General features: G+C 40.0%; 1 protein-coding gene across 5 annotated transcripts; it reads left to right on the forward strand.

Moving 5' to 3' along the window:
• The first annotated feature begins 2,085 nt into the window (after positions 1-2,085).
• Positions 2,086-58,766, forward strand: LOC148029674 (uncharacterized). 5 transcript variants are annotated; one of them, XM_087685951.1, is made up of 6 exons: positions 2,087-3,769; positions 4,094-5,546; positions 41,108-44,306; positions 56,450-56,540; positions 56,666-56,793; positions 57,812-58,763. In XM_087685951.1, exons 1-5 carry the CDS (start codon positions 3,552-3,554, stop codon positions 56,673-56,675), a joined length of 4,971 nt encoding a protein of 1,656 aa, XP_087542077.1. In that variant the 5' UTR covers positions 2,087-3,551; the 3' UTR covers positions 56,676-56,793; positions 57,812-58,763. The 5 variants fall into 5 exon arrangements, with proteins under 5 accessions (XP_087542076.1, XP_087542077.1, XP_087542078.1 ...); XM_087685949.1 differs by having other exon boundaries at positions 2,088-3,769; positions 41,108-44,451; positions 57,812-58,759; XM_087685950.1 differs by having other exon boundaries at positions 2,086-3,769; positions 56,450-56,793; positions 57,812-58,766.
• The last annotated feature ends 13,323 nt before the right edge of the window (positions 58,767-72,089 follow it).

The following is a 72,089-nucleotide window of genomic DNA, read 5'->3' on the forward strand; positions in this document are numbered from 1 at the left end:
CAAGATGACACTACAAAGTGAAGGGCTTGTTGTAGTAGTAACCAAGAATGCTACATCAAGTGTGGAAAGTGCAACCATGGATCCTCATATAGAGAAGTCCACCACAACAAAAGCAAGAGGGTATCCAAATGCCAAACACTAAGTTGAAATAATCAACAAGGTTAAGAAATGGGCACAATAAGCTTGAGTGGAAGAACAAGATTGAGAAGCCATGTATGATGTGAGTACGATAGAGCTATATCCAACTCAACACCATTTTCAAATCCATTAGGAGAGTACGACCTTAAGTGATTATTATTCATCCCAATTTTTTTTTACACAGAGCATAGGCACACTTGTAGGCGTAATGCCCCTTGAGAGTTGTTGAGAAATGACTCGAACTTTGAACCGCACACAACCCACCCAATGTATTTGTTGACTTGGTTACTAGTTTCAAGGTTGGGAAGTTTTTCTTTGATCTAGTCCTTCTCGACTTTAAGTCTTGCTATTGTTGGAACCTCTCTTTTGTTTTGGGCTTAGGTCCCCATGTCATGATGTGTAGTGGGAATAGAAGAGTGTTGTTCAACTTGTTAACCCATCATTGATGATTAATGTTTTCCCTCCTTGTGTGCAACCATAAATTTAGTGTGGGAGGGTTTGCTTTCCAAAAGGTCCCCCTTATCCCTAATGAGCTGTGAATGACCTAAAACCTTACCATGGTGATGGTTTGTCTTTGTGGTCATTCCTACCTCATGGCTTATTGTAATGGGTATCAAAGATTCCATAAAAATCTTTTGTTAAGTTGCTTTACCACAATTAACCACACTCATAGTCCACATGCCTTCCAATCATTCACTTTGAAAATCACATTGTTGTAATTGCTTTCTTTTGCCTTCTATGTGGGCCATCATCATGCACTAGTTTGCATTACCCTATTCACTTTTGCCTCCTACCATAGTAAACAACTTTCATGTACTTTGCACACAATGAACCATGGTAGATGATTATTGTCAAACTCTTGAATTATTGATGTTTGTCACCTACCCTATGCAACAAATAATATTGTGGTTGAACAACAAATAGCAAATTATCTTTGGCATAATCATTTTATGGCATAATCCCATCATCTAGTCCTCTAGAAGATTGCCACGTGGAAAAGTTATAATTACATGATGGTGAGGGGGGTTAATCAAGTTCTCGCCATGGTTTACTGCAAGTTCATGAAAAATGCCTCATCATGTCTATAAAGGTCTACCACGATGAGCTTGTTAGAGCTGAGCCGAGTGCAAGTCACAACCACCACACACATGTTCGTAGTCTAGCAAGACCAATTGGCAAAGGAGAGAGAAAACAATCAAGGAGAGAGATTGTGCAGCATCACAAGTAGGATTTTCCATGTGTATAAACTCGATGTTCAGTGTGTTCACCAAGGCCCTTTTTAGAGGGACAAGCTTGACTTGTTGGAGTTCTAATGTGTTCAACACCCAAGTTTTTCTGACCCATCTGCACATCAATCCCCTCAACTAGCACAACTTATGCAGGTTGAATCAACATGTGGGTGACATATATTCCTTAGGGAGGGTTTGGAGATGTCTAGACATGTGCTTCATGTAGGAGCATGTGTCTGTGACATGTCAAAAGTAGATTGGCAATGTGAAAGGAGGATGGACATAAAATTTGTCTACCATTTCTATGAGAGGAATCGCCAAGACAAACATGTGTCTACATAGGCGAACCTTGAACCTATGACACCTGGATGCAGATGATACACCTTTCTAATTGGCCCACAATGATTTGCTGTACGATTGATGCTGAAAAAAATTATTAACGTGTCTGGTTGTGTGTGAAATTGAGTGGAACGGACATCCTTTTTCAGCGTGTGTCTGTTCGCCTTTGTGAACCAGCCCTTAGATCTCATGTGCGCGGCTTGATGCCCGTGGCGTGACTGGGCTCTTAAAGGTGGGGTGTTGAAGTGTTGTGTATTCCCAAAAATGTCAAGTTAAAACGCTCTCGTTTTGCGATTGAGTGAGGAAATGGCTACTGTGTGTCACTTCCTACAGTCCACGTCAGCTGCCAAGATGAGGGACGACCCTGTACCCTCCACAACACCCCCCCCCTTCCCTGACTTCCTCTCTCGCCATCTCATACCGCCAATTTTCTCGCTTTCCTTAATTTTCCTGCTGCTGCAGCGCACACGCACAGAGAGAGAGAGAGAGAGCGCCAGACGCCCCAGCAGCCGAAGAAGAAGAAGAGGGGAAGGGTCTATAGCCTACAAACAAACAGCTTCCTTCCTTCCTCCTCTTCTCTTCTTTTCCCTTCCCCCTCTGTAAAGCAGGTGGGCTGCTTTTTTAAGCTGTGGTAGGCTATGGCCTCGTCTGCTAGGGTTTCATGCTGCCGTTTTGCAGTCGCTGCAGTGCCTCCCTTTCATCGTCGTCTCCTCTGTGATCTTCTTCTGCTCCTTCTGGTTGGCCATGGTCAGTTCTGCTACGCCCTACACATGATAACCTCCGGTTCCCTGGCCTGCTAGTCTGCCAACAGATCGAGGACATTCTGCGTAGCATTATTTCTGCCCCCGGTTTTACTCAGAGCTTAGAAGACAACACTTGAAGTCTCTGTAAGGATCTCCCGACAGCGTGCAACAGAAAATGATCGAAGGTTGGAGGCTGCAGTGTGGATCTGATTACACGCAAGACTTCATTGTTGGCTGTTGATATTGCGAAGGTGCACCTGAAGCATTTTTGAGCACCTGATCGTGAAATGCTGCTCTGCTATGGGAACAGCTGTGGTGTCATTTTGAACTGCAGTTCTTTTGCGAACCGCTCTTGCATTCATTATTTTGATGCCTTCCAGGTCACTGCCAGGTGGTGATAATTTGTTATTTCAGGGGGACAATAGCGGCTGCTTTTCATGATCATAAGGATGCAATTTGACTGCAGCATGGCTCAATTATTCCTCGCTTTTGGGTGCGGTCCATGATTTATTCGGGATGCGCAACGAATTTTGCAGTGAGAAGTTCGTGACCTCTCCAAAATCCTCAACTTCTATTATCGCATGGCATCTTGGTGGCTCCAGTGTATCTCTAGATTCCAAGGGACAGCCCAATGATATTAGCAGAGCCGTCTGCATTATGATTAAATCGTAAAAGCATAAGCTGTACTGTAACCAAGTCTTTCCAAGTGCAGCTTTTGACCGTCACCCTGGCCTTTTATGTGCACTGTTGTTCCGGTAGCTACTGACAATTCGTGGTCAGTCAACTCATGATATCATTCTTCCGGTTGGAGATCGGCAAATCTTCGCAATCCCTTTGTTCAGTTATGCACGAAGCAGCTTTCAGGATTTTCAAAGTTTCTATCAATGCTCTTTTCAACCAAGGAGTTTCATTTCCACTCGATAGTTGATAGATTCACATCCTTCTCAAACAGTGTTAGTTAGGAATCCTTAAATGTGCCGTGCTTTTCAGTCTGCTTGCATGCGCAAAGAGAGTAAACCGTGCCTGATATATACTACTGACAACCCTTGGGCGATTCGAATCATACTATCGGTACATTGATAGCACATTGAATGATATCATCATGGCAACTATTTCAACTCCCAATGGGTTGGACCATGTTTCAGCTTCTGATATGGATAGGATTTCTGCTTTCCTAAGACCATCTAGGTCTGAAGATGATATTAAAAGGGGGTCCAGTTTTGAGATTACGGGAGCAATGAAGGAAAGAGTTCGTCAACAGGAAACTGAATCCCTTGTTGATGAGTCAAGTCCAATGAAATTATCACCCTTTACAATAAGGTTTATATAAGTTCTCTCCCCTGGTGGCTTATGCATGAAGTGTCCTTTATTATGTAGAAGAGCGTTATGTTGATGTGCACAGTTATTTCTCGCATGACATGGTTGTTAAGTACCATTCTCGATTCTTGTAATATTGAATGCTACTGCGTGTCTTCAGAACTGGTGGTAACGCACTACATTTGTCCCACATGGTGATTCTGGTTTTGTTTGAGCTTTTTGGTGTACAAGTTTAAGTTGCTAACTATCCAAGATCGGAGGCAGCTTCTTTCGTGTGTTTCTTTGTATGCTAACAAACATTTGATGCTGTCACTTTCTGGGTTGCAGGCATTTTGTGGCTACTATACGGGGTTCAGATATCTCCAAGAGCTGGCCATTTAGGCGCAAGATCCTGGACAAATGCCTGAGTATTGGCTTACAGCCTCAATTGCCTCCTTTTGACCCCCCTCCAAAATGTATTAGGCAGGGGGTGCAGGTGAATTCAGCTCCTGTGAGCTGCTCATGTGAGCAGGTTGTATCCAAGCTGTCACCTGGTATTTCAGAGGGAAGCAATGGGCAAGGAGTGTCTGATACAGCTGCACCTGTATTTTCAGAAAAAACCTTGTTAAGAGAGGAAGATATGGGCTGCGTTGATGTTCAAGTAGTCGAGCAAGAGCTGAAAATAGCTTGTGTAGATAATACAGAACCACTGAATCACTGTGACACAGGCACAATGCTATACTTATCTCTGGACAAATGTCTGGGAGAGTGTGAGAACAAACAGGAGGAAAGTGGTGAAACAGGCAGGCAGACCCCTTCTTGCCTTGTAGACAAACACATGGAGGAAACCAAAGATTCTTCTGATTGCAGGACAGCTCCAAAAGATGCTCTTGGCCTCACACTTCCAGAAACCCCAAAGTCCATAGTGCATGTCCCTAACCATGCACTGCAAGAGTCCAAAGCCTGCACCTTTGACATGCTGGGGACAGAAGCTGGCTTCAATCAAGAATCAGACCCTGACTGCAGCACTCATACAAACAGTACCACCACAGTTAAAGCACAAGATGAAGTCAAAGGCATTTCTTTGTCTGATGTACACACCGGGCAGGTGGTTGTACAGGCTCAGGTACAGGCCAATGATTTGAAGCCTTTAGAGGGCTCAACTCATGGAGAAATCAGTAAGCTGGTAGAAGGAAAATTGCAGGAAATGTTAATAACTTCAGGTGGGCAAACTTTGTTGGATAACTATGAATTGGTTGGACCAGGGAAACCAGAAAAGAGCAAGTCTGGGGATGACTTTGTAATCCAGGGACTTAACTTAGATGCATTAACACCACAGGTCTGTCCTGTATGTCTAAATTTTATGTCAACTTCCAACACGGCATTGAATGCCCATATTGATCATTGCTTGGAGGCTGTCCTACCGGGTGAAAAAAGCCAGGAGAAAATATCAAAGGGCCGGATAAAGCCAAGAAAGATGCGGTCAATGGTGGATATATGTGCCTCAGCACCTTCTCGAACTCTTGAAGACTTGGAATTGAGTTCTCAGCAGTGGGCTTTGGATGAGACAGAAAAGACTTCTTGCTCTATTGGGTGGAAAGATGGTGTAGTACGACGGCAGCCACGAACTTCCTTGTGCCGCATGCCAGCCTGGCAAGGGAAGGACAAAGTTAATAAAGAGTGGCCACTGCAACATTCTCCACCTCCATTGAAGCAGAAAGGCTTGGTGGAAAAGCTTTCTAAAGAATATTTGGATGAAGCTGTTAAGGGTCCAATTACGTCTGTTAACAGTGGAATTGAGGTAGGAGATTTTTTCTCATTAAAGGTTATTTGGTTATGCAGTTACTACCAATTATGCTTTTCTTTCAGGGTTTAAAAGATAAGTTATATGTTTTACATTCCAGCTCAAGATTTCATAAGTTAGAGCTGTATGTGTATGTTAGTACAAGTATAAACTGGTGCAATAGTTCACTCTAAGGGACACCTCACACACACACACACACACACACACACACACACAGTATATATGCTCTGTTTTCTTGTTGAAGTCTAGTTTCAAATCTGCTACTTTCTCTGTGAGGTGATCTGGTGGCTACAGGCGATTCTGAGTTCTAAATTGTAGAATCTGAGCCATGTTATGGTGCTTTTAGTGTTCTTTAATTTGAAACTTGAATGTCCATGAAGTCCTGAGCAATAAATGAAGGCAAGGCCACAAGGTAAATGGGCATACAGTCAACTATCTGTATGATTTTGTGGCATCATATTTAAAAACATTGCTGATTTTTGTGCCTAAGAAATGTCTCATCTCTCTTTGGAACAATCTTTGCAAGATGAGACTTGGATGTTGAGTTGGGAATATACAGAAGAAAGGACGATTCACTCAAAGACACCCGTCAGATGTAGTATCTTAGATTGCCTTGTCTGTTTTGGAGAGACGATTTGCAGGATGCACAAAGGAAAGCCTCATCTACTCTACTTTATGGCACTGATGTGGAAACATGGTCATGCCACTTGACGCAATTGGTGATGTTAGTTTAGCCGGACTCTAGGAGCCCATGGCTAGTCAGCTGAATAAAATCTTTGCAGAGTGGTGGACCTGAAACTAAATAGTGACGCTCACATGTCTAGTGACCATGTCTCATGAATTACCTTCTACCCTTTCTTTTTGCCACAAGCTTCACAAGTCTCGGTTTATAGAAGTGACTTGAGGCTATGCATGCTATAGTGAATATGCAGGCTGTGTTTGAATTTGCTGTGTTGCAACAATCTGTACAGTCCTCTTGTAGTGGGACAAGGTGTCTATGCCCTTGAATATCTGCAATTGTGCTATTGCAGCTTCCCACTTTTAAGGAGATTGTTTGACTTAGTGATATTCTGCTTTACACTTGGTGCTGGTCCTGTCAGTAAGTATTCACTGCAGTTGCTAAGATAATCATGCACTTTGACTCTTGTTAAGGTTTGGAAGTCACATGGTTCATCTTTGGTTACCTCAAATTAGCAGCTCAATGTTACATTTCAATCGTGTGATTAATAGCAGAATGAATATATTTAATATTTATGTCATACGCTGGACATTCAGGATGCTGAACTGCACACCTGAGAGAGAGAGAGAGAGAGAGAGAGAGAGAGAGAGAGAGAGAGAGAGAGGGGTGTGTGAAAAATCCATATGTTTATCAACAAAAGGGGGGTCATTTTTGTTGTGTAACCCTTCGAATGCAGGTGATGTGAAGGATTTCATGGCTGTCAAACCTCCCCCCTTCCTGTGCAGACTCTTTGCATCTTGAAGTGGAGAAAAATTACATATGGGAATGTATTTTGCTATGAGGAGTCTTCCATGAAATGAATCGAGTTGTAGCTGCATGAGAGCTATATTTTGGGCTTACTCTTTAACAATACTTTTTTAATTGCTCTCAGTTCCTTCTCTCAGTTTGATGACAAGTCTCTTTGACTCATTTGATTGAGCTTTGATTGCTTTGACCGGACTTTGATTTTTGACTTTTACAAAAAGAATTGCACCCTTGTGTAGCCTTTTGTGTTTGGGGTTAACAGGGCCTTAAATGGGAGGAGAGTGAAGAAATGGCTTAGCCTTGACCTAAAAGATGAAGACACAACCTTCTGAGAATCTCTCTTACCATAGAAAACACTAAACTTAACACTTCTTACTAGGCTTAAAGTCTCTCTTTTAGCTACTATATACATAGTAGGTTCTTTGACTTTGTCCTTGTCCTTTTTTATGGAGGGATTCTTGGAACAAGAAGAGAGAACTTTCATGTGATGGATACATTGGGAAGGACGTGATAATGACAATACTTTGAACTAGTCAGCTTGATTATCACCATGAAATTGAAAAGATAAAGCGAGTAAGAGAGAAATATAGAGAATGAGGGAGAGAGAAGATACCATGATGAGAAGCAAACCCCTCCCACATTATAGGATTTTATTGAAACAAGCCATGGTTACAAAGTGCCTAAACCATATACAAGAGGGTCAATTTTCTATCAGTCTAAGAACTAGGGTTTTGAAACCCTGATTTCTACATGTGCTAGGTAGCAAGCTAAATTTTTTCCTTCCTACTTTGATACGACTAATTTGAGTAGAAAGTTCTTCTTGGTTGAGTATTATATAGGAGTATAGACGTGGTTGGAATTTCAGTGATAGAGCTTGTGGAAGTGAAGGGAGAGACCTTTATTTATATAGTTGTGAGGCTTAAAGCTCAAAGTGAGAAGTGAAGGCTACAAAAAATAAGTGTATGCTGAAAATGACAAGTGTTAAGCAAAATGTAGGGACACTTATCACTTTTAGAATGACATGTCCTATTCTAGATCTTGCATGTCAATTTAGAGAAAGAAACTTCTTAATCTTTTACTCGAAAAATATCTCAAATGGTTAAGAATTTGAAATAGCTGCTAGAGAGAAAATTATTCCTTGAGAAACTTTGAAGTCTTTTGTGTGAATAGAAATTTTTTGGAATAATTTTCAAAAATAGTAACCTCCTAAAGTTCAGCAGTTGCCAACTTTGAATTTTGGAGAGCTTCATTTTATAGGTTCATTGGTTTATGGTTTGTCTCTTTCATCATGAGTATCTAGTTTTATCTTTTGAAACCACTCATTTTGTAGGCTTTTAGTAGACGCGATCATCCAACCAAAAAAGTTTTAGTCATCTAGGCTTTTTGATCAATTTGACTAGTCACATGACTAAGCTTTTAGTCATCTTGGACATCTCGTCCATGATGATCCCATTGTAATACGGAGTGTTTTGGCCATCGGCCACCCTTGAATAAAAAGATGAGCTAGGGTTACATTCTGTTTGCGTACAATACGTTTCATATAGTACCATATTGTATGTTTGTACCATATGGTATGTGCAAGTTCTATGCATTCGAACCTCTCACCTTCTCTTCCTCTCCTCTCCCTATTCCTCTTTTTCTCTCACTCTTTCAAATTTCATCCATATACATTATACACTTGCCCTCTCTCTTTTTCAAACTTCTCTTCTTCTCGCTCTTGTCCTTTCTTCTCATTCTTCTCCACAATACCTAGGCCTCTTCAATTGGAGAGCTCGAGTAGACGATGATCCAATTAGAGAGCTTGAGTATGATGATGTTGGGAATGCCATTAGTGATGGTGACTTTGGTGAGCCATTTGAGGTCCCTTCTAGTGAGGGCAGCTCCTCACCTTTCAATGTATTTGGGCCTAATGATGAGTCGTCCTCATGAGTCATGAGTCATGAGTCATTTTGAATTTTGTCATATTGATTCCTTTTATGAGCAATGAGTGATAGCATGTGTTGTGGTAGATGCTCTTTTGTATTTTTTTGGAATACTCAATAGAATATGTTACACGACTCTAGTTTTAACTCTTATATGGCCTTGCAATTGTTTTCTAAACTTTAATTTGTGAAACTTTGTCCTTTTCATGATGTCTTCAAGTTGCACCGTTTATATGTACGTAGGTTGATTATATATAAATTTATATGTATTTTTAAATGAACGTATAAAACAATGTATTTTATTATTAAAGTTTTTGTGTATGTTCCATACCATTACATATTCATACACTGAGCATGTCATACTAAACATACGAAACCACCTTAAGATGAGCATTTAACCATAATTAATAAATACTCAATAATATATAAATCATATTTCAAGCTGTATGAGCATAAAATTGATTTGAATCATTGAGCCAAAACATCTTGATAATAGTTGATATGTAAAAGGCTAGCTATATTCTCTCCCTTTTGAAATGTGTCTTGTTTTCAAGGCATCGTTTGATGTATTTTTGGTCCTACAACTTCTTCATAATTTGCAAGTATTTCTGCATAGTCTATGAAATATTCTTTTGACATCCATTTAGAATCTAGATGAAAGTAAATTTAAAATTTTAAAAGGAACCTTTTGGAAGTGTTTCTTCTTTGTTTCTTGATCATATGGAAATATACTTGTTCTAGTTTAAGTGTCTCTTCTTGTTCATCTACTTTAGTTGGATCCTCTACTATAGGTGGTCCTCTACTATAGGTTCCAGTGTTACGGAGGCTCTTTGAAAGGCTTTAAGAGATGAATGTGGAATGTAGTGTGAATCTTACAATGCTTTGGAAGTTGTAGCTTGTAATAAATACCATTAATATTTTCACCAACTTGAAATGGCCCATAATTTCTCGTTGCTTGCTTATATTGTGAGATTGGCTATGTCACTTTGACTATATATTTAAGAATGATAAGAGAGAAAAAGTAAGCTTCATAATTTTCGAAGAGAGCTTGCCAAAAGACCCTAGTGATTCGTGGATCTATACCACCCACAATGAATTGTGGTAAGTGATGATGCTTGAAGATTTGTTGAATAAATATTCAAGCCATTTGTGGAGACTGAATAATCTTCTTGGCTAGAATGGAATGAGTGTACTTGTTGAGCTTGTCAATAGGAGTCCATATACTATCATTGCTGTTCGCTTGATTTTGGCAAGCCAAAGAAGGAATCCATCGCAATGCTTTCTTAAGGTTGGCTTGGAATTGGTAACGGCTGTAAAACTTTTGCAAGGTTTGGGCAATCAAACTTTGTTTTTTGGTATGCAAAACATTCTTTAACAAATCACTCAATATCTCTTCGAAATGCATTTCAAGCACCTCGGTGTTGAGATACAGGTCATTAAGCTCATTATATTTCATTAATTACTATCGTGGTTTCCATTAACAGCCCAAAAATGCTTTATTGATATTATTTATTAGAGTGTGGGCACCATCCAAGAGAGTCGAGCACTACTCTAGACAATTCAGTGACTTAGGTGCCTATTAATAGTTTATGGGCATTCATCACTCCACACTTGCTCTCTCATTGATTCTTCATGATTCCCCCATCACACCTTCAGCCTCAACCCTCTACCATTGCTCTTTGCACCCCTACCTTGGTAGATATCTTGATTCATGGTGCTTTCCAACTGATCACGATGTTATACCTGCATGCAATTTCATCCTAGAGTTCTTCTTCACATCACCATTAGCTCTAGACGCTCTAGATTGCTGCGTTAAGAGTTGACATAGCTCAACAATCTATTTTTCATCAGTGCCATGGCTGCGTTTCGTGGTTTCAGTCCTCCTTGGACTGAGACAACAAATCATCTTCATCATTATTGTGTGTTCCCAACTCCTTTGCCACCCCAGCACCCAGCCTCTAGGCGATATGTCCTAGCCACCAACCACTTTATGAAGGCTGCATTTGCAGCAGATTTAAATCCTCTATAGCAAGTTACGCCCTCTTTATCACCCCTACATGAGATAGTTGCGTTTTTGAGCTATCTTCACTCTCGAAGGGCTGCCCAATAGTTGCATGTTTGCAGCCACTCACACGGAGAGATCTTCGCCGATGTTTTTGTATTTTCTTCTCTGGTTGGCTGCCCAACAATGGCCTTGATAGCAGCCATCAATCCAAAGTTATTTTAGCATATCTTTCATCTCTAATAGCACTTGAGGACTCATGTCCTCTTTAGTCAAAGGATTGCATTTCGCTTCCTTCACAATGTAGATCCCTTCTAGGTGCTACCGCTTGGTTAATCAAGACAATGCAATCATCTCCAAGCTCCACTCCATTGTATTAGCATGATTCATTCAACATGCTTTAGTGTTGATCATTCTTTATTCATTATATTCTTTATTGTTTTTAAGTTTCTTTGTCTCTGTGTTTGCCGTACACTTCTACCATTTCTCAACATATTATTAGAGTATATGGTTTTGCCTCTCAATATGATATCAGAGCAGAGGTGCTTCAAGAGCTAAATATTCTCATTCTTCATTGAGGCAAAGAATGGTTATGGGATCGATAATACTCTTAGATTCTAGATTATTTGTTTTTGTTGCATCATTGGGGGATACCATTATCTTTTTCTTTGTCCATCTTCTTCTCTCTCCCACCATTCCTTTATAAGTTTGACACACTGATGCTATGCCTTCTCCAAAGACAAAGGGATGAATCTTTGGGTGGTCTCATTGCATCAAGAATGGTTATTTCATTGCAAATTGTTGTCATTGACCTTTGTTTACCACATCGGAGTATATGCCTCTATCTCCTAACACCCCTTATGCCATCTCGCCATTTTGGGTGAGAGAGATCGTCTTGCATTAGCTATTAGAGTTTTATGCTCAAGGCAATAAGACACATGATGTACACTAGGCCCTTGTGAGCAAAAGGAAGCTCTAAGACCTCATGGGGCAATAAGCCCTCATGGAGACCACCGCAACGTGCTACAAAGGTTTCGTCAATGTACTTTTGGATCCAATGACTTTTACAACTTGTAGTCCGCTCAATTGAGAGACAGAGCTATTGGATATTGCCTTTTGGGTTGTTCCCTTCATTGAGAGAGAGAGGCGATTGCACACTCCCCGCGTCCCCCCCTCCCCCCCCCTTTTGGTGGCTCCAAAGGAGCTATATACTTCCCCTCCTCCCTTGTATGGCTCCATGAACAGGGACTCCAATGAGGGCATTGAGAAGCTTACTTGTGATAACCCCCATCTCCCATTCCTTTTCTACTTAATATTGGGAGGCCATCTTTGGGAGCTGTTTGTCTTTTTTTTCATTGCAGCCTTAGATACCTTCTTTGGTAAGACTGTCAGTCCTTCCTTCATCATCAGACACTTTGAAGGTTGTGATTCTAGAGTTTTCAAATTTCCTATCTCTATTGGAGGGGGATCATATCTTTGTGTTTTTAGAGGGGGCCGCTACTTATCGTGTGTTCCTTTGCACACCTTAGTGAAAAGCCTTTGCATTTTGCATCTTCACTTGGATGGGGTGGTCGACATCGAGCTGCCATCTCACCTAATGATACTTAGGATCTACAGGTTCTATCTAGGTTGGGGCCTTGGATGTCTCAACCATGACTTAGTGGCTATATCTTTACATTCTTACCAACATGGAGATACGGAACTAGTAGCTTCTCTCTTTAGTTGGAGTTTCGAGCACCATGAGCATCCCTTGTCTACTATTCTTTCTTGATAGGTGTTTTTTTGAGTGGAATACTTGGACTACGGATTGGAGAATATCTCTTTCATCCCTCGTAGGGTACATTTTTGAGCCTAAGAGGGGGTATTGAGATACCAAAGTCATTAAGTTCATTGTTTTCCATTAATTCCTATTTTGATTTCTATTTACAATCTCAAAAAGCCTTTATTTGTATCATTTATTAATGTTTGAGTGCTATCCAAGAGAGTTGGACAATTCAATGACTCATGTGCCTATAAATAGGGCATGGGCATTCATCACTCCACACTTACTCTCTCACTGATTCTTCATCATTTTCCCATTGTGATTCACACATTCAGCCTCAATTCTCTATCACTGCTATCCACATCTTTACCTTGGCAAATATCTCAATTTTGATAATGTCCAATTTGGGTGTTTAACAACCATCTTGATAGTAGCCATCAACTTGAAGAAATTTCATCATATCTTTGGTCTCCAATAGTGCTTGAGGACTACTGCCTATCTATCGGAAGAATCGTGTTTTGCTCCTTTCATAGTGCAGACCTCTTTTAGATACTACTGCCTAATCAGCTAGGACAATGCATTTATCTCTGAGCTTCACTCCATCATATCAACATGATTCAGTGTTCATGATTTTTCATTCTTCTTTTTCTTCAATGTTTTTAAGTTTCTTTGTCTCAATGTTTGATATATACTTCGTGTTTCTCCTTGCAAACCCTTCTATTTCTTGACATGGTATCAAAGCATATCGTTCTCTCTCTTTGACTCTTGGTTGTGGCCAAAATACCACGATTAGCCATTTAGCGAGCAACATGACATTCTTCATTACTTAAGGTCTGAAATCTATGGTGATATACAACCTATTCTCCATAAAAAGAAATCTATCTTTGATAAATAAGAGTTATGTTTTTACTGAGTTGTAAACTCTTCCAACTTACTTTAAAATCTTCATCAAAAGTGTACGTGTCCCTCATATCGGTGATCTATTCGATGAATCATGGATAATATATGAATTTAAGGTCTTTTTCACAAGGCATCAACTACCTTGTTTTACTTTCTAGAAATATATGATATTTAAAAGTTGAATTGAGCTAAATTGTTAGCCCATAGAATATGCTTCTGAAAATTCTTTGGTTGCTTGATAAAATGTCTCAGCTTCGAGAAATTCTCCACCTAAAAGATAGTGCCTTCAATCTTTTAAAGTTTGAATGATGGTTGCATACTCTTATCATAAGTAGTAGAATCTTATTTTGCATTTTGCAACCTCTAACTGCATAAGCAACTGCATGCCCTTCGTGGTTTTAGAGTATACCAATGAGATCTCTTGAAGCATGACATTCCATAAAGAAAGGTTTTGAGAGATTTTGTATAATTAAAATAGGTCCTTTCTATATATAGAATCTTAGAGCTTCAAAAGCTTCATTCTTCAATTTGATCCATTGGAATGCCGCTTATTTGTTGGTTAAATTATGCAATGGTCGAGTAACCACTGCAAACCATTTGATCAATTGTATGTCGTCATGGCTTTCTTTTTTATCGTGAAACAGAAAAAGAGCTCGAGAAAGAAGTACAATAAGGAATTTATAGGTTTGTTGTCTTGTAAAACAACAATGAAAGAAGAGGAAATATGGAGATATATTATAATGATGGAAATGGTTAGGGCCAACTTTCGGCTATCTTTGGTTGTTGTACATGAGATTACAACAAAGAAAATTGAACTAGAATGAGAGAAATGAGACATTTTTACAAGAAAAAATGGAGAATTAGTGCAAAAAGGAAAACTGAAGTGGCACAAGTATCCAACTATATGTCACGGGGTGTGATAAGTGATGGGGTATTTGAAAGCTCGCGTAACAAGTGTGACACTTGTCTCTTTTTCATGTCTTTTTTGGGATTGAGAACTATTAAGAGTAGAAATAATCAAATTTATTAGGCATTGCTAGAATACAAACTTATTATTTTTAGAATGTCATTCCTATTTTTTAGAACTAGTATTTTTAGGTTAGTTTGAGACTCCTAAAATTTAGGGATTTTCCTAGTATGGATATCATGTGAAAACTACACGGTGTTGGAATGCAAAGATATGTGTATTTTAAGCTTTTAACTTGCATATGCACATTGTACAAACATTTCATGATTATGTCATCTAGTTGATTGTAATAATCTATTTTGGTAGATCTAGCCTATACTTTAGAACACCAATTCTTTCTATATGCGAGTTTGACCTTAACATGCTTGAGTTTCAATTATAGAGGCTTGATCAGGTCATATAGGTGGAAGTGTACACTATCTTTTTTCTAATCCACTACGTGAGTCCATCATAATTTGTGATCACTCATCAGTAGTTAGCTTTAATACACTTTTTAGATATCTAGTAATTACAAAGGAAAATAAATTTAATAAGTAATTGACTATGTAAATATATTCAAAAGGATATAAGTTTTTTAAAAATTATATTGTGAGAGTTCTTTGGCTTTTATTCAACTATCTTTAGCTGAAAAGCTTCTTGATATGATTGAAGAATGTTGGATAATCTGTATATTTTTATCTATTTACTGTGTATTTATTATGAGTAAATCTTTGAATTTTGACAAGAATTTGTACGCCACAAGGTTACTTTAATCTTTGAATTTTGACAAGAATTTGTACGTCACAAGGTTACTTCTTGTAGTTTGGTCCTTGTGAAACAAAAGGTTTCAAGATTTTATTATTCAAAACTTCGTTAAAACTAATTAGTAAAGTGATTGTAGGAGAAATTACTTTACCTGGTATTATCTCATTTGAAGTTTTTTCTATAGATAAGTATACTATATTATTATGAGCAAAATTTAATAATGGATAATATTTTTACTATTGTGACTTATGTTCACTAATATAAGCTTTCAACATATCTAAAAGAGTGAGATTCATTACCTCCGTTTAGTTGTTAGTTTGAGGATGAAAAGATGAAAAGAACTTTTAAGTGGTTTTCAAAATCTCAAATAAATCATGCTAAAAGTTAGTTGTGAATTTGGAATCTTTGTTTGAGATGATTTTAAAAAGGTATACCATATAATTTAAAGATATATTAAATGAAAAGCCTTGCATCTTGTATCAATTTTAATGTTTTATGACATGGAATAAAATGTGATTGCTAGTTGAATTTATCAATTATGACCTAAATCATATCATAATCTTAAGATATTCTTGGAATACTTGAGATGGAATCCATTGTAATAGATTCCTATTGAGCAATTGATATTGGAAGAGATTGCAACAATCCTAGAGTCCCTTGCTTGTCATGCCATACTTTGATTTTTGGTATATTAGACAAGTCTAAATGAAGTTATGCGTATCTCTTTGTAATATTAGCCAATGAAAAGAGTACTCAATTGTACTTAAAGTGGTTGCCCTTTCTCTATGTCTTGCATAAGGAGGTTTATCACTTTCTATAAGCACCTTTTGTCGAATAGAAAGAGTGGTACAAATGTAATTATTCATAAGAATCTCTTTATTGAAATAATTTGGATGAGAATCTCCTTGTTTTAAATGGGCCTCAGCTGTTGCAAAATCGATATCTTTGTCATATTTCTCATTGGTAACCATTGTAATAGTTGCAATGTGAGGCACTCTAAAAAGTGTATCAACAATCTATTATATTTTTAATGAGTGTATATACTTTTAAAATGAAATATAGATTTTTTTTTTCCATTTTGTATGTTTCTTTTGTCAATACTTTTGAGTTTTGAAATATTTCAAGCTCTGATGATGAATTTTTTAAAGAAATGTATTGCTTAAAAGATGATGCTTTGATATTTTCAAAGTGTAAACCAGAACTAAGAGTTTCTTTTCTTAAATGTCATGTCTTTTCTCCACATAATTAATGATTTAGATAATAACTTTCAAAGGCTATGGCATGGCTTTCTTGATTGAGCACTGTATCAATATAATATCAAAATATCCGCTTCTACCACAAATAGTTTTAACCAAATGTAAAATACTAATAATAGATTCAAAAGCGAGGGATGATTTTGAAATGAGCGATGCGCAGCGGCGATGCAATGTCCTGCGACGAAAATGTCAGGTAGAGAGTAAAACGTGAGCAAGAGTAGAGAGTGAGAGTCAGCGAGAGAGATGCACGATGTTCTTGGGTACAATTTTTTGTGTGTGTATCTCTTTAGGTTTTAGATAGATATATATGAAAGTACAAATGTGCTAAGGGTGTGTTTATATCGGTGCATATATAAAAGGCACGATGTCCCTTTATTCCCAACAACCTTTCATCTAAAGGCAATGTGCCTTAAGAGGAGAAAATAATCAGTGAAGTCTAGGTATGTACAAAGCTGAAATACATACACCTATGCAACTCCCGTCATTTTTCACCAATGAGCAAACCGCTCTGTTGGAAGACTCTTCGTGAGAAGATCTGCAGGATTATTATTTGTATGCACTTTGACAAGCTCAATGCTCTTGTTCTCAAGTACATCTCTAATGAAGTGATACTTCACCTGTACGTGCTTCATCTTTGCATGAAAGATGGGATTCCGTGCTAGCACGATAGCACTCTGACTATCACAATGGAGAACAAGTAACTCTGTAATGCCAAGCTCTCCCACTAGACGTGAAAGCCATAAAGTCTCCTTGTATGCCTCAGTGGCAGCCACATACTTTGCCTCTATAGTAGACAATGCAACACACTTTTGTAGCCTGGAGATCTAAAAGACTGCTCCTCCTGTAAAGGTAAACACATACCCAAAAATGGACTTTCTAGAGTCCGCATAACCAACATAGTCTACATCCGTAAAGCCAACGACAGATGCCTTCTACTTTCCAAAGCAGATGCACAAATCCTTTGTGCCTTTGAGGTATCTCATAATACCTTTCACTGCTTTCCAATGCTTTTTACCAGGGTTTGCTATGTATTTGCTAACCCCTTCCACTGCAAAGGCAATGTCAGGACGTGTAGTAACCATAGCATATATCAAACTGCCAACAACTAAAGCATATGGTATCTTGGCCATTTCAACCTTTTCATCATCAGATGTAGGGCTGTCCTCTGCATTGAGTTTCACATATGGAGGCAATTGAACCTCAATTTTTTTCTCCCTCTCCATATTGAAACGTTGCAAAACCTTGGAGATATACTCTTGCTGAGATAGATAGAGTAATCCTTTTAATCTATCTCTGAGTATTCACATGCCAAGAATGTGATTTGCATCACCAAGATCCTTCATGTCAAAGCTGCCATGAAGACTTTGCTTCAGTGAGTCCAAGGCATGAGTATCCCTGCCAGCAATCATCATGTTATCAACATACAAAAACAAGATAATCAGGCTGCCATTTGTTGCCTCCTTGGTGTACAAGCAGTGATCCACTTGACTTCTATGAAAACCTTGAGACTGCATAAATGTATCAAACTTATGATACCATTCTCTTGGTGCTTGTTTCAACCCATACAAACTCCTTTTGAGTTTACATACCATCTTCTCTTTCCCTTTTGCCACAAATCCTTCAGGTTGTTGCATATATATGTCTTCATGCAAATCACCATGTAAGAATGCAGTCTTTACATTTATCTGCATGAGCTCCATGCCTTCAGCTGCAACCAAGCCCAAAATGGTTCTCAAGAGAAGATCTTATCAAAGTCAACTCCATGTTCCTGCTTGTACCCCTTCGCAATCAATCTTGCTTTGTACTTTAGCGAGGAACCAAAAGTAACCTTCATCTTGTAAACCCATTTGCATGGAAGGGTTTTTTGCCCTTTGGGCAATTGCACCAAGTCCCAATGCCATTTTTCTCAAGAGATTCCATATGTGACAACATGGCTTTATACCATTTCTTGTTGTCTTGCTGTGTGTCCATTGCTGCCTTGAGGCAAGTCGGTTCTCCACAGTCTGTCAACATGACATAATCAGCCACATTGTTTGCATCAGGAACGAATCTATCAGGTCGTCTAGTAGCCCTAGACGATCTCCTAACCCAATGATCATTGTTTGCTGGCTGTTGAGACTGCAAATTTGCATTTTCAGCTTGCTGTCCTAGCATTTCAGCCTGCAAGTCAGCATTAACAGCTTGCTGTTCTGGCTGTTCCTGCACATCCAGTGGCTCATCATTATGGGCAATGATTGGTGATCATTTCCAGAATTATTTTTCTGCATTTGTAGGTTCATTTATAGCAGTTATTTGCTGTTGTACAACGGACACATTTTTCTGTCCAAAAGGTATTTCTTACCGGAATATAATCCTAAGGACCTCCTCAGTCTTTTTGGGCTCATGCGATTTTTCTTGGAAGATAACATCATTGCTATGTACTGTTTTCCTTTTCTCGGGATCCCATAATCTATACCCCATTTCACCCTCGTTACCATATCCTAGGAACATGCATTTACAGGACTTAAGCTCAAGTTTGTTGCGTTCTTCTTTACGAATGTGCACAAAAGCCTTGGAGCCAAACACTTTCAGGTGAGCATATGAAGGTGGCTTGCTCGATCATGCTTCTTGAGGGTCCCCTCCCCCCCCCCCCCCCCCCCCCCCCCCTCCCCCCTAAAGACCTATTCGGTGACTAATTAATCAAGTGAATAGCTGTCATAACAGCCTCTGCCCAAAAGCCAAGGGGTAATGCAGCATGAGACAACATAGTACGGATTTTATCCTGTATGGTCCGATTCATACGCTTTGCAACTCCATTTTGGGGTGGATTATGAGGGGCAGTGAGCTTCCTCTTGATCCCTTTGCTGTCACAAAATGTTTGAAAGGCCTTGGATACATATTCCCAACCATTGTCAGAGTGAAGACACTTAAGTGTCTTATTAGCCTGATTTTCAACCAATGCTAAGATTTTTTGAAACTTGTCAAGTAGTGTGTCGAATAGGGTAAACCCATACCTTCCGTGTGGCATCATCGACAAAGGTGATAAAATATTTCTTTCCCTCTAAAGATAACCTTGGCATTTGACATACATAGGAATGTACTAACTCTAGAGGAGAAGATTTCAATAGAAGAGACTTCTTATGAGAGGTCTGTGCATGTTTACCTTAAATACAATGATCACAATGCTCAAAATTAATATAACAAAGACAAGACAAGTAACCCAAACGAGAAAGCACTTTCATTCCAGTTTGACTCATGTGTCCCAACCGGCCATTCCACAAAGAAACACTTGGCTGGTTGGTCATGGCAACAACATGGTCACGCACACTAGATACATGGAGAGGATACAAGGTATCACTTTTACAACCTCTGGCAATCACTTTAGATCCCTTACAAATCTTCCATTTCCCATCACCAAAGGTGGTATGAAATCCATCGTCATCTAGTTGCCCTGTGCTAATCAAGCTCTTCTTGAGCTGAGATACATGCCGTACATATTGAAATGTGAAGATAGAACCATGCTGAAACTGCAACTGCAACTGCACACTGCCAATACTTGCAATGTCACATGTATAGTTGTCCCCAAGATGGACAATACCATGTTGATCCCCTATATAGTTAGAAAACCACTCACGATGAGGGGTGACATGAAAGGAAGCACCTGAATCTAGAATCCAAGTGTGCATGTCATCATCCGTATCTGCAAGTAAAGCATGTGTACTGAAGTGTGAAGAGAAAGAGTATGTCATTCCCACTGTCAGCGTCATGAGTGATTACATTCACCTCTTCAATTTTGACACTGCTCTTCTTCGGTTGATTCTCTTTCTTCTCTTGCTTGATATCATTTGTCTTCTTACCCTTTCCTTCTTGCCACAATGATGGCATTCAACATCCTTACCACGTGATTTACTGCTTCTCTTGCTATCAGATTTATCTTTCTACTGTGATCTGCCCCTAGTATGCAAAGCATTGGAAGACTTACTGGATGCATTGTTCTGCCGATTCATTTCTTTTATGAGTAGAGCACTCTCTACATCAACATTCCAAAGCATCGCATTAGATTTGCTCATAGCAGTCTTGAATGTATCCCAACTCTCTGGCAGAGTGCAAAGCAAGAACGTAGCCTTAAATTCTTCATCAATCTTGAACTTCAAGGCAACCAGCTGGCTGAAAATGGAGTTAAACTCACTCAAGTGAGTAGACATTGCTATACCCTCTTTCATACGCAAATCCATAAGCTTTTTCAGCTAGTAAACTTTGCTTGTGGCACTCTTCTAGGCATATAGTTCTTCCAGTTGAGTCCAAATAGCATAGGCAGAATCCAAACCTTCAATGTTAAACAGCAAGGCATTAGAAATCGATAGCTCGATGGTTGAGCGTGAAAGCTCATTTAACTCATCCCAGTCTTCCTATTCCATATCTGCGGGCTTTGCCCCTTTGGTCTTAATCGGCCTTGCCCGCTTCTTTTGCAACATGATATTATAGCACTGTTTTTGCCAGACTGCAAAGTTATGTGCTCCTTCAAGCTTCTTAATGTGCATGAGATGATTGCTGTCACTGCTGCCAGCCATGATTTTCAGCCCAAATGTGACAAAAAATTCAGCAAATGCAGGCCCAAACTGTCACACAAGTGATCAAGGTATAAACAAGTACCAACCAGCAATAAATAACCATGTGAAAGCAGAAATTTCAGATCTGCAAATAAATTTTCAGAAGCACTAAACCTATGCTAGAGCACTCCACAACTGATTACAGCTGTTCCAAGGACAAATACATCACATTACATGAGAAGTCCCTAATGTTAGCTGCAATTTCTGTTGTACATGCACCCACGGGCACAAAATTTGACACGCACGGTCAAAAGCCCCAAAATTTTTGTGCTCAAAGCATCAACCATACATCTGCACTGTCTCTAACATGCATAGAATAGCCCAATTTTGCCAAAATAGAGCAATTTCAGCAAAACCCCCAAATTTTTCCAAGTGCTAGATGTCCAAATTGCATGGAATTAAACCCGCATGTACATAAAATGACCAAATGGCACACAAATTTGGCCCAAACAGCAAAAACCCCAAATTGCATGGGGTCCAATGTGCATCAATGTCGAGAAATTAGGTAAATTTCAGCCCAATTCTTGCATGTACATGAAAAGCCCCAAATGTCGGAGGCAAAATGTCACAAATTCTTGCAATTTCTAAGACAAATATCATTGTTGTGTCTTGCTCGCATTAAATCTGGACAAATCCCTAAATTTTTGGCACAAAGCTGCCCAAAATTTTGAACTGTGCTTACACGTACGACGCCTGTCAATGAGGAAAGAGCTTGCTTGCAGGGAACCTTTGAAAAAATTATGCAAAAGAAAAGTGACGAAGCTGCCCTGATTACAGCTGCTAGCCCGCTGCTCGTGTGACCTGAAAAACGACGTTTTGACCCGCGCCTGAAATGCGTGACCTGCTCGTGATGACTGCCTCTGACTAGGAAACGATGATTTTGACTTGCATGCAACCTGGAACTGTCGCCTGACCAAAAACGTGACTTGTTGACCTGTGCCTAATTACACGAGTTGTCGCCTGTTTGAAAGAATAATGACGAGTTGACTTGCACAGACTCCAAGAAGTGCGAACACCTTAGCTGCAGCTCTGATACCAACTTGTGTTGAGCTAAAACATGCATTACTTGCTGATTAGCCTCTTAAACAGCCCCAAAGTAGACTAAAAAATGCTATTTTAGAGTAAAACCTTAAAATAGGGAGCGTTTCGAGAGTGTTCAGTGGAAACCCTAATTTTTGGGGCGCCCTTCCACATCTATAAATAGACAGGCTGCCCCCATTCAGCCCCATTCCGTCCGTGTAGGTTTCTCACTCCACGTGCAGATTTCAGCCATTAGCCTCCTCCCACGCGGCTGTCCAGCTCTCGAGACTGCTACCACTCCATCCATGTTTGCTCCGGCTATTGGCGCCTTCATCCATACTGACGTCAGTTGCTTGCGATTTCATCATCTGCTATGATTTGATCATCTAGTCATCCCCAGCCACATCAGATACTGTTTCAGCTTGCTGTTTATAGCAGAATGTGCACAATTTTCAACCTCCAATCAGTGGTACACTGCTTAACGTCTGACGATCCATCTTCATCATCTCAGCCAAGTCCAATGTCGGGTTTGTACAATTCTTTTGTGTTGTATGAATCAAAACCCTCGCTTGTTTCTTCTTTTGAGATTCAAGATCTGGATGGCTGCGTATGTGAACTTCAATAGAGGGGGCTTACGAAGCAGATGGAATTCAGGTACATCTATAGCTTCTGTTTCATTTGAGCATATTACACACACTTCTCACTTCCCTTCCACCCCACCCTCTTCTATATCACACCTTGATCACCTCTCATCATCTTTCCAAAACCTTGGATTACACTCCACATCTGCATCACACACCCTAGGAGTTGGGCCTTCCATATCTGCTCCTAGCACATTTTCCTTCTCCACCCCTTTCTCTATCTCTTTGCACCATGGTACTTTGCTAGGGGGAATGCCCCCCTTTAACATAGTGCCTCTCACCTTTCAGCAAATGAGCACACCCATAACTCCTGGGTCGAGTGTGATGGGCATCCCCCTCACTATCCCTAGCTTTACATCTCACATGACCACTCACACGCAAGGGTTTCCATCCTCAGCTTATGGTGTGTTTTCACACTCTCCTTGGGTTACACCTACGTAGGGATTCCCATCTTCTGCTCCTTGCGTTCCCATCCCACCTCCTTGGGTTTCTTATGTGGCTACCGTGCCCATGCCTAGTCAGCCCATCCCTCCCTATGGATCCACCTTGCACACTACCCGTATGCCTGGTGGGCACTCTGAGGCCCATTCTCAAGTGTATTCCACTCCCCCCTCCTACCTCCACTATACTTTTTTACACTATTCATCTCCGAGCACTACGACTCCTGTTGCAACGGCCAAGAATGGCTTCACGGATAAAACACGTTTTAACGGATCAAATTTCACCACTTGGTCTAATTTCATGCAATAAGTGCTTGAGTCTCAGGGTCTTTGGGACCTTGTCATTGGTCTAGAGTCTCTGTTGGACCCTTGACTAGCTCACCCTGATTACATCCGTCAATGGAGAGTCCGCAATGCCACAACCAATGTTGAGCTGATGCAAGGATTGCTTCCTGAGTTTCACTCTCAGTTGCAGCACTTCTCGCTTGTGTAAGAGTGTTGGAGTCATCTTCTCGACCTCTATGCGGCTCATGATCGTACTCGGCGCATCAATCTCGACTTTGAGATTCAAGAGTTCTCTGTTAAGGAAGGGGATGATCTGAAAGTTAAGCTGACTAAATATAGGTGGTTACTTGTCGAGTTCGCCACTATTGGCTCCCTAAAGTCAGATGACGATTAGGTCATATTCTTCTTGAATAAGTTGCCTGAAAAATACTTTAATTTCATTCAGCACATCATCTCCCCACCTCGATTGCCAATCTTCTACGAGTTTGAGTGCTAGTTCTTGCGCTATGCGAGGCTGCATGATCAAGTCCACAAGAAATCCTCATCACAGCCTTATTCAAAGTAAAGGGGGTTGGTTGCCTCTTCTTCGGGAGGGAAAACCACTAGTGGTAAGAACTCACAAGATGCGAAGGCAAGCCAATCCAAGGGTGACTCCTCTTCCTCAGATAGAACCAAAGAATCTAGGCCTATCTGGCAACAACTCCCTAAGAAAAACCGGTTTTGTACACACTGCCAGAGAGCAAGCCATGTGGATGAGGAGTGTTGCTCCAAGGCCTAAGGTTTTTTACCTAAAAAGCCTTTGCAGACCGCTGCGACTGCACAGTCCTGTGGGGCTACGCCTTCCACTCCTACGTTATCTGCTCCTTCAGCACCCGTTGTTGCTGTTGGACATATGGCTCGAGTACAGTCTTAACAGCCCATCTCTTTTACTACCCCCGAGGGACTGGCTGATTGGTCTGCAGGTTCCGATCCCGTTGCACTTTCTCCACCTCGTTAGGCGTTCCCTTGGCAGAGCTTTGCTATTGGACGTACGCGATGGTAGCCACCTTATTAGACTAGCATGTCTCTAGATTCTTTCAAATACCCTAGGTCAGTCTAGCATCCATTTTTCACACTCTTAGAGTCGGGCTCATAGGATTCATTGTCCTTAGCTTTTCCATTCTTTTGTCTTCCATTGCATTTACTACACACATATACACTCATTGCATTTATTTTGAGTTAGATTTTCTTTCTGTTATGTTTTGCTTGGAAGGATCTCACCACTAACCTTTGTATTTGCAGATTCTCATTCCTTTTGCAGGGTTTTGTCTTTCAGTGTAGGGTTAACTTGTAGATTGCTTTGGTCCTACTTGGGCTAGAGATGTGGGGATGTGCACCGCTCCTTTCATGGTTTTATCATCCTAGGAGTGCTTATTTTTCTTCTAGCATGGTGGTTTCCCCTCCCAAGGCAGATCGTGCAACATCTCTCTCGATGCTATCATGGCGGTGACTTTTACCTTGCTCTTCTAGTGGGGTGCTTCATCCACTTCATCCACTTCCTCTTCTTTCATTCCTTATGATTCTCGGCACCATACAAAGATCGACATTAAGCTCCTTTTTCTTCTTCGGCAACTACATCCAGGTTGAGAAGGGGATTCCTACCCTCCTTGATATTCTACAGGCTTTAGCACTTTGTCTTCGACATCTATTTCTTCCCCCTGTTGTACCTTCCCTTTGCATTGCATGATTTCATCATCTTTGTACTAGGGCGCTTGGGCAAGTGAACAATTTTCCCATGAGAGACACTGTCCAAGTGGCACCTGCTTCATGAGCATTCTTTAGCATGTAGCATACTTTGCATCTCATTGTGCAGAGTACCACTTGAGCGGATCCCAAGCTGTTTCCACCAGCGTTTGTTGTTACCATACCACCATTCTCCTTCATCACATGGATACCTCATCATCTATTTTTCCTTGTCATCTACACCATGAGTGGATGGGTTAGCTTGTATTGTTTTGTGATGTGTTGGGTGTACTCTCCCTACTCTCGTCTCCTAGATCACTATTACTCAATCGGCAGCATCCCATAAAATTTACCTCACTTATTAAAAAAACAAAAAAAAAAGTTCCATGTAGTTCCATCCGCCTTTGTAGGGCTTGGTGGGCATTGGGCAGCCACCGTGCACCCTTTATCCGATGCCCTGTCCTCTCTGGGGTGACTACTTGGATTCCCTTGGTAAGATAACCATCGCCTTTGTAGTCTTGGTAGGCCATTGGGCAGCCGACGTGCACCCTTTGTCCGATGCCCTGGCTACTTTGGGGTGGGACGCATTGGAGTAAATAAATATCACAATGGTGGCCTAACCTTTTGGCTTAGTTTTGGGCTTGAGAGGGGGTGTTGAGCTAAAACATGCATTACTTGCTGATTAGCCTCTTAAACAGCCCCAAAACACACTAAAAAATGCTCTTTTAGAGTAAAACCCTAAAACACGGGGAGTGGTTCGAGAGAGTTCAGTGAAAACCCTAAAACGAGGAGTGGTTTGAGAGAGTTTTGTGGAAACCCTAATTGTTGGGGTGCCCTTTCACATCTATAAATAGATAGGTCGCCCCCTTTAGCCCCATTCCGTCTGTGCAGGTTTCTCACTCCATGTGCAGATTTCAGCCATCAGCCTCCTTCCACGTGGTTGTCCAGCCCTCGAGATTGTTGCCACTCCATCCGTGTTTGCTTCTGCTACTGGCGCCTTCATCCATGCTGACGTCAGCTGCTGGCGACATCATCATCTGCTGCGATCTGATCATCCGGCCATCACTAGCCACATTAGACACAGTTTCAACTTGCTGTTTACAGTAAAATGTGCACAGTTTTCAACCTCCGATCGGTGGTACACTACTGCGATTACCAGTTTCCAGTCTCCAGACTGCTACATTTTGGTGACCATTCTATTGCCATTCACTATTCAACACTCCTACATTCCGACTGGTGGTCACAGACTTGGGATCCGTCGCCAGTGGACGTCACACTCCGACATTGCTCTGCCCTTGAGCACACTGTAAACTCTTACATTTATTTACAGCATTCATTCACTTGAAAGTTGTGTTCTCTCTCTCCCTTCTTCTGTTTGTGTTTGAGTTTTGTGTTTAGGGTTTGAGTTTTGCATTTAGGGTTTGAGTTTTGCTCTTTGTGTTTGTGTCTGTCTCTTTGTGTTTTTGCCTGGTCGTACACTCTGTGTGTCCTCAGTGCAAATCCTAGCAGTTTTCTTGACAGTTTGAAGTGAGTGATGTGCAGTGGTGATGCAATGTTCTGCGATGAAAATGCCAAGTAGAGAGCAAAACATGAGCAAGTGTAGAGAGTGAGAGTTAGAGAGAGAGATGCACGATGTTCTTGGGTACAATTTTTTGTGTGTATCTCTTTAGGTTTTAGATAGATATATATGAAAGTACAAATGTGCTAAGGGTGTGATATGTGTTCACACTTGTGCACATATAAAAGACACGATGATCCTTTATTCCCAACAGATTTCAGCTTTGTGGAGGCTGCCTTCTCTTCCTTTTCGCATTGGAAAGAGCTTTTTTTCTGTATGAGGTCATAAAGAGGAGAAGCTGTATATGTATTATGCTTGATGAAGCGGCGGTAATAGAAGCATAAGCCAAGACAAGATCGTATCTCATGTATATCACAAAGATCAAGCTATTCTTGGATTATCTTGATATTTTTAGGATCCATTTGGATCCTTTAGAAGAATCCAAGATAATTTGCTTTATGCATGAAAAATTGACTCTTTTTACCATTTATCAAGAGTTCATTTTGTCAAAGTAGTTGTAGAATAATCTACAGGCATTGACGATGCCTTCTTACTGCAACAATATTATCATCAAAAGAAATTATAAATATATTATCAATGATATCTAAAAATGCACTCCATCATCTGCTTAAAGGTGTTTGGTGCATCGGCTAATCCAAAAAGAATTACTAAGAATTCTTAAAGACCAAATGAAGTATAGCAAGTAGTTTTATATACATCTTGTGGTATTACCTTGATGGTGTGATAACTACTCTTTGTATCAAAGCCAAAAGCTTTGGGCCTCCTAGATATTCAAAATGTTATGAATTTTGGGAATAGAGAAGAAATTCTTCACAGTGATTTTATTAAGGGATTGATAATCCATGCACATATTGAATTTGCTATTCTTCTTCTGAATAGAGGAACCGATGAACAAAATATTTAGCTAATTACTTGATTAGCCCAATGTTTGTCAGAGTACAATAAATCCAAAAACGTATGCATGGACTAAAAGAAAGGAGAGAGAGAGAGAGAGAGAGAGAGAGAGAGAGAGAGAGAGAGAGAGAGAGAGAGAGAGAGAGAGAGAGTGAGTGTGTGTGTGTGCGTGTGCGTGTGAAGATTGTAGAGAATGAATTGTGAATATTGAAGGAAGATATGCACAAGGGTTGCTTGAGTATAACCAGCGTGAGATGTTCGTCAACTTGCACACAAATTTAAGTAATTGTGACCTGGGGTCAAAAATGTCATTAATCATTTGGAGTTGTAGTAGTTACAAACTCTTATGAATTATGTGATGAAAGTAGGCATGGCAAAGATGCTCTACCTTCTAGTCTCTTAGAGAGACAGTAGTAATTTTGCCTCCTTGAAGTGATCTAGTTGGTAGAAGCCTTAAATAAGTGACCTTGATATTAAAATGATACTCTCCTTCTTGAGGTCTTGTACAATGTATTTATCTTGCTTAAATAATATAGAGAAATTGGCTTGGGCAATACAAGATATAGTCAATAGCTTTTTATTAAATACTAGGGATGTAGAGTACCTTTTAAACTAATATGTCTACTACTAACATAGTTATTGTAATGCTTCCAAAATCATTATACCCTTAACCATGTAATAATAATTGCTAGCAGGTTGTATCTTTTTTCTAAGTGGAGCTGATGCTAGGGTATCAAATAAGTTTTTATTTGAAGTGACGCGCTTACCATACACGAGGGGTGGATGAAATGTGAAGGGCCTTTTCTTCTTGTGGATTAATACTGCATAGAAGTTGCATAGCAGTTAGTCAAGTATTCCCAACGCTCGAATGACAAGTCAAAGTGTTAAAGATTGAGAATAAAACTTAGGTAACAAGCCTTGCATCAACTCAACAATAGTAGAGGTATTCCTAACCTTCCATGAGCGGTTAACCTTGTATGGAACAAGTGCGGGATCAGGTTGGGGTTCCAACCCTTGCACAATATCTTGTAGGTTCTGGAAGTCAAAGACATGTCTTATGAGATTTGACCAAGTAGTATAGTTAGACCTGTTAAAACGAGTCTTATTATTAAAATGTATATTTGGTAGATGAGGACAAAGAAACATGAGATGTCTAAGAATATCGGTATGGATAGTGTATGTAAGGTGGTGGAGTTGGAGGAGATAAATAAATAAGAGGAGGAGGGTAGGTAAAAATAGGTTGTTGTCATGGGGATGTGAAATTTTGAGATGCTTTAATCTTGTTGATAATATTTGATTAAGTTTTTAATCAAATATGCAAGGTTGTTTAGCACATGTGATACTCATGGTAGTTATTTCATGGTAACGGGCCAAGGATCCCGAGGATGTAGTGGGTGTCAAAGACAAAAGCTGTGATAAGTATGTCAATTGGGTTTTGTTGGTTAGTTGGTGATATTTTTGACCCTAGGACAATTGCTTGGCCAATAAGTGTTAGTGGTGACATTAGAAACTAGCATTAATTAATTAATTAATTAATTAATTAATATCAGTCTAAGGATCAACAGAGGTTGGGGACCACTCATGGTTGTGCAAATGGCTTAGCCAATTTAATTATGGATGGGTACATTTAATTTTGGGCATTGTTAGAAGGGCTGAAATTAATTTTTAAAATTATTTAATTCTAAGTTAGGCTCATGAAAAAATGACATGTCACATGATAATCTGACAATTTTTTTGAGATTCTTTGTGAGTCTTATGTTATGTTATGATTGGATGGTAATTTTCAGCATGTATTGGATATATGGAATAATTGAAAAGCAATGCGCAATGTTGCGTTAACTATGATGCATTGTGGAAATTCCAGTCCACTATTTTACTTTTGATGCATGTGGCAGTGCAATCGAGAACAATTGCAATAATTTTAAGGGAGAGAACTGTCATGAGGACATGTATTTTTGAAAATAAACTTAACATGTGGATTAAATGTTAATCACATGGTTAAGTAAATGTTACACATGTGAGATGTAATTGGGGTTAGAGTAAATTTATGAGCTCGGGACCCAAGGAAATCATGAGATTTCAAAGGCAAAAGTTGCTATAAGTTATGCCTCACAGGTACTTGGTGGTATCTCGTGCCAATTGTTGGCCTAGATGATTCATTTGGCCATAAGTGTCAGTTGTTGGTGACACTAGAGAAGTGGCGTTTTAATGGTACCTAACACCAATTTGATGGACAAAGATGACGCAAAGACACTTGGGAATACAAGTCGTCTAGCCAATTTAATTATTGGCCAATCAAATTATTTTTTTGGGCACGGAAATAATTATTAGATTAATTTTCAGTATTGAAAGATTTAAAATTAATATTTGATAATGTTGGAAAAACCATTTGGGAGGGCTGCTACTTGTAAAAAATGCCCATATAAGATTGAGAAACATCTTTAGAGGCTAGAGAGAGGCATTTTTAGTACATTCAGCCCACAAGAGAGAGGAAGGAGGTGCTGCTGGTTTGATTTGCAGCCATTGGAGGACCTTCTGAGGCAGCCAAGGGCAAGGAAAGACCAATCAACAGCAGATGACAACATCTACAGGCTGTTGAGACATGACAATAGCATTAAATGATTGATTTTCTTCAGTTCTTTGCGAAGAAAGTCTGAATATTCTCTCTCCTCAGCATTCTCTCTCATCTGCCAGCCGTTCTATAGCCTTGCTCCGAAGATTACAGCATTGAGATCATCAAAGGTTGAGAAATTTCAGATTTCTTTGTTGTAAATCCCAATCTGTAACAGAAATTAGGAGTAGAAATTAGGATTTAGCAGCAGCTTCGGGAAGGATGACAAAAATTGGAAGCTCCAAGACTTTGATTCAATTGGGCTGAAGCTGCTTTCGGTCAAATTCAAGGACCATCAAATCAATGAATTTGGGGCATTTTCCATCTCCATCAAGGCGGATGAAGACCAATTGATTGCCCAAATCAAGGGGCAAATCAGATTGAAGACTTGCTGATCATTTGGGACAGCAAGGGGAGTTGGAATACAGTAAGGGATTGGAAAAATCCCATTGTACATCAACTTCTTTTTCAACCAAGTTAAAGAAATATCAAAAGGGACGCTAGTTTTGGGGCCAACAAGGTATCCATTGTCCAAGATCGTAAGTTAATTTGTATTTCTCAGCTTTATAATAAATGTTGATGTTGTAACTAGGTTGTAATCAAGAAATTATCACCCATCCACAGAAGGAAGGCTAGTTTTAGTCATCTTTGAGTTTACAGAGGAGGCTTCCATCTTGATATGGAGGTTCTAGCGATGCCTTTATAGCTTCAGAGAGGGATGATAGGAAGAAAAAGTCAAGGGCCCAATGTTATCACTGTGGTAAGAAGGAACACTTGCAGAAGGAGCCTTTATAGCTTCAGAGAGGGATGATAGGAATAAGAAGTCAAAGGCCCAATGTTATCACTGTGGTAAGAAGGAACACTTGCAGAAGGATTGCGAGGAGTTAGCAACCTCATGGAAGAAGGCGAAGACAAATAAGCAAAATGCGGACTCATTCGATGAGTCATCCTCTTTCTTTGACTCCAACTTTGATCCTTTAGCCGAGGCAAGGTCCAAGGGGCGAAAGATATGACTTCTTCAGATTGAGAAAAGGGCTTGATTGTCCCTTGCTCTGTTGCTTTCTAGTCTAGGTGATGCGGTCATCTTGCATGACTTTCTAGTGCCAAAGAGGGAGTATGAGAGGGTGGTGAGATGGGATAGCTGAGCCTCATCTATATATGTATATAAGTGCACTGGTTCCATAGAGGGATGATGTCATGAGCATGAGGACATGTATTTTTAAAACCTCATTTAACATGTGGATTAATTTTTAATCACATGATTAATTAAATGTTGCATATGTGAGGGGTAATTGGGTTTAGAGTAAATTTACGAGCGCAGGACCCGAGGAAATCAAAGGATGTCAAAGGCAAAAGTTGCTATAAGCTATGCCGCACATGTACGTGGTGGTATCTGGTGCCAGTTGTTGGTCTAGGTGATTCATTTGGCCATAAGTATCAGTTGTTGCTGACACTATAGAAGTGGTGTTTAATGGTACCTAACGCGAATATGATGGCCAAAGATGGCGCAGGGACACTCGGAAGTTGCCTAGCCAATTTAATTATTAGCCAGTCAGATTATTTTTCAGGGCACTGAAATAATTATTATATTAATTTTTAGTATTTAAAGACTGAAAATTAATATTTAATTATGGATAATGCTGGAAAAACCATTTCGAAAGGTTGTCGCTTGTCAAAAATGCCCATGCAAGACTGAAAAATATCTTTAAAGGTTAGATAGAGGCATTTTAGTGTATTCAGCCTACACGAGAGAGGGAGGAGATGTTGCTGGTCTGATTTGCAGCCATTGGAGAATCTTTTGAGGCAACCAGGGGCAGGAGAAGACCAATCAATAGTAGGTCATAGCATTTATAGGGTTGTTGAGATAGGGCAGATAGAGTAAATGATTGATTTTCTTTAGTACTTTGCATCTACAAGTTGTTGAGATAGGGCATCAACAATAAATGATTGATTTTCTTCAGTTCTTTGTGAAGAAAGTCTGAATTTTCTCTCTCCTCAGCATTTTCATTCATGTTCTAGCCTTTCTATAGCCTTACTTCGAAGATTATAGCATTGAGATCACCAGAGGCTAAGAAATTTGAGATTTCTCTACTGTAAACTTTATTTTGCAGTTGAAATTAGGGTTTAGTGGAAAGCATGCTCGAAATTGGAAGCTCCAAGACTTGGATTCAACAGGGTTGAAGCTGTTTTTAGTCAAATTCAAGTGGAGGGACCAACAAATCAATGAATTTGGGGCATTTTCTATCTTCATCAAAGCGGATGAAGGCCAATTGACTATCTGAATCAAGGGGCAAATCAGATTAAAGACTTGTTGGCCATTTTGGACAGCAAGGGGAGTTGGAATACTTAAAGCGATTGGAAAAATCCCATTGTACATCTTCTTCTTTTTCAACTAAGTTAAAGAAATACCAAAAGGGGTGCTAGTTTTGGGGCCAACAAGGTGACATTGTTCAAGATTGTAAGTTTGTATTTCTTAGCTTTATAATAAATGTTGATGTTGTAACTAGGTTGCAATTAGGAAATTACCACCCATCCACAGAAAGAAGGCTAGTTAGATATAACCCTGACACATTGTTGGCATATTCAAATCTTGGAGTTGGGATTAATATCCAGGTTCATGATGGGCTGTTATTTGACAGAGAGTGGGATTGGCTTCTTATCAGAGCTCACACGAGGGGACACTTTGGCGTTCTTAGCCAAAGGTGGGGAATCCATGGGCACATATGTTTAGAGCCATTTTTGATAGGCTGGTCTTGTATGCTATTACGAGACATTGTTGACAAACACAAAGATCTATTATAACTCTTCTCTATTTTCAAGAGCTGGTACGATTGACATTGACATCAGGTTCTCTCCGAGGCACCTTAGTGGTGGCTTGATCTGTCAGAGTGCAGTGGTGCGGAAGCGTAGGACTGAGAGAGAGAGAACGCAGAGAGAGAAGGGAGAGAAAGAGACAGTGTACACTGAAGATCTGCTGTATAAAGAATGCTGAATACAAAGATATACACGGGCGCAGTGCGCTGGACTGCGTGTCTCCACCTCGACGATGCGACCTGCTGTCCACCTCGAAGTCTGCTGCAGTCTGCACTGTCTGCTGTCTGAAATCTGCGAACAGAGACAGAGATCTGCACGGCACCGGTCTGTAATCTGCGACAGAGACTGAATGCTAGACTGCTGAAAACGTCAGCAATAAATAGGCGAAAATCTGCCTGGAATGGGGCGCCAAAATAGAGCGCAGCCTGATAAAAAACAGCTGCAGGCAGTCGGACTGCCACGTGGCAGTCCGACTGCACAGTCCGACTGTGCAGCTGGACTGTGCAGCTGCTGCCTGCCTGAAAACAGGCTATGATCTCTGACACCCCCTCTCAGAGCCTGGACAGGGCAGAAGCCTGAGGGATCTGGAATGTTGCCGAAGTAGAGCCTGAGGAAGCGCCTTCGTAAACACATCCGCAAGATTATCCTCCGTCTTGCAATACTCCACAGTGATGGTCTCATCCAAAAGCTTTTCTCGGATGAAGTGGTACTGGATCTCAATGTGCTTCGTCCGGGCATGAAAAACAGTGTTCCTTGCCAAGGCAATGCAACTCTCATTGTCACATCGCAGCAATGTAGGACGAGTCTGGGGGCACCCAAGCTCCTCCAACAATCTCCGAAGCCACACAACCTCGCATGTGGTGGAAGATGCGGCCCGATATTCTGCCTCAGTAGACGAAAGGGCTACCGTGGGCTGCTTCTTGCTACTCCATGAAATAACTCCTGCACCCAAAGTAAAGCAATAACCTGTTGTAGACCGCCTGTGGTCCACGTCACCGGCCCAATCCGAGTCGCTCCAACCTGCAAGTACAAGATCTGACCCATCTGTCCCTGCGGGGTAATGAATCCCCAAATCAGACGTCCCCCTCAGATACCGAAGTATCCTTTGAGCAGCCTGCCAATGCACCGTCTTAGGTTCACTCATGAACCCTGCCAAGAGCCCAACAGCAAAACATAGATCAACCCTGGTGTTGAGAAGCCAAATCAAAGACCCTATCAACTGTCGATAGCGGGAAGCATCCGCCAAAGGAGAAGCTGAGTGGGAAGTGGCCTTCCAGTTCGGATCCATAGGAGTAGAGAGGGCCCGACAATCTTCCATCTCAAAAGACACCAAGAGCTCCTGAACATATCTCTGTTGGGAGAGAAAGATCCCCCTTTGAGACTGAAAAATCTCATGTCCTAAAAAGAAATGGAGGAGCTCCAAATCCGTCATCTCGAACGTCCGATGTAAAGCTGACTTTGTCTCCTGGACCTGCTGTGCATCATCACCTGTGACAATCAAATCATCAACATATAATACAAACAGCACACAACCATCCTCGGAAGTGTGAACATACAGCTGCGGATCAGCCTTGGACCGCCGATATCCCAACTGAGATTGGAGGAATGAATCAATCTTCTCGTTCCAAGCTCGCGGGGCCTGCTTGAGACCATACAGGGCCTTCTTCAACCTGTAGACTTTCCCGTTCGAAGAACCAAAGCCAGGAGGCTGCTCAACGTAGATCTCCTCCTTCAAATCACCATTCAGGAAGGCCGACTTCACATCCAGCTGATAAACAGGCCATCTCCTATGGCCAGCCAAAGCAAGAACAGCTCTAATGGTTGCCATACGAGCTGTAGGGGCAAAGGTGTCATGACAGTCAATCCCTGGGCGCTGGGCAAAACCCTTAGCAACAAGGCGAGCCTTGTGCTTATCCAAAGTACCATCACTGAGATATTTGGTCTTGAAGACCCACTTGACTCCAATCACCTTCTTCTTCGGGGGGCGTGGCACAAGTGACCAAGTGCCATTCCTCTCAATAGCCTCCAACTCAGCTTCCATAGCTTTCTTCCATGGGGCGGACTGTAAAGCCTCCTTCACGGAGGTGGGCTCTCGATCCTGCATAACTCGGGACATCAAACAATAATTGGAGCACACAAGCTCCGAAGAATGCGCCTGGTGCCTCCGTGAACGCCGCGGACCATCCTGCGGTCCCCACTCCTCAGGAACCCCCTCGATCCCTGAATCACGGAGTGTGTCACGGGCCGAGCGAGGAGGAGGCCGAACCTCCCCTCGTCGTTCTCCATCAGTAGAAGACTCTGGAATGTCCACCAGTGGTAACTCCTCAGAAGGATCCGGTGGAACAGTAGACTCTGTGTCAGAAACAGAATCATAATCAAACGGCACAGGCTCCAATGGAACTGTAGAAGGAGCCAAACTCTCCCCTGGATCTCCAAGAACGGGATGCTCCTCACCCGTGGAAGAAGCCGGAACCTCCACTAACCGCACATCACGGCTAGTATATACATCCCGCTTGACGGGATCATAGAGTCGGTAGCCTTGGGACTGGGAGCTGTAGCCAACAAATACCTGTTTGCGGGAAGCCGCTTCGAATTTGTCACGGTGAGCTTTGGGAATGTGAACATAGGCATCACACCCAAAGACCCGAAAGTAAGAAACATCTGGCTTCGACCTAAAATACGCCTCAAATGGAGTCATCCCTTCCACGGCCGAAGTAGGAGATCGATTAAGAATGTGGACTGCAGTAGCCACAGCCTCGGCCTACAGAACCTGGGGGGTCTGTCAGTGCTCCATCATGGTGCGCGCCATCTCGATCACACTGCGGTTCTTCCGTTCGAGAATACCATTTTCTTGTGGAGTATTCGTATTGGCAAACTCCTGGTGAATTCCTCTATCTGCACAAAACCGAGCAAATTCATTAGAGACAAATTCACCTCCCTTGTCGGATCACAAGGTCTTCAACTTCCGGCCTGATCGGTTCTCCTCAAAGAGAAGCCAATCCTTGAAGTGCAAGAAAGCTTCTGATTTTAGTGCCAAAAAGTAGGCCCATGTCATCCTGCTATAGTCATCCATGATCAGCATGAAGTACGAGCTCCCACGCAGGGACTCATTCCTCATAGGGCCACATAGATCCGTAGATACTAACTCCATCGGTGAAGTAGACCGCCGCGAAGCGGTATGGGGAATGGCATCTCTATGCTGCTTCCCCATTATGCAGGAGACACATGGCTGCTGGCTCACCACTATATCTGGCAACCCTCGAACAAGCTGTCCCCGTGACGCCTTCCGAAGATAGTCATAGTTCAGGTGACCAAACCTAGCATGCCATAATTCAGACTGTGACTGTGAGGTAAGAAGAAGAGTAGAGAGAGCAGTGGAAGACTGCAGTTTGTAAATGCCGTTCTCCTCATATCCACATGATAGAACCTTCCTCGATTCACGATCAAGGACTCGCACTGTAGAACTGTCAAACTCCACCAGAAGACCAAGGGAGCAAATCTTATGGACTGAAAGGAGATGGTACCCCAATCCTGGTACATGCAAAACCTCTGAAGTATGGGTGCCACCTCGTCCATCCGGAATAAGCTGCATCTTACCCCGACCTGCAATAGAAACTGCGCGAAGGTCGCAGCTGGGCAACACCATCTGATGAAGGAGTCATGTGCCGTGAGGCACCACTATCAATAATCCACTCTCGAGATTGGGAAGCCGCCATCGCAGCATCAGAAGCATTCGGTGAAGCGTCCTCAATGACAACTAAGTGTAGAAATGCAGCTGATGAGGGTGCAGTCACCGCTCCAGAATCCTTGGTGTCCTTCTTCTTGGTGTCCTTCGAGTCTTTGTCAGGGCAATCCTTCTTCCAATGGCCAGTCTTTCCACAAATATGGCATGTGGAGTCTTTGTCCTTGTCCTTCTCCTTGTCCTTCTTGGACTTGTTATCCCCCTTCTTCTTCTTTTGGTCCTTCCCCTTCTTCTGAGAGGCTTGACCTGTCAACGCCTCCGTCTTGGAAGCATTCGGTCCCTTTAACTGTTCCTCTTGGTCCAAGACCATAGGAACTAACTCCTCCCACCGAAGAGTAGACTCGTGCCCTGAAGCAATAAGGGCAGAGTAAAATGTACCGAATCGTGGCGGCAACTGGGACAAGAGTGTAATTGCCATGTCTTCGGAGGAGATCGGCTTCCCCGCATTCTGAACCTGCATCTGTAGCTGCCTTAGCTTGTTAATGTGTTCCCTTAGCGAAGAAGACTTATTGACGGACAAGGTCTGCATCTGTACCTCCAAAGAAACCCTCTTCATCAGGGTCATCCGATTGTACATTTGATCAAGCTCCAGCCATATCTCACGAGCCACCGTCAAGTGCTCGATGTGAGCGATCACGGCTGTAGTGCATGATAGAAAGAGAAAGGATCGAATCCGGGCATTCAGTTTGTCCCAATGAGACTGGGCCCTGGCCAACTCCGCACGAGCATCGGAAGAGAGTTTAGACTCATCTCTTACCGAAGGCCGGTCTATATCTTCCTGTACCAACTCCGCCAAATCATAGGACTCCAGAATGGCCAACATCATAACGCGCCAAATGCGGTAGTTGTCACCGTCGAGCTTCTGATCTGTAGGAAGAGCCGGTAGGACAGGCACCTTCCGGTCCATAATCGCCTGGAACTCCAGGTCCATCTCTGTAGACATCTTCACCTGCAATGCCTTCTCAAACGCAAAAGCAGCCCCCTTTGACTGAGTAGACTCAGCCTGCTAAGGCTCTTCAGCGTCCCGAAGCTTCTTCACCCGCCGGAGGCGATGAAAAAGCAAAACCTGCACTTTTAGGTTGAAAACTCAAACTTTCTCCGCGTCAAACAGCAGTAAACAGCAGCAAATCCACCACCTGTACTCCTTTCCTGTGCGCCCACACTCGTTTCAGCCTTGTTCCAAGGCGCAGCCCTCCTGTCTGCCCTTAAACGCAAAAAACGCAAATTTGTGTCTCGATGGAAACTCCACTTCAGGTTGATTCTGCGCTCAGTCAGCCCTCAAACACTGCTCTGATACCATGTCAGAGTGCAGCGGTGCGGAAGCGTAGGACTGAGAGAGAGAGAACGCAGAGAGAGAAGGGAGAGAAAGAGACAGTGTACACTGAAGATCTGCTGTATAAAGAATGCTGAATACAAAGATATACACGGGCGCAGTGCGCTGGACTGCGTGTCTCCACCTCGACGATGCGACCTGCTGTCCACCTCGAAGTCTGCTGCAGTCTGCACTGTCTGCTGTCTGAAATCTGCGAACAGAGACAGAGATCTGCACGGCACCGGTCTGTAATCTGCGACAGAGACTGAATGCCAGACTGCTGAAAACGTCAGCAATAAATAGGCGAAAATCTGCCTGGAATGGGGCGCCAAAATAGGGCGCAGCCTGATAAAAAACAGCTGCAGGCAGTCGGACTGCCACGTGGCAGTCCGACTGCACAGTCCGACTGTGCAGCTGGACTGTGCGGCTGCTGCCTGCCTGAAAACAGGCTATGATCTCTGACATGATCACCCATTGCTTGGGTATCCATGGTTTTACTCTGGTGGTTCTATGTTGTATGGACTATGATTAGTCATTATCATTGTATTAGATCATCCATGATCTGAGAGAGGGTATTAGTAGGATTGTCAGCTCATGTGTGAGTCTGTGCGTGCCGGTTGGGTTGGGCACACTAGTCATTATTTTAGTGATTTCTATGTGGCATTTGTGGTATTTTATGCTAATCAGCCAATATTTAATGCTGGCCAAACAACTATCATTTTAGACATATTTTATGCGTAATTATTCTGTGGCTCCTCCTCCCATTCTATCATCATCATTCTTTAGGTGGTCTTCTTGTTGAAGAGAGGAGCCAGTGCTAGTGCCCACATAGCCAGTGACTTATTGTTGTACACATGATTCTTGTGTTTGGTATATGGATTCCATTTTTTGAGTATGTCTCTGAGCTCTCTTCTTTTATAGTGTTCTTTTGTTTTCTTTCTCTTTTATCTTGTGTTTAGCAATTTGTTTCAGCGCTTGTCTAGGCTTCCATTGCTGCACCACTTCTGACACAGTAAGCTAATTTTCTTTGCTTAGTAGAAAGTGTTTCTTGCATGAGTATTAGATAGAAGTATACAAAGCATGTGGCTGAAATTTTAGCAATAGAGTTTGTGGAAGTGTAGATAGAGACCTCCAATATATAGGTGTAAGGCTTGGGTGCTCAAAATTGGAAAGTAGAGGCTACAAAAGACAAGTGTCTTGAAAATGACAAGTGTAGGAACACTTGTCACTTTAGAAATGACACATATCTTGTTCTAGATGGCACATGTCAGTTTTCTAGAGAAGGAAGCTTCTAAAACTTCTCTTCGGAAGATATCTTAAATGGTTGAGCTCTATGAGCATCAAATTAATTTGAATAATTGAGCTGATATATTGTGATAATAGTTGATATGTAAAAGATTGGTTACTATCATAGAGATGTGTATTTTTAATGCTTAGCGTTGGCATTATGTGTACATGTGAGGTACACATGTGAAGTGCAAGTTAGTTAAGTCACAGTGATAGCCTAAGTACCCTATGTATGTATTGGGCAGAATTAATAAAAGTTGCATTAAGTTATGCTAGAGAGGTACTTGTGGGTGCCTAGTGTTAGTTTGGGTCCTAGGACATTAATTGGCCCTTCAAAATGTCAAGTGGTGACATTAGGACTAGGCATTAATAAATAAATTAAAGCCTAGGGTCAATTAATGTTGGGAACAACTTAAATTTCCAAAGGGGTTAGCACATTAAATGTGGATGGGCAGTAGCCAATTAATGGGTAGGGTCAAATGGATAAATAATTAATTTCAAAATTATTTTTGAAAAGTAATTAATTGATGCTGAAAATTTCTTTTGGAAGGTTGCCAATTGGCAAACGTGCGCATGCAAGCTGAGAGAAAGCTGTTTGGGGTGGGTTGAATGGGGAAGTAGCCATTTAGAGGCTGAGGGAGGAAGGAGGAGCGATTGGATTAGTTTTGAGATGGGTGACGGCTGATTGCTTAATATGATAGGACAGCGTGAAGAGGCTTCCTTCTTTGCCTCAGTGAGAGATGGCGATAGAAGAGGAGGGCTCAATAGCCACAATGGGTCTTTACCCCACTTTCAAAGCTGTTGGTGCCATCAGAGCTACCATTCAGAAGATACTCTCTTCAACTGATTTTCTCTCTCATCCTTTGACATTCCCTCAGCAATCTCAGCATATTCCAGCTCTGGTGAAAAGCAGCAGTGGTTTTTGCTGTTGAGACCCTAATTTACAGCACCATTAGGGTTTCTTAGCCACCCTTGCCAAGAAGGAAAGTTGGTTTCAATTGCATACATGAGTATACTCCATTTCTCCCACCCTATCCTCTCTAGTCATCACTCAGCACTCACACTCTGGTTACTAAGGCCAAGGATGCCCTTACTGACAAGACGCATTTTAAGGAGTCAAACTTTACAACTTGGTCGAACGTCATGCAACATGTGCTTGAGTCTTAGAGTCTCTAGAACCTAATAGTTGGTCTAGATGCTAAGTTGAGCCCTTGACTTTCATGTCCATGAATGGAAGACTGGTAACGCCATAGTGAATGTCATACTTAATGAGAGTGCTAAAGCTAAGCTTGAGGGAATTGGAGCAGCACTCTTCTAAAAATTTGCTAAGGATCATATAAACTTGGAGATGAATTGTCCTATAGATCTAATAGATTTTCTTTTCTTTTCTGGTAAAAAGAACTTGGAGATGTTTTCATACTTGTTCTTTAAGTGGAAAATCTGAAGTTTAAGAGCATAAAAACTTGTATACTCCTACTGAAAGGTCTTTCTAAATTTCCATTCTGTATGTTAGGTTTATTCATCTAAGCAAGCAATTAATGTGACTTAATTGTTTTGATGGTGATAAATTTCCAAATTTGTTGCAGGTTAAACAGCAGCAGGATGATTGGAGCATAGCTAGGCCTTTGATTTCTGCACATACTGCAAGAGCAAGGGAAGTTAGAGGGAAAAGGAAAAGTGGTTCAGCAAGCACTTCAACAAAAGTATTCAGAGAACGATCTGCTTCATTAAGCTCAGAAGGTCCATCTGTTTCAGCAGACTTAACAGACTGCAGTTGGTCAGGATCTCTAAGCTACCATGGAATAACTCCTGTTGATACAAGTGCTGAAGAAGTCAAAAGGTTGCAGTGTGAGCAACTCTATTTCACCTCTACTCAAGGCCAGGAATGTGAAGACTTGAGAATGGATAAGCGAAAGTCGATTGAAGTGCATATGAAGGGGAAAGGGAGGACATTCATTAAGTTCTCACAAGTTGCAGGTGCATCAACCAGAAAACAACTATCTCCAAATAGCAAAGATAGGATTGAATCCTCAAAGAAATGGAAGTCTTTGCAAAGTGAGCAGGTAGATACTTTGAGAACTGAGCCAGGTGAAGGAAATTTGAGTGAGCACGAAATGGAGAGGTTTGGCAAGAGCAAGCGACTGGTGCAGAAAACCAAAAGCCTATCTACAATAGCAACCTATCTCATTGACAAGGACGAGGAAATTGTCTCTGAGGGTGCATCTGAAGAGCCAGTTCGTCAAAAGAGATTACGGATTGGTGGTTTACATAAAGCATCCCCGGACCAGGAAGGCTCTAAGCCAACAACTAGGCAATTTAACCATCCACCCAGGAAGTGCTTAAAGCGCAAAAGGCCAACAGCCTTGAAGAGGCTCATTGTAGATGAGACCGGCGATAGAAATATGGATATGGATGCACATGCACAATCACACAGTCGACATGTATCATCTTCCTTACTCAACTGCAGTCATTTACAATGGGACAGGGCCCTTGGTGACCATGTAGGTGTAGGCAGGGACTGTTCTGAATCTTTGCAAGGTGCTAGTAGCCAGGTGAATGAAAGGCATCACCACATGTCTATAGAAGAACTTGAATCTGAAAATGAGAGAGAACCAAAAGTCTCAAATATCAGCAAAGAGTCTGAGGATGAGGGTGACGAAGGGATTCTTACAGGTTCACCCCAAAGAGTCAATGGGGAGGTGAGGAATAACAAGCAAGATAATAATTATCAAGCATGTCAAAGCATATCAGACCAGCCAGGCTGCGTTCGTGAGGGTCTAATCACATGTGAAAAGAGGTTCAGTTCTCCTGAGAAAACAAACTCAAATGCCCCCTGTCAGCCAAGCTACTTTGTGACCTCTACAGATGTTTGCAATGAGAGACTAAATATGGCTCCAATTCAAAAAACAGTCAGAACATCTGCACCTTTATTCATGTCATCTATGCTTGACTGTTTGCCAAAAGGTGTTGCATTTTGCCCTTCGACAAGTGAGAGCCGTATCACAACTGTTAATAATGTAGCTGCCGTTCCGTCTGAAGAATCATTGCACTATCATTCTTTTGAGACTATCAGGTCCACACAGGTGTTATGCAATGCTTCAGTTGGTTTGGAAAGTGCAGATTGTGCAATACGTGCTGCCCAGTCAGCTTCTCCATGGATGGGGAATTCTGAGCATTCAATTATAGGAACAAGAAGGAATATGGCAGTTGACACTGCAGCCAGTACTCCACAGTTGACTCCTAGTCACATGCAAGTCCCCCATTTCAAAAACAGTGTGAGTGGTAGGGGAGCTGCCTTGGGGCATCAGCTGAGGCAGAGCACACAGGAAGCTTTGAAACCTGTACCCAGAACCAATCTACGTACTAGTACACAGAGTATGGGGCAAGCAGACCCAACTGAATGCCTGCATAAAGTGTTGCAAGCTGCAGATGGAAATGATGATGCAAGCACTATCAATGTTCTGGCTCAGAACTTAAGTGATCTTTTAGGTTCTAGATTCTTCTCTTCTTTCAAAAATCCTGCATCTTCATGTCAAACTTCAATTGCAAGCTCTCTCCAGGATAATTCTAAGTTTGTTCGTGCAGTTGACTATGTTCAAATGGTTAACCCAAGCATTCAACATGGTCCTTTCTTACGGGAGACATGGTCAAATGGTCCTAAAACTATGCCAGATTGTTCAAGGGGGCCAAGTGGTGACCCTTTATGCATGTTTATGGAAACTGCTACAGCCAATCACTATACAAAAACAGTCAATGGCTTATCAAAGAACTCCCTCAATGCTCAGGCTTCTCATGATAATATTGGTGTAATGCAGTTGGATGAGACTCCTGGCTCGTATCATAGGGGTGTTGGGGGAAGGTCGATTCAGCCAAACATTCTTCAAACAGCAATGCACATGATGAATGGAAGCACTGATTTGCCTTTTGGTGAACAAATACAAGGGAGTTATGATTCAGCTGAAGAGATATTTAAGCCTTCATCAAATACTCCAGTTTGTGGGCATTTTTCTGCTGCAAGAATGAATGGGAGACCAGAGTCTCTGGGAAGAACAACTTTTTCCTCCAGGCTTAATGGATATGATGGTGTTGGCTATCCCGGAGAACAAGGCGTGGTGCATATATTTGGCAATCCTGTGTTCAAACTGATGGGAAAAAATGTCATGGTCACCAATAAAAATATCAAGGCATTAGGCATGGAAAGCCGTATGATTGAGAGTGTAGGACTAGGTTTTGATACTGCAAGCTCGATGCGACATTCAGAATGCAGGGGTCTGGGTCTGTTTGAGGATTCTCAAAGTCAGTATCCACACGCCCTACCTGATCCTTCGGTATTCATGAGTCAAGATACATTTCCATCACCATTTGGATCTTGGACTAGAGACTTCTCTAAGGCCAGGAGTCATTCGGCCATGCCTAACAGTGGGGACATCGATACACATCCTGGGCAGGCAAATATACCCTTTGTTTCATTCAATACTATGGAGCATGCTCGGTATGATTGTTCCACAATAAAGTCTCCTGTTTCAGTGCCTGTTTTGGGAGAAAGACCAAGAACTACTGCCTCAGCAGTGACCATACAACCACAAGCACATGCATTTACTGCAGCTGTGAACAGTTTACATCCTGGTGCTGTTTTTGATGGTTCTTTATCAAACAGTATTTCCCCCGTCCCTGCAATTTTGTATAAAGGTGGTTGCCCAGCTATACAGCAAACAGATGGTTCTTTTCCTTCAGCAAATCCATTGTTAATGCCTATTGATGAGGCGCACCTCCAAGCAGTATTTGGTAAGAGGATCCAGGCTGAATCCCCTGATGTTTTAACTGATGGTCAGAGACTAGGGATTGGTGTACCTAATAACCACCCTGGCAGCAACGTCCACTCAGGCACTTTATCTGACATTGTCCAGAGTTCTGAACGGAACAGCAGCAGGTGTTGAATCTTGATTTACTAGTTTATTTGCTGATCTTTTGCCTGCCTGTTTAGGTCATGATTCAGTTTTTGTATTGGCAACTCGATTCTGGTCAGAGGCGAGGGTAGGGTATTGGGATCAGAGGGGGAGAGGAAGTAAATATAGATGAGGGAAAGCAGGAAGGATGGGGTTGAGGAGATGATGGAGATAGGGGAGGAAGAGGAGGGATGGAGGAATGTGTGGAGGGAGATAGGAAGGGAGAGCTGGGGGAAGGGAAAGGTGTAGAGTTAGGAGGTGGGAAGGAGTTCTAAAGATGGTTTGTCAAGAGGAGATTCAAGGAGGAGGGCTCAAGGAAGAGCAAAAGGGCCCCCCAGCAAGGGGGGGTGGGGGGGATGAAGTGGAAGGTGGGACATTGGTAACGTGTAGTCATGATCTGCAGTTTGTGGAAAAGTGCTGTGTTTGCTTACATATTGTGCTTGATTTCATGGATCAGTTTTCCTAGTACCACAAGTCATCCAATAGTATCATGCTCTTTGGAATGGCTGTTCCTAGGTAGTGACAATGTGCTGACTTCATTCCAACACAATACAGGCATTACCGGAGTCCCGTCTTGGAATGTGATGTGGCTGATGATCCCCCTTCATCATTCTCTCTCTATGAGAACCTGATTAGATAACTACTACCAAAATCCTAAACATGTCAGATGTAGCTAGGTGTGAAATGGTGCCAGTCTGGATCCAAAGAATGCATTTCTATAATTTTGGTTCACTACTTAGCATTCTCACGTATCATCTTTTGAGTTCCTGATACCTCTACCACCAAATATGGTCCTTTCTATTGGTGTAGCAATTCTCCTCTTGGACTTTATTTCTCAGTAGGGGCTAGATGTATGTGCAGTTGGACCCTGTCACAATTCCTATTTGTTTTTATGCTTTGTAATGATTGCTAAGAAGACTTTTCAGGGGTGATACTTGTAATCAGTTCTCTCAAAAGGATATCTGTAAGAAGCAACTAAATCAAGCACAAAATATCAAAACGCAAACTCAAGAAAGGCAAAAATGAATGTGGAGATGCTAAGTTTAACATTGTCGAGCACAGAGTATGGGACGACCCTGAGAGCCTGGGCATGTCTGTATGTCCGAAGGATGGAGGTATAGTGATTTGTCTGATGATCTATGATGGGTGACTTGGATATACTGGATCTATGATTCTTTGAAATTCCTCCAGGAATTAGAAATCAGAGGACCCAGTCAACATGAATGACCTGTCCAGATGTATGAACAGACCTATTTGGTAGGGTATGGATTGACCTAAATTGCCTAAGGATCATAATTCAACGAATTTCTCTAGATTTCCAAGGCACAATTTTGGATGTGTAGAGGCCTCGCTTTCAGTGATTGGTCCGGAGGCATGGGCCCTGTGAGACGATTAAGATGTTGAAAACTTGAAGGCGGAAATCCTCATTTTGCATTGTCCATGCATGCATAAGATTCTTTTGAGACATGTTTGTCACTTTTTCTTTGGGTGTTGTTTTTTAGATATTGATGTTGTGACATCCTTTGAAAAACATTTGGATTTGTGACAGAGTTGGTCTGCCCATTTGCCGTAGTTGCTGAATGTTCTCTCAAGCAATTAGTTTCTGAACTTTGACAGGCTATGCTTTATCTTACTCGTAGTAGATCTGCTCATCAAGATTGCCTACATCTTCCCAATAAAGACAACCTTCAAATCCTCAGACATCTTCTGATTTCATAGCCTACCTAAGAGAAACCGTCAGGACTCAATCATGCTTAACACAGCATACCATCCTCAAATTGATGGCCAAACTGAAAGAATAAATCAAGTGATTCACGATATACTTAGAGCCTGCTGCTCAGAAATCAGTTTTGAAGGTCAGATATTTTACCAGTTCCAAAAAGTGCATTTCCAAAGGCTTCAGGAAGTTGAAGATTATGGTCTAGGCAAAAATATCTTAGTTGTATGTAGTTGTCTTTCAAATCTGAAATGATTTGAGCCATGCTTTTGGGAAAACGTGACCAAAATGTGTTGTGAGAGGAAATATTAAGACTAAAGCTAAAAATGGTTGAAAAGCTGAAAGGCATAACATAGGCAGGAAAGTAGGACATAGGGGACTGAAACTTTTATCCAAAACCATAGGAGCCATGATCCGTCTAAGACCAAAAAGACCATCACTGTTTGGTGTTATTGCCCATGTAGACTTCTTTTTTATCATGACAAAGTTGTCTAAGTCTTACCTCAAACCAAGGCAAGGTCATTTGCGGTGATTGCCATGAATGTAGCATCTTCATCATATCTTTCATGACAATGAAGCTGGAAAGGAAAACACAAAGTTTTCAAGGTTTTGAGAGTTACTAAGCTGTTGGCTCTAACAATGAGACCAGCCTTCAGAAACCCAAAGGGAGTGATTCTTGAATGGGTGAACACTAATTACAGCAGCATAATAGATATTTAGTAAGAAGGTAATCACAAAAGGGAGATAGAATGAATGAATGCTCTTGCTCAAGACGTGGATACCTATTGGCTTCAACTTTCTAGTTGGGGCCTGTTTGGGTGCTTTTTTAAACCATTAAGAGATTGCTCCGAATTGCTTACAAATAACTGATTTTCCAGTTGTTTCTTGCATCATGCCTATTCTAAGGATGCTCAGTGGCATTGGCACTTAAAGCTATTGGACTCAAACTAGCTTTGGATCCTCCAAGTCCCCATCTATAGACTCCATGCGGCTAAACCTTCATGATGATAGATTAGTTTGAGCTGGATTTCGACAATGCAAACCCGTCCAGAGTTGTGGAGCTTAGTCCTCATGAACTGCTTATTTGTTTCTCTCAGTGATAGAATTGTCCCCACAAATGCTTTCTTTGCTAAAGAAGTGTCTAGAAAGTGTTCACATTGTGAGATTTCTAAGAAGTGTAGATCTCAACCCTAGGACATGGAAATACCTAGTCTTGAAGAGAGAAGAAAAACAGCTGCAAAACTTGCTGCTTATGGTACTTCGAGGTTGCCAAGCTGATGCCCATGCATAGGTGTCTACTTTGGCTGCTGCCCTGGCTCATACAAGCTGCACCTTCAATCTCTATAATTGGAGCTGTTGCAAATGATAGTGAGGCTAAGTTAACATCTAAGAATGAAATTGTGCTCTAAGAGAGAGAGAGAGAGAGAAGAAATAAGAAAGTTATATTAATATCTACAAAAGGCTAAATCAGTCTATGAGACCAAAATGTTACATTGGAAAACACACACACACACACACACACACACACACACACACACACACACATATATATATATATATATATATATATATATATATATATATATATATATATAGAGAGAGAGAGAGAGAGAGAGAGAGAGAGAGAGAGAGAGAGAGAGAGTGTGTGTGTGTGTGTGTGTGTTTATGAAAAAAAAAAGAGAGAGATGGTGCAAGATACATTACACTTATCGTGTTCCTCCGTAGTTTTGGTGTGAATGCTTCCTTATCCATAGGCACTTTTTACCTTGGAGCTAGAGAAGGATTTTTTCTTGAGTGAACCCTCGTCAGCGGGTATGATACTTTTGTACCATAGGGATTGTTCACTTGTTCATTGTGAGTGAGTGTGAGTGTGCTTGTATTGCTGAATCCTAACGTAATATGATTTTTAAAGTTTTAAGGGCTTCTACAAGTTCTCTTTTATTGGCATACTCTTGGCTTTAATTTTTTGGATTTTGTTTTTCTGTGTAGAATAAATCAAGGAATCATACCATGGCTACAAAGAGCAGTTAGGACAAACTTGCATCCCTTTAATGATGCTATAAGTATAAGTATTTTTAATGCTTAGCTTTGGCATTATTAAGTTGTGCATATGTGAGGTGCATATGTGAAATGCAAGTCAATTAAGTCATGGTGATAGCCTAAGTACCCTGAGTGAATATTAGGAGGCATCAGTAAAAGTTATACAAAGTTATGCTAGAGAGATACTTCTATATTAACCTTTCGTATATCAATTGTTACCAATATATATTGGCTCAATGATTCCAAATTAGTTTGATACTCATGAATTTTGAAAGGTGATTTGTATTATTTAAGTGTTTCAAAATATGATTAAACATTCATATTTCTATTTAAGGGTGGCCAATGGCTAGAACGCCCTATAATTATACTTGGGTTGTCATCGACGAGATGCTTAAGAGAAATTAAAAGTTTAGTCGAGCAATCAGATTAACCAAAAAGTTCAGATGACTAAAACTTTTATACTCAGATAGTCACATTGACTAGAAGCCCATATAATGAGTGGTTTTAGAAAGTGAAACCAGATGCTCATAATCGAAGAAACAAACCATGAACCAATGAATCTATATAATGAAGCTCTCTAGAAGCTAAATTTGGTGACTCCTATTTTTGAAAGTTACCAAATTTAGCTTCTGGAGAGGTTCATTATATAGGTTCACCGGTTCATGGTTGGTTTCTTCGATCATGAGCATTTGGTTTCACTTTCTGAAACCACTCATTATATGGGCTTCTAGTCAATGTGACTATCCGAGTGTGAAAGTCTTAGTCATCTGAGCTTTTGGTTCAATCTGACTACTCGATTAAACTTTTAATTTCTCTTGGGCATCTCGTCAATGATGACGTAAATATAAATTTAGGGTGTTCTGGCTGTTGGTCACCCTTAAATAGAAAGATGAATGTTTAGTTATATTTTGAAACACTTAAATAATACAAATCGCCTTTCAAACCACGTGAGCATCAAATTAATTTGGAATCATTAAGTCAATGTGTCTTGATAACAATTGATATACAAAAGGTTTGTTATAACTTTTGTGGGTACTTGGTGTTAGTTTGGGGTCTAGGCCATTAAATGTCCTGTAGTGACATTGTCAGAACTAGGCATTAATTAATAAATTAATGCAAGCCCAAAGCCAATTAATGTTGGGACCATTAAATGTCTAGAAGGTTAGCACATTAATTGTGAATGAACACTAGCTAGTTATTAGGTAGGGTCAAATGGATAATTAATCAATTTTCAGAATTTAACTCTGAAATTTAATTAATTAAAGATGAAAATTACAATTAGAAGGCTGGTTTCATGGTAAAGTATGTATTTCTAGGTTTGCATATTTAATGCATGGCGTAATTTGAGTTAAATCAGGTTTTCACCACCCTTGCTGAGAAGGAAGGTTGGTTTCAAGCAGACTAGGAATGAGGCATGTAGAACGTACTCGGATAAGCGATTGGATTTACAAATGAACTAGAAGGTGATACTATGAATGCATATTTTACTCGAGCTAAGAATTTGCTTAAGCAGCTTGCTAGCTTTGCTACTACTTTGAAATTGGTTGTTAAAGTCAATGGCAGTCTTTGTAAAATTCATTACTATCATAGTAGGGACTGAGTTGTCTAAATCAATCACCTAAATTGATAGGTGATCACTGTTTTGCCTCCTCATGAAACCAGCCTTCCTTCTTGGAGTGAGAAACGTTTTTGGGGGCTGGTGGAGAACCATTCAGGATTGGCAGGTTGTGTGTGAAAGAGGGGGAAGGCTGGCAATCCATTTTCTTGTGTAGAAATCAGCCATTGCAGCAAGCAACAGCCATTTGGGGCCTACAAGAAGCAGACGATAGCATGAGAATTCTTCCCAAGGGCTGATGACAGCTTGGCTGATCAGGTGACAGCATTTATGAGGCTTGGAACAATAGGCGATTGCATTTAATGCAGTCTAATCAGGGCAGCAATCAGATTGAAGGCATTGCGTGCGAGGAATTCTAGATTTCTCTCTCATCTCAGCACTCTCACCTTTGCCAGCCCATACTCAGGTTATCTCAGCATTTCTCAGCCATTTGGAGAAGATCACAGTCAGATTCGGTGGACAGCAAGAGAATTTCTTTTGTAAACCCTAAATTCCTGCAAAAGTTAGGGTTTAGAAGCCACCTTGGGATCCGTGACATCATTCAAAGGCATGATACATTGAAATCAGCACCTAAAATTCAAGGAATCGTTAGGGATTTAAGATGCTAGCTAATCCATTGTAAGTTGGAGCAACATTTGGCCAGTTGGGGGTTCCATTAGAGCAAGTCTTGTGTGAAAATCAAGGGGCAATTGGCTTGAATTGCTTCTTGATTATTTGTACAGCAACAGGTTTTTGGATTAGCAAAGGAGATTATGAAACTTAGCTTGTACTGAATCCATTAGCAATTAAAGTTAAAGAAATACCAAAAGGGGCGTCAATTTTGGGGCCAATAGGGTGTCTACTGTCCAAGATTGTTAAGGTAAATTGTGCATTTCAGTTTATGCTCTTCAATTAATTGTTGTAATTAAGTGCTTGATCAGGTTTTACGACTCGAGGAGGAAGGCTGGTTTCACACTTCTTCGTGCACAATCATTAGTCAAGAGTGCTTGACATCCAATTGGTGCCCTTGCTAAGCATAGTAAACTGTAACAATAGTGACATGTGATGGTTGTCTTATGTGAGGTTGGTTAATATGAATCCTCAAAATCATACATACACCTTGTACCAGTCAGGGAAATTTCATTTGTCATTTTTGTGGATAACATCCAACTTTGATTGCATGGCTATTTGCTATTTCTTATTGTCAGTAAATTGTAATAGTAGTGACATGTGATGGTTGTCTTACATGAGATTGGTTCATATGAATCCTCAAAATCAATGCTACATGCACCTTGTACCAATAGTACACTTACCTAATGGGTCAGTTAGATAAATTTCATTTATCATTTTTGTGGATAACATCCAACTTTGATTGCATGGCTGCTTGCCATTTCTTACTGTCAAGAGCATCTTTGTGACATAGTGGCTTTTCATGGCAAGTTGCAGCAATTAAAGGGACATCTAGTAAATGTCCTTGCACATGATGAGCATCGGCCCTTGTGTGAGAAGGTAAAGGAGCAAGTTGTTTGCCATCATGAAGAGTTTCTAGCAACCATATAGGAAATTGTTTTGCTTCTCTATTTTGAGCCACATCTTGATCTACAACATCTTGCATAAGTATTGTTGAATGGCACATAGGGAATACTTTGCAAGTGTTTGTTGTTGGTTTAACTAATTTTCAGCGTGCATATATTGTAGGTTTGATTGTCCATGATTGTCAATAAGCAAAAAGACATATTCGAAATCTAATGAACCGCTATTAAAGAGTAGTTAAGGTGTGTATAATACATTCTTGGGCGAATCGGAGGCTAACTTTTGCATTGAAGCAATGGTTGTACTAAATCTTCAATAAATACGACATCTCTATTGCCTCACAAAAATACATTATTGTCTCACAAAAATACATTTAGTAGCCTTATCTTCTAATTTGTGTTGATTTGGTGTGGGACAAAAGCATATGCCAAGCATCCAAAGACACACGTGGCTTAGAATTTGCTTCCTTTCATTCCTTGCTTCATAAGGTGCGACAATTTTCAAAGATTTAGTTGGATATAAAGACTTATGTATTTCACACATGATTGCTTCCAATCAAAAACTTGTGCTGTAAAGACTCATCGTTCACCATACATATTGGCAGGAGAGTGGGAAAAATAGGCTCCATTCCCTTTCTCTTATGCAAGGTCCTTTGAGGTACTTATCTATTGCTGCACCTGTTGCCACTTGTGCATCCTCTATTCCATAGGTTCTTTCCCACCCCTCATCGTCTCCTCCGTTGGTTCCCTCGTACCTCCCCATTCCTTTCAAAGGGGGACTCTCTAGGTGATGTGGCTGTGGATTCCCTGGCCCATAGTGTTTTAGAGGGGGGGTTCCCAGGATCGTGAGGAGCTTCTTTATCAGCGGTCTACATTGATAGACTTCATTGGCATTGGCACTCTTCTTGTCACCCTCGGATTTACGTCTTCTTCGGCCTTTAGCCACATCTAGGATTTGAGAGGATGTGTTAGCAGTCACGATTGTCATACATTGTCGTCTCTTTCTTGTGAGCCTCTGGGTGTGAGTAGACGAGGACATTAGGAGCTTTGACATGTTTGTCATGTGCTTTGATGGAGGAGGCAGCTCATTCTAGAGTCTACATTTCTTCTTTTAGTTAGTTTAGGAGTGTGTGTGAGTCAATTTTCAATTGTTCTGCTACCCCTACCACATTGTGAGTGCTCCAAGCTGTCACATCAGCATTTTTTGCATGATCAGCTGCTGCCAACTGCATCAGCCTTATTTTCCAGCAGTGTTTGATGCTGGTCTTCCAGAATGGGGTTCCCCCCCCGAGTGTGTGTTAGTCAATTTCCAATCATTCTGCTGCCCCTACCACATTGTGAGTGCTCCAAGCTGCCACATCAGCATTTTCGGCATGATCAGCTGCTGCCAACTGCGTTGGCTTGATTTTTCAGCAGCGGATGCTGGTCTTCCAGATTTGGGGTGTTTATGCTTTTGTATTTAGCATTTGTCTTCAGTCAGTGTAGATTTCTTTCTTTCATCTCTTGCTCTCTTTCTCTCTCTCTCTCTCTCTCTCTCTCCTTTGCGTATTCATGGTTCTCTTCCATTTCTCACTCTCACTAGGATGTGGTATTTGCTGAACACGCAGGTCAACCTTTCACACAATTGAATCAAGCGTTTATGGGTCCACTAGACATGTTTGACACATTCCCTTTTTTCCAAAGTGGTGGATTGTATTTTAGTCTTATTCAGCAGCCGATTGAGGTGTTACAACTGCATCATCAGCAGCCTTTGCATGCTGATCAGAAGCTTGATTTGCAACTTGTTGATTAGGTGCTTGTAGCCGGCCTTCTTTCCGTGGATGGGTGTTAATTCCCTGATCACAACTTAAATATGACAGCAAACAATTGATGCAAATCTGAAAATACAAATTTACCTATTGATCTTGGACAATGCACACCCGATTGGCCCCAAAATTGGCGCCGCTTTCGGTATTTCTTTAGCTTTATTGAATAAAAAGTTGATTTAAAATGGGATTCTCTCGATTCCCTTCGCAATCCAAACTCCCCTTGTTGTCTAGAGTGACCTACAAGTCTTCAATCTGATTCGCCCCTTGATTTGGGCACTTAATTGGCCTTCACTCACTTTGATGGAGATGGAAAATGCCCCAAATTCAATGGTTGGCAAGTCCTCCACGTAAATTTAGCTGAAAATCACCTTCAGCCTTGAAAAATCCAAGTCTTGGAGCTTCTAATTTTTGGCATGCTTCCCGACGCTGCTGCTAAACCCTAATTTTTGTTGTAAATTAGGGTTTACAGCAGAGAAATTTGTAATTTCTCAGCCTCCAAGGGTCCAAATGCTGAGATCTTTGGAGCAAGACTGTGAAATGACTAGGAGATGAGAGAGAACCTGTAGAGAGACAAAATTCAGAGTTTTATCGCAAAGAATGACTGAAAATCAGTCAAATGCAGTTGCTGCCTTGCCACAACAGCTTGTAGATGCAAAGAACTAAAGAAAAGCAATCATTTATTGCTGTTGCCCCATCTCAACAGCCTGTAGATGTTGTCACCTGCTGTTGATTGGTCTCCTCTTGCCCTTGGTTGCCTCAGAAGGTCCTCCAATGGCTGCAAATCAGACCAGCAGTCTCTCCTCTCTCTTTCTTGCAGGCTAAATTTATAAAAATGCCTCTCTCCAGCCTCTAAAGACGTTTTTTAGTCTTGCATGGGCATTTTTGACAAACCTTCTCAAATGGTTTTTCAGCATTTTTCATAATTAAATATTAATTTTTCAGTCTTTAAATACTGAAAATTAGTCTAATAATTATTTCGGTGTCAGAAAAATAATATGACTAGCCAATAATTAAATTGGCTAAGCAACTTCCATTCCCGAGTGTCTTTACACCATCTTTGACGATCAAATTGGCATTATGCACATTTAAACGCCACTTCTCTAGTGTCACCAACTGATACTTATGGCCAAATGAATGACCTAGACGACCAAGTGGCACCAGATACCACCAAGTACTTGTGTGACATAACATAGTAACTTTGGCCTTTTGACATCCCGTGATTTCTTCAGGTCTCAGGCTCATAAATTTACTCTAACCCCAATTATACCTCACATGTGCAACATTTATTTAACCATGTGATTAAAAATTAATCCACATGTTAAGCGAGGTTTCAAAAATACATGTCCTCATGACATCGCCTGATGAGGATGTAGCGGCTGATGAGAGGGCTGCTATTTGGGAAGTTAAAATAGTGTGCTATTTGCATGCTGATCAGCAGCTTGATTTTCAACTTGTTGATTAGGCGCCCAATGAGGATGTGGTGGTTGATGAGAGGGCTGCTATTTGGGAAGTTAAAACAATGCCTTGTTGTTTGTTGGGTACATTGTAGGACAGTAAACAGCCTGCTCTTCTTCATTGTAGAAGTTAGAACTAGAGCAGCCATTGCCATACACAAGGTCACTTTGTTGTACATGCACTTCTTGCTCTTGCTTGCAATAAAGAACCTGTTTCTTTTGATGATGCTTCACAAAGTGAGCATTGGATGGTAGTCATGCAGTCGAAGTTGGACTCCATCGTCCGAGGAGCCAGCAGAGGTGTTAAATGGGGGTGCACGTACTAGGCGGCATACTTTTGTTAGGTGGCAGAGACTAGCCAACCATAGTTTTTTCCATACATATATGGTAAAAATATGAAACATGTACAAATATTTGGTATTGGAAAAGTACGAAAGTACCCTACTTGCACTTGGCAAAAAAGGGGAAAGTTGATGGTTGCTTTTTTAATGGCACAAATGCAAATTTCAATCCTTTATCATCAATCTATTTGGCCACAAATGCAGTTTTATGCACTATGAGTCTTCAAATTTCAAACATTTATCATTGATGCATATGGCCACAAATGTTTAATAAATCGTAAATGATCAGTCTTCTATTACATGGTTCCAAGTTCTAACTTTTGTACAATGTAGTGATTAATCTTTTCAATGTTCATAATGTAAACTTAAAGGTTTAACTTTACAATGCTAGTATGTATATTACATATCTTATTCCATACTTCCATAACCTTACGCATTTGCCATATGGTAATGTATGGAAAAAACTATGCAGCCAACATTCATATGCATGCATGATCTTTACTCCAAATCTGGGTGTTCTTGATTAGTATAACAAGTCTACGTCATGTATATATGGCAAGTAGCTGTTTTGGTTGCTGGCGTAGAAGAATTGGAAAATCCTAAGGAGCAATGATAAAGTTAGCACCTCATGTTCAGACAGGTATCCATACTTGCCTGGCTAGAGGGAGACATTTCTAAAGAGTGAGCAATAACCATGATCAGTCCTCCATTTTTGGAACCTTGTGACCTTGGTGCATGTACTGCGTGGCAAATAAAAGCTGGAAATTTGACATATATATATATATATGAGATAAAAAAGTGTTACATGGAATGATGGGGGCAGAAGACTTGCCTGTAGGTGTGATGTATGTGCATGTGAGGACTTGTCTGGATGAGAGCCTGGAGCCTAGAAATTGAGGTAGAAGTGTAGTTGAGTTTGTTAGAGTGGGGTATAGCATATTGCCTTCAGTTCCCATCATAATTGTCTGTTTATTGGGAAAAATTATTATTCCAGCCTACCTCACCACTTTTTTCTGTGAGTGCTATGAATTGAAGAATAGAGGACATACACATGCCAAAGGATCATGCTCATGGATTCTATGGATGTATATTTTCTGTAAATAAGCCGCAAAATCTGTGAGAGAGCATGCTGTTGTTGTAACATGATTTCTTCCCGAGTGCACTTTGTGTTCTCAAATGTCATGTGTTAGGTCTAGTAACTGGTTGAATGCTGGGATTAGCTGATTGATTTACATGAATGCTAGGCTCCTGTGAAGACTACTTTCAGATCCTTCATAAAGACCTTGGTTCTTTCTTGTTTCTGTGGTTTACAGTCGTTTACAGTGAATGAACCTTTACAATTATTCATTAGGATAAGGATTAAGATACTCGCGCTTGGATTGAACCCGTGGATTGAACCTGTCACAGTTATTATCATGTCTGGTTTTGAATATATTAGGATCATTTGAAGTTCTTGTTTTTGTAACTAACAAACATTGGTTATTTCTATTGGCCAGGCTGTGGACCACATTGCCTGAACCAATGCAGCCAAGACAGTTTAGGCCTGCCTGACATTTTTGAAAGGATTTCAAAATATTCACATCCAAGGTTACCTAATGTTTATTTTTCCAGTGAATAAATCCAATCTCTCTTCTAGTTTGACACTCTTCTTTATTTGCTGTTGTTCTCATCACTGGTTTCTTGCCTGGACATTGCTAATCCATGGAAAAAAGGCAACAATGATCTGCTGTCTATGGCCAAAAGTCAACAAATGGTGGATCCACACGTTTGGGACTTGTGGACCCTGATGATGCAGCTTCAAGCAGAGTTCAGCTTTCCATATGGTGCTTCTGTATTGAAGGTTAGAGAATCTTTTGAACCAATTGCATGTAGGGAATTGCTATATTTAAATAACATGTTTAAACTCAAGTAATCTGCAGCTGCATATACAAGTTTCAAAAAGAATAAGTTTAGCAAGAAGTCTAGATAGTTCTTTCCCACATTCAATAAGGCTGGTAGAGAACTTTCATGTTTGAAATTTTAGCATTGTGCTTTGATGCTTGGGTCTGAATGACTTGTTTGGACACCAACATTCACATGGTGTGTTTCTGTGAGAGAGAGAGAGAGTGGGTCTTATTGTTTTTTTTTTGGGGGATGTATTTCAAAAGGAGGGTTTTTTTCTGTTTATTTGGGTTTTCATTTTGTTCCTGTTGTTGCTGTTGTTATATATATATATATATATATAATTTGGGGTTTTGGGGGGTGAGAGCAATGCCTCCAGAGAGTAGTTAGCTCACAACATGCAGCCTGCGGTCACTTGTAGAGCTGTGTTTCATATTTAAGCGTATCTCACCTGCCAAGTCCATCAGAGACACTAATCTTTTCTTTAAAGGAGGATTGGTGGCTTATTTGCTCACAGTTTCCAGGCTAACTTATCTTTCTTTGCTTTCAAAGATTCAATTTGACTCTAATGGTTAACTGCCAAACTGATGTCAACAAAACACTGTTCAAATGCCCAATAAGTACTTAGTTGCACAGAATATGCTATTAGTAGGATGTGGAAGGCCATGTCACAGCACTTACAACTGTATTTTAACCACAGGCACCTAAAAACCAGAAGAGAAAATGAAGAGTTAGAAGCCCTCTAAAATAGAGATTCATGTTAAGTAAGGACACGAAATGGGTAGAAACATTATGTTAAATTAGAAATAATAGATACAACTAGCAATTTCCTTTCAAGACTGATCTCTTTTTGCTTCCTGGTTAGAACCTTACTTGGTGTATGGTTTCCACTTACTGTATGAGGTGGTCAATTCAGCAGGACTAACCTCTGATGGATATAAAATATGCTGATATGAATTTGCTTTTTGTTTGTGCAGGAAGGTAGATGCTATGTTTGTCTGGGGCAAAAAAGGAAAGTTTCACATTGCTGTACACATGCTGACAAATACTTCAGTTCAAAGTTTTCTGAACTGGTGTTTAAGAGTAGCAGACGTCATTAAGAGTTTTTTGTCATTACAAGCAGCAAACTCTGCCAACAAGCTGCTTGTTGCTTGCATAATCTTGGGATCATCTTTGACATAACATGCATGTATCTGTAAGGAGGCAAGGGTCACTAGAGAAGGCTGTACCTATCTGTAAGCAGCTCCATGATATTCTTCATAATAATGCTCCAATACTAAAGGAAACTTGAGATGTTCAGTTGCAAGGGTTTCAGGGACTGTTACAGATTGATGACCAAAGCAACCAAATCAGCACTGTATTGCTTCATGGATGAGAATAATTCAACATATGGAGATGGAGGTGGTTATCTGGAACAAAGTTGGGGATCATCCAACTTCAGTTAGAGATTTTTTTGTAAAGGCTTGCTTGAGAAATTCTTTGTGAAGGCTTTACTGGTCAGGTGCAAGCAGCAAAACCTTAGTCATCATGACCTTGAGGATAGTGCGTGCACATGGGCAAAAGCCTTTCCATGGCTTTAGATAATATCTAATTCTTTGTAGGGTATCAAATGACATGGGATTACTCTCAAGCTCACAACGTATGACACGGAATGGTAGCCGAACCTTGTAAAGTCTCGAAGCTTTTTTTTGGGTTTTTGGAAATGCCAATTTTTACAGATGGATCTTTTTTATTACTTTCCAAGGTTCTCTTCTAACAACTGGGCTCAAATGAGAAATGAGGTAATTTAGGTACGTGTTACTGCTTGCTTAATATCAAATTAGAACCTGATCTTCTTCACCATTTCACAGCTAGCATGGAGACACCATGGACATTTAAAGCTTGAACTTCCTTTAGCTTGTGTGTTGGTGCCCTGGGCCCTGAACTATTTTAGTGTAACTGAATAACATAAAGAAACAAAGATTGGAAGTTATTTTCTGCATTTTTAAAACCGCCTAAAGTCCAGTCCAACAACATTGATTATGTCTGAAAGACTGAACACCAGAGCTATAAAGTGAATAAAAAGAAGATAAGTGTCTTAATATCAGTGAGCTGGGAACTGTTGTCAAAGCAATCTAGGCTAGAGGGCTGCACTGCACTACAGAGGGAACTTGTCTCTAGAGTATGTGATGACATAAAGCAGGCATCTGAGCTTTATGGTCTTATTTAGGTTAATGGGCTTTCTTCAATGCTATTGTGCTTTCATATTTGTACAACTCTTAAGGGCACCTGCTAGATTTCTTTGTATTGACACACCAATGAATAACCATTCACCGTTGCTATATGTGAAGTAATCTATACTTTGAAGGTGCTGTGAATATGTTATCTTGAAAATGTCTTGCAGAAGTACAATACTGTCAGATTCAGAAGCTCTATCATATTTGTTAGTGGCCTAAATCCCTTTGTGAAGGGGTAGAAATAGCATTCTTGTTATATCGGTACTTGCACATGACAGCTTTTCCATGCATCACTTACAAGTGATGGCTTTTGCATGCAGGCCCTTCTTCCCCTCTGCCTGAACACAATACACGTTAATGGAGGGGTCGTAGTAGGTTGATAGTGCAAGTACTTCACTTGCAGTCCAAGGTTTCATGCTTATATTCACGAAAAGATCTTCATTACATGACCCAGCTGAATTTTTTCATTGTCGATTACTAAGAATGATAGTATTGGATCTTTCGGATCTCAAGTATCTTACTTAACTTCTCGAGTCTCGAGAATCACTTCTCATTTGGAACAACATCTTGGAGATTTTTCTTCCCAAAGGGGCCTTTGGAAATTACTTGGAAAATGTAAGCGTATCTTGAAATATTTGTTAAAGATCCACCTAGAAGATTTTAGGGGAGAAATAATTGGGGACCACTAATCCTCAAGGAAATGGCAATCTAAATGATGACCCATGCACATACTATGGAGAAATGAATCACAAGCAGGGTCCTAATTGATCATTGTGGTGTAAACAAAGAGCATTATCCCTCGTTAATGGTGAGAAGGTCTCATTTGGCCTAATGGGTATCCATACAACTTGTTGTGGAGCTTAGATTTCATGGGCCTTTAAGACTTTGCATCATTGCAAAGGGAATAGTCTTGGTAGCTTTGAGTGGGAGTTCATACATTATGGTGGTTCAACAACAACTTTTATGTGATATGATATTTATGTGCATCTTTTAGATTTCTTGGGCTGTCAAGACTTTGCATCATTGCAAAGGGAATAGTCATGGAAGCTTTAGACCGTTAATACAATATGGTGGTTAATACAATATGGTGTTTGAGCGTCAACTTTTTTATGTGATGATATTTATGTGCATCTTTGTATGATTTGGCCTAATGGGTATCCATACTTCTTGTGGAGCTTAGATGTCCTGGGCTTTCAAGACTTTGCATCATTGCAAAGGGAATAGTCCTGGTAGCTTTAGAGTAGGAGTTTGTATATATGTCTTGTAGAGCTTAGTTTCTTGGGCTTTCAAGACTTTGCACCATTGCAAGGGAATAGTCGTGGTACAATTTGTACATTATGGTGTTTGATCAACAGCTTTTATGTGATGATATTTATGTGCATCTTTGTTTTACACCAAAAAAAGATATTTTTTATGAAACTACCAAATGATCAGAGGGAATTGTCATACCATGGTGTTGATGTATCATTATGTTGAATGTCAAGAGTCCCCATCCCTTTGCGGTCCATTGCTTGCTTAGATTTGATATTTCACATAGGTAAGACCAAAGTGTTTACAAGTTGAGTTTTTAAGCTTTTGAAAATTTGTTTGAAGTAGGCTTAGTAAGTTTGGATGTTGCTATGTTCGGCCTACGAGGGAGGGTCTACTTATCTATTTTGTCTAATATCTACATTGACAAGATTGAGAGGTGGATGGATAGTTTAAGAGGAGTGCGACCCATGATGGAATATATGATAATCTCTAACTTTATTTGGATGATGGATTGTAATGGCATGTAGATGTGACACATGGAGTAGGATGGCTATGATGTCACAAATTGGAACTAGAATTGCTTGATAGCTCCACATTGACAATTGGGCGGTACTAACTTCTTAAATGGATTACAAGGGTATACATATGTACATATATACATGCATGCATAGTATAATCTTCATAACCTTTAAGAAGCATTGCTCATGATAGAACAAGGTTGTAGATAGCACCAAAATGTTGGTGTGGATTTTATCAACTTGTACTTGGTTTGTATGTGGAAAAGTGTGCGAGTCATTATGCTCCATTTCTTTGTTGGAAATAGAGACTCTATGGAAGAACTTGCACTTGCATTGCACACAGCATGCATGTGCACGCGCACACATGTGGGTATTCACCCCCCCCCCCCCCCCCCCCCCCCAAAAAAAAAGGAAAAAAGAAAAAAGAACAAACATACAAAATGTTGCAACATAGTTTGCTAGTCTTTTTTATCCATCTTGTCATGCAACCCGTAATATCGTCCCTTACAAGATTGAAGATGAAGTCAAGGAAATGATGACCACAATAGAAGTACAAAAGGAAATCGAAACAAGAAAGGAGGCAAATCAACAAGGTATGGAAAACTCCATTTTTTTAGTAGTTAATGAAGCTCTATTACAAAAAGAAGGTTGTATTTCATACATGTATCAAGAAATACAAGAGGAATTAGATGGTGAAGTTTGGCAAATGTAATAAAAACACATACATGCCAAAGATCAAACTAAGGCCAATACTGGAAGAAAAAGGGTCAAGTGGATAGTACATCGAAAAGTTATAAGTAAGGAAATAATCAAGCAACTTTGGAGTTCAACATTGTTATTTGACTTACGATGAAGTATTGAGTGGGTTTTCAAATACATTTTGCATGCAAATAGCGTGAAATAAGAGTTTACGAGGTGAAGCACTTGATTCGCACTCTTAATTTCTATGGCTAGGAAGACTTTTAGTAAAGCTATAATAAAAAAGCACGCAATAACGAGTTCAAATGATAGCAGAGACTTGGTATTGATAACATGGGGTATGAATAGAAACTAAAGTCTCAATTAGATGAGAAACCAAAGAGTTCAATAAAAATGAATATGGGTAGTTTATCAAGGTGAGAAAGTAATTGTAGAGCGTTTATGCCTAAGCACTAAGTTACTTTTGAGGTAAATGAGCAAATGATTGAGGTGATAAAGTCATTACAGAGGAGTTTAGACAGCCTAAGTAGTTACTTTTGGGTCATGATATATTAAAAAAAATGATAACTCTAAGCAATTGGCTTTCTTTTTAGTGCTGATAGCTCTTTCGAATGGGTTTCTTTTTGTGTCAATAGCTCCCCAAAGGGGATTGTAGCCAAAAATTTGAATTTGTATCTCTTTTCCTTATATGCCTTTGAGGAATCTAAAGGATTTCATGCAACTTTCTTGCTTTCTTTCGATGTCTCTCACTCTATTTGTCTATATATTTGCCTCTCTCTCTAAAAGGTTTAGTTATAATTGTAGAAGGTGGCATAATGTGATATTGTGATGGACAAAGGGATTTGATCATAAGCAATGCCAAGCATTAGAATACATGTGGCAATGCACAAGGTTAGTTGATGACCTCTAAACAATTAGTGCAAATTGGTTGGTGCATGTTGTGTTTTTATTGTAGGTTGAAATTGAGAGGTTTCCTTGAGTTGTGTGGTCATATGACAGTTGCTAATGTTATGCCAATGTTAGAACCTCTAATGTAGTTCATAAAGGAATTTCTTGAGGAAAACTAATGCCACTTGTATGCTTTATGTTGATGGGGTATATGAATTTCAAATCTAAGTTGCTTTAAATTTACATCTCATTTTTACCAAAATATTAATTGACATGATTCTCAAGTGAATTGCTACCACCTTGAGATGCTAGAGACCAAACACAAAGAAAAAAGAAGTTGAAAGAAGTTCCACCCAAGTAAAGACTAAGGAAAAACATGAACTATCAAGCTTCAATTGAAGAATCGTATTACTAATTTTATTTTCTGAATCAAGAGAATTTCTCAAGTTTCAAAACTAGCATCATCAATGTATTGAACTCTCTCATGTACAAATGGTTTAAAACACATGAGTATATCACAAAGGCCTAGGCCTTTAAGAGCTAGTACATGTAATGGATAGCCAAATGGAGGGTGGAATTGAAAAACTCTATTCAATCTCTCCTGTGTAAAGTTCAAAATAACTAATAAGATGCTAGATCTTGTGTGTGCGTGCATGTGTGTGTGTGCCAATTAGAGTCTGTGCACGCGCATGTGTGTGTGTGCCCACTCCCTTACCTGCGCAACTTGAGGTTGATCTCAAGAGTGAATATTGCTTGTGTGAAGATATTTGGTGAATGTGAGGTTTCCCTTCTCTTCCCCCTTAAGCCCTCTCTCTAACAGAGACACCTCTCACTTGTGGTGGTGCGCCATAGGAAGATAGAACAAACAACAGATTAGGAGGCAACAAATTGAGTTAATATCATAGAGTGAAGGCCATCAAAACTTCTCTCTATCCTTTTAGACTAAAATGCCATGATTCAAATATTGGCCAGTTTTCATATTGTTTCTTGAACCTGGGGCTTTGGCAAGTTATCGTGTTGCTTATTGAGATTTCTCATAACTTGTATGCATTCTTAATAAAGAGTTGTGTGAGTGAAGAGAGCTGAAAAAGTAAGATAATAGGACATCCTGAGGGAGGGATAGGTTCTCATAGAGTGTGGAAGCCCTTCAAACAATAGTTGATGCAATGCCTTTACATTATTTATTGGCTTTTATGTATTTTCTTAACATATCTCTTTCTTCATATGGAATTTAAACCTTGCAACTTAACTATGACAGATACACACTAATGTTTTTGAATAAATTGACATCTCCTCCCTGGTTCAATTAGTGATCTTCTTTGATTAAAAAATAAGAATATTCATATCATGTGTAGGAGCAATCTATTATAGTGTGGATGGGTGGTTTGCATATGAAATTAGGAAATTTGCAAAATTTATATTCCACAAACCAGATTGAACTCATGCATGAGGGGAGAGAGAGAGTTTGTATGGTAGAGGGGAGTGGAGGGGAACTAGTCGCACTCATGAAAAGGATAAATAGATCCCCTTTCTCCTCTTACTTCCACACTTGCTCCTCCTCCACCTCCATGCTAGGGCATTCATGCTTGTTTTGGGGTGGAAAGGAAAGAGAGAGAGAAGAGAGTGTGAAAGAAGTCAAGCCTTCACCACCATAATCTCTCCTTCACTTCATCCACATCAACTCATCTCACACATGATTTGAATTAGCCTCCATACTAGATTTAAGCAAATAAGCCTATCCATTTAAGAAAATCAACCTTACCCATTTAGTATCTCCTTTTTAACATCTTGATATCATCAATTTATTGCTTCCTTATTGTTTTCTCTTTTATCATAATCATCAAACCAAATATTTATCTTATTCTTCATGCCATTAGGGTACTTGTAGTCCAAAAACTAGTCTTTGATCTGTACAAAGCATTTCTCTTATGATTCATACGGTACCTCAACTAGTCATAAAATCTAGTCTTTTCAACTAGTATTGATCCTCTACATTAGTGGTAGAATTTCGGGCCTACTAACGGAAGGCCATGTATATCCTTTGTGGAATACTGAATGTGAGCGCATGTTGTGCGTGGCATAATCATTCTAATGTCTCCACATTACATATTGGGTCTCTATGCTTCTTTAGCGATCTCTTTCTCATTATGACAAGCAACCCTTGAAAATTAACTCTAACTAAGATATAAAGTCCTTTTTATGATTAAATCGATATCTTTTTCATGGATCGATTGATTATCTTCTTGATTAAGACTAACAACACTCATATCCTTCATAAGAACATTGCTCGTTAGGTGTGGATGGATGAAGGATGTAAAAGAACCCTTGTAAAATAGTTTGTATGTGAAAAACTAGAAACTTTTCATCCAAAAACTAGGAAGAATTCATGGAGGAGGATAAAATAGAGTTTTAATTATAAAAACGAGTGGAGGAAAACTAGTCAAGCCACCATGCAACTAAAACATGTGGAAGAAAAAGGGAAGGAGAGTGCTAACTACTTACATGCTTATCACCCGCAATGCATCCCTAGTGCCTCTTATAGAATGTTTTTATTTAGCTCTCATCCCTCATGAAAAGTAGAAATTGACCCCCTTTCCCCTTTGACTTCCACTTTTTCTCCTCCCCCACCTCCATGCTAGGCCGCTCCTCCCTCTTCAAGTGGAAGGAAAAGACAAAGTGAAGAGAGTGAGAGAGAGGTGAAGCCTTCATCACAAACATCTCTATCTCCCTTCATCCACATCAAGATCATCTTCCATCTAGATTTGAATAATCCTCTCTAGGATTTAAGTTAGTCACCCTTACCCATTCACAATCTCCAATATTAGTCTCTTGTGCATTCAGGAGAGGATTTCATGCCTAAGGGAGTGATAATTTAAACATAAGGGATTTCATGATGTTTCTTTTCTTGAACAATATTACACATAGATGGATGTAAATGATGCATGCATAAGCTTTGCAACTATTAGCAATAGGATTGTGGATAGGGACTTAAGTCCATGTAGTCTAAATGCATGCATAGGTATTAGCTTAAGAGATTGATCAATTGTATGAGTGGTAGTACTAGCCTTACACATGAATGATGTAGGATAAGGGGAATTCATGTGTGCCTAGAAAACTCAAAGGTTAGTTATTGTTGAAAGAGAATGGACATGCTTAATTTGCATGAACATTGCTAAGGAAATTTATTCTCTTGCAAGAAATAATTAGAGGAAGGATAAGGAATCAGATAGATTGGACATCCATGGGTAGTTCCAAATAATAATGCTACATGGAGAGACTTTGTGTAGCGAAATCATGCACATACTAAGCACATGAAATGTTAAGGATAAGAAATAATTACTTGCATTTCTCCATGAAAATAGTGATGGCAATTTTCATAGTAATGGCACTAGAGAAATGTTTGCCTTCATGAGAAAGAGAACTCTATAGGCATCTTAAAGGAACACATAAACATTAGTTCCAAGAAAGTATGCTGAGAAAATCAATATGTGTAAAGAGAATAAACAACCATAGCCATGTATTGTCTTATACCCAAGTGATATTTATACAAGGAAGTAGAACACATGCATAGATGGGTGGCCAACTAATTTACATGAAGTAATGAGAACATGGATTGCTAATAGCCCCAAAAATTGGAGTGAAACTCTCATCAAGAAGGTGAGGGTAGATTGACTTATGAATTGATGCTAATACCGCATGAGCTTGATTGGATTGTGAATTTTCCAACTAATTTACATGAAGTAATGAGAACATGGATTGCTAATAGGCCCAAAAATTGGAGTGAAACTCTCATCAAGAAGGTGAGGGTAGATTGACTTATGAATTGATGCTAAGGGTAGATTGACTTATGAATTGATGCTAATACCACATGAGCTTGATTGGATTGTGAATTTTCACTTCCTTCAAATTAGAATAAACGTCGTGAAATGAATTTTTTTGGTGTATCTTGGATTGCTGCTCCTTGATTTCTACTTTGGCAATTAAAAAAATTCCTTACAAGGAGAATCCTCACTTGATCTATGATTATGGACAAAACCAAAAAGTAGACATTTTATGATATTCAATCCACCCCAAGTTTACTAGCCATGGCATCAATATAGGGACATTAAATCTTGGAAGGACATTATCTTAGACGATGTCCAATAGTAATGATTCTTGGAAGGACACTACTTGAGACAAAGTCCAATAGTTGAGTGGTGTAAAGGCCAAATATGAGCACTACATCCACTGTTATGATGCATGGGAAGCATGTAGAATTGTGGCTAATAATTTTATGTGGTCCTACCTAAGATAACGATGGTGAGCTATTATACATCCTCATATCTTAGGGTATTAAAAGATCCAATTTCAGATATAAATATAAGCCTAGTGTAGGGCTTGATTAAAAAATTAAGATTATTTGATCCAAGAGAACCTTGTATCAGGAAACTAGTTACAATTTTCAATGTTGTCAAATGACTATTTGACTTGTATTTGTGTCACATTCCTAAAGGTGCCAAAGAAAATTTTGTTAAAAAATCATTTTATGTGTCAAATAGTATGGAAATATGAGATATTAAAAAAACTAAGGATTCTCTCTTCAGCATTTGGTCGAAAGTGTATAGGTGCATTTGTGAGTATGGATGTAGCTTATGGATGGGGGACCAAATTAGTTGGATAACTTTCCAAGAATTAATTATATTAGTTACTAGATTAGATTGTCTTTAGAATCTTAGATCCACTTGTTTTGGGGGGATGGTGGTAGAGTCCTAATGACCATGGAAGCAGTTGCTACTCTCTTTGAACCAAGAAAAAGTTGATCCCATTGTGTGCAAATGCTTATGATCTTAATGGTTCAATGTTTCTTACTCTAGGTAGCCTAAGTTGATCAAATACACTAATCCACAAGACAAATCCTTACTAGGCCCACAGTTATAAGATAGTCTAAATGTGAAAGGATTTTGGGATATCTATTGAAGGACCTTTCAAAGGCTGGTATCAAAGCAAAAGTTAGATGAAAAGAAATGATGACACTACTTTTGGTAGCTTGATTGAAAGATAATATTATTTTGAGCTTGTTTTGAAATAAAAACTTGACAAGTACTTTGAGGATTACCCAATGGAATTGAAATGCTTGAAGAAGTTGATATTTGATGCTTGGAAAGAGTTGCATAGTGGAAGTGTAGTGGGACCATGATGCACATGTTCCAATAATTGAAGAGGACCTTTCCTTGAAATTGAACACCCCCAATTCCTCTCAAGTTGAGGTCATCTCAATTTCTCTAAGAGAGGATGTAATATCTCTATATTACTTATGGAAACTAAATTGTGTTTGCTCACATGTAAAGATTTAAAATAACTTTTATGAAATGAACTAATACCTTTCACTTAATTAAATTGAAGAACTTATTGATAAAAGAGTAAGAGTACAAATATCATGCATACAAATATCTTATTTTGTATGGAAACTAAACCATGTAAGCTCACTATGTTTAAGATTTAAAATAACTTTTATGAATGAATGGATACCTTTCCCTCAATTAAAGTGAATAACTTATCGATAAAAGAGAGCAAGAATATAGATATCATGAATAAAATACTATTTACCAGTTCTCAAAAATTGATTAATTCATGCATGATAAGAGAGAGAGTTCAAATGGTAAAAAAGAGTGGAGCAGGTCTAGGGAAGCCATCGTGCAACTTAACCCAATCCTAGAGCATTATTGACCTTTAAGAGGCAACTAGAATAGGGATTGATAGTAGCCCAAGAGTCTATAGTGAAACTTTTGTCAATAAGGTAAGGGTAGAATTTGACTTATCAATTTAAGCTAAGGCCACATGGACTTGATTGGCTTATGAAACTATACTTTCTTGAATCTAGCATAAATATCTTGAAAGGACTATTCATTTTTCATATCTTGGATTGACTATTCTTTGATTTTCAACTTGTCGAAATCAAGAAGATCCTCACAAGGAGAAGACTTACTCGATTTGAGCATTAGAAATTAGATGAGGAGAGAATATACAACACTAGGTCTAGCCAAGGTCTACTAGCCAGGATAGATCTCAAAAGGGCATGGTCAAGAGGTGTAAAAGGCAAACATGAGGGATGTATCCTCCCTTCATGGTGGATGGGAAGCCAATTAGATTGTGGCTAGTAATTCTAGTTGTCATGAGGGATGTATCCTCCCTTTATAGTGGATGGGAAGCCAATTAGATTGTGGCTAGTAATCCTAGTTGTCATGCCTAAGATAGGGATGGTGAGCTATCATGCACCCCAACATCTTAGGGTGCATTGGAAGACCCAAAGCTAGACATGGATATAAGCTTGTTGTCGGCGGGTTAAATAACTTGGTTAAGAGTTGTCCTCTCTAAGAAAGCATTGTATCATGGAACTATTCTACAATTTACAATGTTTTTAAATGACCATTTGACTTGTTTTTGTGTATGTGCTTAAATAAAATTGCAAGGATCTCAATGTAAAAGGTTTGATTAAGAACAAAGCTATTTTTATGTGAGAAAATAGTGTGGTAGCATTCTATTTCTAGAAAACTGGAAAGATTGCCTTATGCATGTTGTATGAAAAGTGGGTGGGTGCATGTTTGATGAATGTACCCTATGGATGAGTGGACATAATTTATTAATTAACTTTTTAATTTTTAATAATATTATATTTCCTAGCTTATGCATACATATTAGATTACACCAACTGTTAAAAAGTGAATGAAAGCTAGTGCTCATACCATTGTTGAGCTACAGATCTTTCTATCCAGCAGAAAATATTATAATTGTATAGGCGCTATGTCTAGCTTTCAAAATAATGTTATAATTAATTGTATGATTGTGGGTTTTGATTGAAAATTATTATATGACTTACACCCTTCGCTTGATTCACACTTCCCTTTAATTTTTTTGCCTTTGCGTGTGTGTGTCAATTTGCCTTGTTATTCTACGGCCTTTCTTCCTATTGTTAACAATGTAGTAGTTCTAAGCTAGTAGGAGGCTGAGAAATCGAGAGGGAGATGGGGAAAGTGTGTGGGCATGGTGGCACCAAAGAGGGAGGGGGACAGTTTGGGCCTCTACGAGATGGTGGGAATTGGTTGGATCATGAGGGCGGGTGATGTGGGCTAGTAGCCCAATACATCACTACCTTCCCCCCTTTATCCTTCATTTAACCTAATTATTATTATAATCTTCTTGATTAATTATTATTGTTATTATTAATATTAGAAACTAACTAAACCAACTACTGTAACTTACTTGCTAGCCTACTAACCATTCATACTTACTAACTCTATTGACTATCACGCTTCTAACCTTATACATTCTTAGTTAGACAATCCACTACCTCTTACTTAGTCTTGTCAATCCTATTACTAACTAACCTACTGATCTTAGTTCATTACTAACTATTGTAATCCTACTTCCTAATAATGCTAACCTTTAAAAAAATTTATTTTTCCTTTGGTTAATACTAACCTTTAGGATTATTGATTTTAAACTTTTACAATTGCACCTCAATGAGATGATAAATCAAGTAGAGCAACTAATAAAGATTACCCTGATTGACATGTGTGATTGCTTAGAGCTTGTAGCCTTTGAGGGTTTGATTTTGGGTATATTACAAGGGTCCGTTTCATAAAGAGAATTGCAACCTTTATAATTCTATTATGGCCTTTCTCCTTCTTTGTTTATTAGGAAGAGCTAGTAGACCAAACTAGACTTCACGAATTAGCGGCCACTTTTGTAAGACAATTCAAGATATTCAAGAGGCTGACATGGATATGAAGGAGGTCTTGCCTGTTGAGGAGAAAATACTAATAGCTTGAAAGAGGAAAACATAATAAAAGAGAAGGAGGAGAAAGACATCCCACTAGGTCTTGAGTCCCTCAATTTGGCAAATCTTCCCTCCTTTCCCATACTTAGGAAGGTATTCCTTTTACTAAAATGTTCATAAATTCTTAGGGCTCAATAAGAAATTTTTCATGGGAATCAACACAAAGTGTTGTAACAAGAAGAAGCATATTATGCATGATTTCAATGAAGAATTCTCATCCCTAGACACCAAAATCATAGATTCTTTGCATGCCAATGGAGTTCTTGGGCTTTGCCTATAGAAAGCTCAAGGGAACTTGAACAAAAACTTGCATTGAAGATGATTTTACAAATACACAATATTGTGCTAAGCCAACTTAACCTTTAGCTTTTTTTTTTGGGTTGGTTTTTTGGAGTTGAATGGATGATTTGATACATGATTGAATAGGTTTGGTTGGTTTTTAAGTGTTTTTTGGTGTACTTGGGTTAGGTTGAGTATGATTTAATAGCTCATTGAAGATTTGGCTTGGTTTGAAGAGTTTTGATGGGTTTTGTTGAGTGATTATTTGGTTTTGATATGCTTTGTTTGTGTTTGTAAGAGTTATTTTTGGTATTGTTGAGAGGTTGTGTTGTGAATAATTGGTTTGAGACTTGATTAAAGATGTATGGGATGGTTTTTGATTAGTTGGAAAGGTTTTGGTTTGACTTACGTGATTTTATTGTTTTGTATTTTGAGTTCTTGTAGCTTTTGTTGAGCTTCTATATCACTTTTGTTAGCCTTTGTGTGCTTCTATATGTGTTTTATTTGGTGGATTCTTATCTTGGAAATGTTTTCTTACCTTGGAAAGAGGAGAATACAAGCTCATGTTAGCCAGTTCAATTGAAGAAGTAGCAGTTGAAGACTAAAGTTGAAGACTGGGAGTGTCATTGTTGTTGGTCTACTACAAAGGGTTATTGTGGTGGCTTTGGTGAGACCCTTTGGATCAACCATACCTCTTAGAGGGTGAGTCCATGACTAAATGAGGATTATAGACATTGATTCTATTTCATTCTATTGTATAAGTGATAAAGAGCATGAGAGAGAGAGATATTGTGAGAGAGATAGCCATTTTCTATACTAGAGATATTAAGACATAAGAAAATGGATTATTGTGAAAGAGATGAATGCATAATATGTCATGATTTCCATTCAATTATGATCATTCCTTTGTGCTCATTTCCTTTTTGGTTGGTGGGTTATGAAGAATATGATGTGCTGACTTGAAAATAAATATGTGGAAGATACTCTATATAATGCTATGTAAATATCTTATTCTTGTTTCTATTGTTTTCTTTCTGTGATTCCATAAAGATATGGATAACATGTTTATTGGTGGGACAATATAGACTTTCTTATGTTTCTTTCCCCGTGTCCTTGGTGTTCTCTTGAGACTCCATGTCTTGGTGTGCATCTAGGAAAAACAACCATCAACAAGCACCCAAAGAGGTTGAGAAACTGCATTATTAAAGAGATAAGAAATCAACAAAGGACTATAGAATTCCTTCTACCCCAAAATAATTGAAGAAATTCATTATCAAGGCTACTTTCTACAAGAATTTCATTCCTCAATGAAGAAAACACAATGCCATCTTGATGCAAGTCTTATATGATGAATATTTCCACTATCTTTTGAAACCATAGAAATGTGCACCATTGTAGCCAGAGCAAAAGCAAAAGGATAGAAGCAAGGATAATATTTATAATAGGAAATTTGGCATTCATTTGATACTTCAAATAACATCAAGTGGAGGATGGGAAAATTTAACAGAAGAAGAACCCTTTGACACCCTTGTAGCACTGTTTACAAAAATTTAGAATGGCACAGCCGAATCAAGGCTTCCTACCTCAC

Source organism: Lygodium microphyllum, chromosome 10, assembly GCF_053477565.2.
Source record: "Lygodium microphyllum isolate KBCC chromosome 10, Lygodium_microphyllum_v1.1.10, whole genome shotgun sequence".
Taxonomy (NCBI): Eukaryota; Viridiplantae; Streptophyta; class Polypodiopsida; order Schizaeales; family Lygodiaceae; genus Lygodium; species Lygodium microphyllum.

What these genes read in the sequence shown, in the direction of transcription:
- LOC148029674 (XM_087685948.1), top strand. Translation starts at nt 3,552, where the DNA reads ATGGCAACTATTTCAACTCCCAATGGGTTGGACCATGTTTCAGCTTCT. An exon ending in TTATCACCCTTTACAATAAG is followed by an intron (nt 3,770 to 4,093) that starts GTTTATATAAGT and finishes TCTGGGTTGCAG; the next exon opens with GCATTTTGTGGCTACTATAC. An exon ending in TCTGAACGGAACAGCAGCAG is followed by an intron (nt 44,452 to 46,084) that starts GTGTTGAATCTT and finishes GAACTTTGACAG; the next exon opens with GCTATGCTTTATCTTACTCG.